The sequence below is a fragment of the Mus caroli genome, unplaced genomic scaffold (genome assembly GCF_978045245.1).
Source record: "Mus caroli unplaced genomic scaffold, Mus_caroli_1 scaffold_10, whole genome shotgun sequence".
In the NCBI taxonomy this organism is placed as follows: Eukaryota; Metazoa; Chordata; class Mammalia; order Rodentia; family Muridae; genus Mus; species Mus caroli.
The window spans coordinates 32,930,894-33,002,982 of NW_028227265.1; positions in this window are offsets into that span (position 1 = coordinate 32,930,894).

Sequence of the window (72,089 nt, forward strand, 5' to 3'; positions counted from 1 at the left end):
TGTGCACAAATAAAAATAAATCTTTAAAATATTGAAAGCATTTTTCTACATGATAACCGCCAGTTGTGCCAGCACCATTTGTTGAAAATGTTGTCTTTTTTCCACTGGATGGTTTTAGCTCCCTTGTCAAAGATCAAGGGGATACAAATTGGAAAGGAAGAAGTCAAAATATCACTTTTTGCAGATGATATGATAGTATATATAAGTGACCCTAAAAATTCCACCAGAGAACTCCTAAGCCTGATAAACAGGCTGTTCATCTCTGGGTCTTCAATTTTGTTCCATTGATCTACCTGTCTGTCACTATGTCACTATTTTGATGGGGATTGCATTGAATCTGTAGATTGCTTTTGGCAAGATAGCCATTTTACACAATGTTGATCCTGCCAATCCATGAGCATGGGAGATCTTTCCATCTTCTGAGATCTTCTTTAAATTCTTTCTTCAGAGACTTGAAGTTTTTATTATACGGATCTTTCACTTCCTTAGTTAGAGTCACACCAAGGTATTTTATATTATTTGTGACTATTTAAAAGGGTGTTGTTTCCCTAATTTCTTTCTCAGCCTGTTTATTCTTTGGGTAGAGAAAGGCCATTGATTTGTTTGAGTTAATTTTATATCCAGCTACTTCACCGAAGCTGTTTATCAGGTTTAGGAGTTCTCTGGTGGAATTTTTAGGGTCACTTATATATACTATCATATCATCTGCAAAAAGTGATATTTTGACTTCTTCCTTTCCAATTTGTATCCCCTTGATCTCCTTTTGTTGTCGAATTGCTCTGGCTAGGACTTCAAGTACAATGTTGAACAGGTACGGAGAAAATGGGCAGCCTTGTCTAGTTTCTGATTTTAGTGGGATTGCTTCCAGCTTCTCACCATTTACTTTGATGTTGGCTACTGGTTTGCTGTATATTGCTTTTATCATGATTAGGTATGGGCCTTGAATTCCTGATCTTTCCAAGATTTTTATCATGAATAGGTGTTGGATTTTGTCAAATGCTTTCTCAGCATCTAACAAGATAATCATGTGGTTTTTGTCTTTGAGTTTGTTTATATACTGGAAAGAACCCAGATGCCCCTCAACAGAGGAATGGATACAGAAAATGTGGTACATTTACACAATGGAGTACTACTCAGCTATTTAAAAAAATGAATTTATGAAATTCCTAGGCAAATGGATGGACCTGGAGGGCATCATCCTGAGTGAGGTAACCCAATCACAAAGGAACTCGCACAATATGTACTCACTGATAAGTGGATATTAGCCCAGAAACTTAGGATACCCAAGATATAAGAAACAATTTGGTAAACGCATGAAATTCATGAAGACCGAAGTGTGGACACTTTGCCCCTTCTTAGAAATGGGAACAAAACACCCATGGAAGGAGTTACAGAGACGAAATTTGGAGCTGTGATGAAAGGATGGACCATCTAATGATTGCCATATGCAGGGATCCATCCCATAATCAGCTTCCAAACGCTGTCATCATTGCATTCACTAGCAAGATTTTGCTGAAAGGACCCAGATATAGCTGTCTCTTGTGAGACTATGCCGGGGCCTAGCAAACACAGAAGTGGATGATCACAGTCAGCTATTGGATGGATCACACGGCCCCCAATGGAGGAGTTAGAGAAATTACCCAAGGAACTAAAGGGAACTGCAACCCTATAGGTGGAACAACAATATGAACTAACCAATACCCCGGAGCTCTTGTCTCTAGCTGCATATGTATCAATAGATGGCCTAGTCGGCCATCACTGCAAAGAGAGGCCCATTGGACTTGCAAACTTTATATGCCCCGGTACAGGGGAACCCCAGGGCCAAAAAGGGGGAGTGGGTGGGTAGGGGATGGGGGGGGTGAGTATTGGGGACTTTTGGGATAGCATTGAAAATGTAAATGAGGAAAATACCTAATAAAAAATAAATAAAAAAATATTGAAAGCATACAATATATCTAATTATAATTTTCAGATTATATGCATAAGTTACAAAGCAATGAAATCTATGCAATATACTAAAAATATACAAAATGGGAGTAGAAAATTAAGGAAAATGAAACACAATTTTAAAAATCCAACTTTTTCTGAATGTACCTTTCTTCATGGGTTAGATTTTAAGAACAATATCAATGGGTAAATGAATAAAATAGAATTAAGAGCAAATCAGAATAAAAATAAGCTTAGGCCAAGTAAACAAATATCTCTAATTGTACAATGACCTGGCTTTGACACAGAGACAGTACTCACTAATCGAATCTAGGATAAAAAAGTTCAGTTAATGTCCTCTGAAGTCTCAAGATTATTTGAACTGTTTGCATCTGCCAGGGATTCACAAGTCTTCCTCTACACATTGAACGCTGGATCCTCCACTTTGTAGGTCAATTGATATCTGCTCATCCTTTATTTCCATGGAGCCATTCTAATGTATGCGAGGAGCTAGGTAGAAACTCCTCACTCAGTCCTCACATACAGATGCTGACTCAGACCCAGTAATTTGTACAAAGATTTTCTTCAAGTCACCATGCCAAGTCTGAGAACAACACAACATGTAAAATCACCCTTCTGGGTCTCAAAGGCAAAGTTTATAGTAGAAAGAAAAGAAATCTGGACTTGTATAAGTAAAAATTTTTCAAGTGTGTAGCCTAATTTTTGACCTCTCTAGTAGTTCTCTGAGTACACAACTCTGACTTAATTATTAGTTCCAGCCTGAGTTGTCATCTGGGACAGCATCCACTCTATGTTGTTTTTTTTTTTTTTTCTTCATTGATTCATTTTCTTTGTTTTATAATATATACTACATGGATTTTTTGGATCAACTTGTTTCACTTTACTAACCAGACTAGTTGGCAATATTCAAGCCATAGATTTGAAAACTAGGCTATTTCATATATGTTTTCATTATCTCTGCCCTTCTCTGTTCTTTTTCTTTTTCTCTTCTGGGTGATGAGTGTCAGAATTCCCAGGTCTGTACATTTATGCTTCATCTTCTTGCACCTCAATTTTGATAATTTAGGTATTGTTATCTTTTTAATTTGCATTGTGCTCTGTTGAAAAGACCCTGGACTGATTTCTCACTTAGTGTCATACTGACATCCTTCTCTTAGCAATCTCCTTTGTTATGGGTGATCTCTTCTTCTGAATCTTTCAAAAGTGAGTTGTTATTTTCAAGTGTGCCTTTGTAACTTGGGGCATTATCCCTTTTGTTTATAAATTTTATTAGCTATCCTCTATGTTGTTGGTTTTCTTCAGGCAGCTACTGAATATTCATTGTCTATATAGTTATTTGATATTTTAGACTATGATTTGTAGTAGAATAATATTTCTGTGTTTAAATAAAAATTTGCGTTTACTTGGAAGTTTCTACCGATTCAAAAAATAAGGTTTCCTCTCTCTGCATACATGCTTGCACATGTGCATGCATGTGTGCATGTGTTTGTGTGTATTTGTGTGTGTTATTGTGTGTGTATGTGTGTGTGTATGTGTGTATGTGTGTGTGTGTGCTTGTGTGTGTATATGCGTGTGTGTGTGTGTATGTGTGTATGTGTGTGTGTGTGAGTGTGTATGTGTGTGTGTGTGTGTGGTGTGTGTGTGTGTGTGTGTGTGTGTGTGTGTGTGTGTGTGTGTGTGGTGTGTATGTTTCTTCAGGGGATGCTTGTTATGCACTTTCAAATGCACCAGCATTTGAGGCTCTGGCTGTAATATGTCATCTAGTACAAAATTTTAGTCTTCCTGCTTTAGTCTCTCTTTTTAAAGATCATCACTATGGTTTCCACTCACAGCTGTTGAGTATCAGCTTCTGGAAACAGAAAAAAAAAAGACAAGACTCTCCTCTCTCTCATCTGTCTTCAGCCCCATTGTCCATATCTTAGCATGGTTTGGCGACATTTTCCTTTATCTGATATGTTTAGATTGCATCTTAGAACTTTTTATATTTTTCTTGATCATAATGTAAGAAATATAATGTATTAAAGATACAAAAAAATTCAGTCTTCAAGCAATGGTGTTCTCTAAATAAATTAATCATATTTAAAAAAAAATAGATGTGAGGAGCAGGTGCAGCTGCTGCCCCAAGATGGTGCCCGGGACAGCTGCCAGGTCTTATGACCTGCTCCTGACTTCCTCATTACCTCAGACTTAGCCACATCCCAGCCGCCTGCACTGGGCAGAAGCCATGCGTCGTTACTTGCTGTGAACCTATGGACTGCCGTTACATGACTGGGGTGATTGGGAGGAGTCAGTAGGGTATTTAAGGCACACCCCGGGGTTGTTCAGTGGATTCCCATTCCTGCATTGCAATTCAAAGTGTTCCTGAATAAACCTGCTTGAAGAAGGACAACGTGGTGTTGCCTCTTTCCTGCTGGTCAGGGTGGATGCAACAAATAGACACACACAAAAAATGGACTTGAGGTTCAAATCATGGCAAACCAGCTGTGTGCCTTCACACAGTATCTCCTGCTCAGAGTGTTACCCTTGTCCCTCCTGATTCAGGGCAGGAAATGAGAGGATCAAGTCACAAAAGCAACTGCACAGCTACATGTCAAGTCATCAGTGAAGGTTAGGGACAGTCTTCATAAATTGTTGTCATTTTGGTTGAACCATTTCTCTAGCCCGGCGTTGAAGATTTTGAAAGGGAAGCTTAACACTCAGAAAATGCTATCAGAAAAGCTAATCCCCAAAACAGTAGCCCTGAAGCTTATTGACTCTGTATGTTTTGTCTAAGTCTTTATGACAATGAATTAATAGGACATTGCACCAAGCTTGAATGTATACCGTTGTAAATTATCAGTGAATGAAACCTGCCTTTGATTCTCTTTCTGATGAGAATTATAAAAATCAGTTAGTTATAAAGCCTTGCAGTGTAAATGTACCACATTTTCTGTATCCATTCCTCTTTTGAGGGACATCTGGGTTGTTTCCAGCTTCTGGCTATTATAAATAAGGCTGCTATGAACATAGTGGAGCATGTGTCCTTATTACAAGTTGGAGCATATTCTGGGTATATGCTCAGGACGGGCATTGCTGGATCTTCAGGTAGTACTATGTTCAATTTTCTGAGGAACTGCCAGACTGATTTCCAGAGTGGTTGTAGCAGCTTGGAATCCCACCAACAATGTAGGAGTGTCCCTCTTTTTCCACATCCTCGCCAGCATCTGCTGTCAACTGAATTTTTCCACAATGGAGTACTACTCAGCAATTAAAAACAATGAATTCATGAAATTCTTAGGCAAATGAATGGATATGGAGGATATCATCCTGACTGAGTAACCCAATCACAAAAGAACACACATGATATGCACTCACTGATAAGCAGATATTAGCCTAGAAATTTAGAATACCCAAGATACAATTTGCAAACCACATGAAACTCAAGAAGATGGAAGACCAAAGTGTGGGGAACAAAATACCCGTAGAAAGAGTTACAGAAACAATGTTCAGAGCTGAGACAGAAGGAAGGACCATCCAGAGACTGTCCTACCCAGGGATCCATCCCATATACAACCAACAAACCCAGACACTATTGCATATGCCAGAAACATTTTGCTGACAGGACCCTGAAGTAATATGTCTATAAGTTTCTGTGTGGAATATATTTTACAAATTATAGATGCATATATATATATATATATATATATATATATATATATATACACATATGCATGTGTGTCCTTGAAAACATAATAAACCTCTATTTCTACCACTGAAGAAAAGATCAAGAAAATGCAAAAGATACTAGCATTTCATGTTCCCACAATTCTAAATAGTTGGTTTGTTTCCTCTTTAACATGAGCATATGTTATTTCCACAACAAAAAATATTACTTAAAACTGAGAAGTCCATTGCCTGACCAAGAGCTTTACCAGCCTCAGTAGATTCTTACTATAGGAATTAACTTAAGTACATGAGCTGGAAAGGGAGGAAGGTTGAAAGCTCAAATGCTACCTGTTGTCTGGAAAATGAAGGGCTGACAAAATCAAAAATGTTTCTTCTGAGTTTTGAAGCAACACAATGCTGAGTATCAGGAATATCAGATTAATCACAAGAGCACCGTTAGATACCCCCAATGCATTTTAATTCCTACCTAGGAGGAAAAGGATTCCATGGGACACCTATAATACTCTCTAATGCTTTTAAGCAATACTCTCAACTTTTCTCCCCACATGTGACCTACTGGGAATTTTCTGTAGTAGAAAACAACAAAACAGCTCATGAGTCCTCAAAGCTTAGACAAATATCCATTCTAAACAAACATTGCTGCAGCTGGAGTTATCTGGAGAGTAAAAACAAAAACAAACACCAGAACCAAAAAATAAACCAAGGCTTTTGGAGAGGGTTTAATGTTTTGTCAACTATTGTAACTTCAATTTTTATTATGATTGTGATTATTACTATTTTCAATTACAAAGAGACTCAGATTCTATATTCAAATGCCAAATGTGTTATTTACAATTATTTGTTTTATGACAAAATATTTAAATTTTCTATGCCTTGGTTTCTTTATTTAAAAAAAAAGACTGCAATCAGTTAACTTTATGATAACAAAACTTAAAGCCAACATAATTACTGCCATAAAATATACTTATGATAAAACTTGATCATTATTAGTTTTAATCTTGGAAATAAATTTCTGTTGCAAAAATTACCTATGCTTCAGATGAATGTGATTCTATTTTTCTCTTCAGTGTGGAATAGGTCTGGAAAGACAGCTTTATCCTCAATTAGCTCTCTCTCTAGTTCTGTATCTCTCACAGCTATAGGACACGCAGTGAAGGGCTAGTGACTCGTGAACCTCTTGTTCTCACTGAGAGAGGCCAAACTCTGCTTATCCATTAGTGCTGAGCCTGCTGTCCAAAACTACAGTATTTGGCTTGATATTTTTTCACCAAATGTCTAATAGCATTGGGAACCATACATCATGGAACAGCCAAATGGCAATATTTCATTGCACTGTCCATATGAGTAGACTCTTGCTTGCCAAATCATAAAACATAAAAATGGGACCTCATACCAGTAGCCTGATATCATGGAGAAAGGAAAGTGTCATGTAATGAACATAAATAAAGCAATGGATGCAATTTATTGTGCCAGTACATTTTTACATGTATCATTCCATTTAATCTCCATAAGAACATTTTAAGGCACAAATTATAGCCCATATTGTAAAGGAGAGGCTACCAGTGTTCAGAATGTTAATTTTCATTGCCTCACAGATGGTTCGCGTCAGGACTGAGATTCCAACCGATTTTTACATGATGGCCACATGTTACATCCTTTGTACATGTGTGCATAGGAAGATACAGCTAATTTGGGCCATGTTTCTGGATATACCTAGAGTATACTGTGAACTAAGGAGTTCACAAAATGTGTATTGCCTTCCTTCTGTAAGATAAGAATATGAATCATGGTCTAGAAAGACTCAAGTCAGTGCCACTTTCTCTGGGTAGATGTCTCAACCAATAAGCTATCTTTGCAGATAGCAAATTAGAAACCTTCAGGGGTTAGCTTGATTCCCTAATGTTCAAAATATAATGATAGAAAACCCACATGAATTAGACCATTTGCAAAAGAATGAGACTACCCAGGTCTAGAATTATGATTGAAAAGCAGTTGACAACAGTTAACAAATAACAGTGCCTTTGCTTATCAGAAATTATTTCTTTTCCTCCATGGACACACACTGATTAACCAAAGATGCTCAGTCTGGCTCCAATGTAGAGGGCTATGTCCCTAGCCAAGTTTCACAGCAACTCTGTAAATAAAAATATGTCCCAGAGACCAGATTTCTTGCCTGCAGGCACCATTATATCACATCTTCCAGCCCTGTGCATTGGCAAATACCCATAGATTCAATGCTTGGAAGAAACTCAGTTGAAACTGGAAGGAAATTCTGGCATCGCTAAACTACTACTTCCAACAGAGGAGAAAGTCTGCATGGGAGCTACATCTCCAGGTAACCAAGGAGTCTTCACTAATCTAATGCTTTGGTAAATATTGGAATGAAACAGAAATCGTTTTCAGCCTTGGAGAAGCTGCAGGCAGATCTATGAGAACTCAGTACCCCTAAATAGAACCTTGTGCACTTAGCCCCTTCTCACACTTGGATGCCATCTCTAGAGAAAGAGGTAATTATAATAGCTAATGAACTCGGTTGCTTTGGGAGTTTATTATTAATATGTGAGAAAGCTTTTAGTTCAATCTGGTACACATTCAGATAAAAAGTCTTTGTTTTTCAATGGGCTAGCAAATCTCCTCTGAGTTTTAGCAGCCCGAGTTTCAAAAGTTATAAGTAATGAGTGCATCTAATTGGACTTGAATTTGAAGGTCTAACATTTACATTATCATGCCTTGACTGTTTTCTCTACTTGTCTTTCTCCACACTGGTGTAACTATTTCTTCTGAAGGGAAATTTTCTCTCCTGGAGAGAGAAAGGCAATTCCTAACACTTAGTAAGCTGAAAGGCTCAAGAAGTTACAAGATTCACAAATACCCATCCTTTTGTCCCCAAGAGTATAAAGAGAGTATAAAGTGCAGTATATACCATAACTCTATAAGTAAGAAAGTCACTTGCTACTGAATCTGACCCTCCTCTCACCTTCTTCTGCTTTTACCTCTTTCCCTAAAGAGACCCCCTTTCTGTTTTCTCCATGCAGTTTCTTGTATCCTGACAATCTCCTCTCTATTAAGTTCCCAGTCCTCCTTTCCTGTCAATGGTCCTGTCTCTCTCTCCTGGTTTCAATTCTCTTTCCAGATGAATAAGATTTCATAGTTCATATGCACCAAATTTTGACTGTCTACCCATGACTGAAAGACATTTCCCATTTCCCTGCTATTGGGAAGGGAGCAACAATGAATATGGCTTAGAAGTATCTGTGGAGTAAGAGTCCAAAGTCCTTTGGGTATATGCCAAGAAGAAGTATATCTGAGTCATAAGGTAGATTAGATTAGGAGTTTTTTGTTTCTTTGTTTGTTTGTTTTGCATTTTGTTCTGTTTTGTTTTGTTTGGGGACTTCTCCATACTGGTTCCCATAGTGGCTGCACCAGTTGATAGTCCCTCAAGCAGTGAACATGGCTGCACTTTTCCCAACATCTCTGGAGGGCATCATCGTGAGTGAGGTAACCCAATCACAAAAGAACTCACATGATATTTACTCACAGATAAGTGGATATTAGCCCAGAAACTTAGAATACACAAAATACAAGATACAATTTGTAAAACACATGAAACTCAAAAAGAACGAAGACCAAAGTGTGGACACTTTGCCCCTTCTTAGAATTGGGAACAAAACACCCATGGAAGGAGTTACAGAGACAAAGTTTGGAGCTGAGACAAAAGGATGGACCATCTAGAGAGTGCCATATCCGGGGATCCATCCCATAATCAACCTCCAAACGCTGACACCATTGCATACACTAGCAAGATTTTGCTGAAAGAACCCAGATATAGCTGTCTCATGTGAGGTTATGCTGGGGCCTAGCAAACACAGAAGTGGATGCTCACAGTCAGCTATTGGATGGATCACAGGGCCCCCAATGAAGGAGCTAGAGAAAGTACCCAATAAGCTAAAGGGATCTGCAACCCTATAGGTGGAACAACAATATGAACTAACCAGTACCCCCAGAGCTTGTGTCTCTAGCTGCATATGTATCAGAAGATGGCCTAGTCTGACATCAGTGGAAAGTGAGGCCCATTGGTCTTGCAAACCTTATATGCCTCAGTACAGGGCCAAGAAGTAGGAGGGGGTAGGTAAGGGAGTTTGGGGGGAGGGTATGGGGGACTTTTGGGATAGCATTTGAAATGTAAATGAAGAAAATAATTTAAAAAACCAGTAAGGGAAAAAGGTTAAATAAAATATAAAAACAGACCTATCAGAATTACATCATACTTCTAACCAGAGTCTATAAAAGCCAGAAAATCCTGGGCTGATGTCATACAGCCCCTAGGAGAACACAAATGTCAGCCCAGGCTCCTATACCCAGCAAAACCCTCAATTAACATAAATGGAGAAATCATGATACTCCATGACAAAACCAAATTTAAACAATATCTTTCCACAAAGCCAGCCTTACAAAGATAATAGATGGAAAATGCCAAGATAAGGAGGGAAACTGTACCCTAGAAAAGGCAAGAAAGTAATCTTCTTTCAACAAACCTAAAAGAATATAGCCACACAAACATAATCCCACCTCTAACAACAAAAATAACAGCAGGCAACTATCACTATTCCTTAATATCTCTTAACATCAGTGGACAAAATTCCCCAGTAGAAAGACATAGACTAACAGACTGGATATGTAAACAGGACCCAGCATTTTGCTGCATATAGGAAATGCACTTCAGTGACGAAGACAGATACTACCTCAGAGTAATAGACTCCAAGCAAATGGTCCCAAGAAATAAGCTATAGTAGTCGTTCTAATATCAAATAAAATCGACTTTCAACCAAAAGTCATCAAAAAAGATAAGAAAGGACACTTCATACTCATCAAAAGAAAAAATAGACCAAGATGAACTCTAAGTTCTGAACATGAATGCGTCAGATGCAAGGGTACCTACATTCATAAAAGAAACTTTACTAAAGCTCAAAGCACATATTGCACCTCACATAGTAACAGTGGGAGACTTCAACACCCCAATCTCATCAATGGACAGATCATGGAAACAGCAACTAAACAGAGACACAGTGAAACTGACAAAAGTTTTGAACCAAATGGATTATATATATATATAAACATTTCATCCCAAAACAAAAGAATATACCTTCCTCTCAGCACATCATAGTACCTTCTTCAAAACTAATCATCCGATGGACAAAAGACAGCATTTTCAACAAATGATGCTGGTTCAACTGGTGGTCAGCAAGTAGAAGAATACAAATTGATCCATACCTATCTCCTTATACAAAGCTCAAGTCAAAGTGGATCAAGGACCTCAATATAAAACCAGATAAACTGAATCTAATAGAAGAGAAAGTGGGCAAGAGCCTGGAACACATGGGTGCAGGGGGAAATTGCATAAAGAGAATACCAATGGCTTATGCTTTTAAGATCAAGAAATGACAAATGGGACCCCATAAAATTGCAAAGCTTCTGTAAGGCAAAGGACACTGTCAATAGGGCAAAATGGCAACCAACAGATTTGATTCTGAAAAGATCTTTACCAACTCTATATCTGATAGAGGGCTAATATCCAATACATACAAAGAACTCAAGAAGCTAGACACCAGAGAACCAAATAACCTAATTAAAAAATGAGGTGCAGAGCTAAACAAAGAATTCTCAACTGAGGAATACTGAAAGAGTGAGAAGCACCTAAAGAAATGTTCAACATCCTTAGTCATCAAGGAAATGCAAATCAAAAACAACCCTGAGATTCCACCTCATACCACTCAGAATGATTAAGATCAAAAACTCAGGTGACAGCAAATTGTTGAGAAGGATGTGGAGAAAGAGGAACACTCCTCCATTGTTGGTGGGATTGTAAGCTGGTATAACCACTCTGGAAATCAGTTTGGCGGTTCTTCAGAAAACTGGACATAGGACCCAAGGAACTTTGGACCTAAGGACCTAGCTATACCACTCCTAAGGACCCAACTATACCACTCCTGGGCATATACTCAAAAGATGCTCCAACATATAACAAGAACACATGCTCCACTGTGTTCATAGCAACCTTATTTATAATAGCCAGAAGTACCCTGATGTCCCTCATCAGAGGAATGGGCTCAGAAAATGTGGTACATTTACACAGTGGAGTACTACTCAGCTAGTAAAAACAATGAATTCATGAAATTCTTAGGTAAATGGATGGAAATAGAAAATATCCTAAGTGAAGTAACCCCATCACAAAACCTTTCTACAGGACTGGTAGGTTTTGAAGGGACAAAACCAGCTTGGTCTTTCATATTGTTGATATTCTTTCAATGAAATCAGGCTTGAGTTCTATTGTTAGTTCTGAGTGTGTTATGCAGCCAACAGGCTGGGAAGCAAAGTAAAAATGTGAGGGTGAATTTACCCAAGAGTTTGGAAATAGCTTCAGTGGAATGAAGTCAGGTTGACTGGGCAGCTTAAAAGGAAGAGCTTCCTGTCCCAAACCTAAAGTAATTGGGTAGCTCGGGCTACATGTAAATTCTAGATATAGTGTGGAGAATTGATTGTGTGCATTGGAGTTAGGCAGAGAGGATCCTGGTCAGCCAAAACCTTGAACTACCTAGTGATGCCAGCAGGAGAAGCCAAGCCAGACTTTTGTGGTGTTCAGGCTCAATCTGGTGGGTTTTGGAAAAGACAAGGATAGGAAAGTCAGAGGTCCTCACCAAGATAGAGCCTTAAGTAGGTGGTAGAAAGTCTGGGAAGCAAGTGGGGTTGTTGAAGCAGTTTACATTGACTTTAGGGATACAATTTTAAATGATTTATCTAAGGTCCCACAGTTAATGGTATCAAAATTGGGACAAGATTCTACATTCTTGGTTCTAGGTATTTTATGTTTATTAAACATATTTAAAAGTCTAAAAAACTCAGCTACCATTTTGAACAATCTGAAATTGTGTGTTTGTGGGAGGATTAGCGGGGGACAGTCTTTACTGCCATTTTCTTCTCCTCTGAAACAATCAGAAAAAACAAAAAACAAAAACAAAAACAAAACAGGAGCAAAGCATTTGAAGTTTCTAAAAGGAATGAAACAGGAAGAGATTTACAATCACTGGGGATTTTATTTACCTATTACAAGTACTATGTTAAAACAGAATCCCAATATTAAAGTCCCAGAATGTCCTCTTCTATAATACTTTTTCTAAGGCCATTTACTTTCATGTTGGCTACTGGTTTGCTGTAGATTGCTTTTATCATGTTTAGGTATGGGCCTTGAATTTCTGATCTTTCCAAGACTTTTATCATGAATGGGTGTTGGATTTTGTCAAATGCTTTCTTCGCATCTAAGGAGATGATAGTGTGGTTTTTGTGTTTGAGTTTGTTTATATAGTGGATTACTTTGATGGATTTCCATATATTAAACCATCCCTGGAATGAAACCTACTTGGTCAGGATGGATGATTGTTTTGATGTGTTCTTGGATTCAGTTAGCAAGAGTTTTATTGAGGATTTTTGCATAGATATTCATCAGGGAAATTTGTCTGAAGTTCTCCATCTTTGTTGGATCTTTCTGTGGTTTAGGTATCAGAGTATTTGTGGCTTCATAGAATGAGTTGGGTAGAGTACCTTCTACTTCTATTTTGTGGAGTAGTTTGTGCAGAACTGGAATTAGATCTTTGAAGGTCTGATAGAACTCTGCACTAAACCCATCTGGTCCTGGGCTTTTTTTGGTTGGGAGACTATTAATGACTGATTCTATTTCTTTAGGGGATATAGGACTGTTTAGATCATTAATCTGATCCTGATTTAACTTTAGCACATGGTATCTGTCTAGAAATTTGTCCATTTCATCCAGGTTTTCCAGTTTTGTTGAGTATAGCCTTTTGTAGAAGGATCTGATGGTGTTTTGGATTTCTTCAGGATCTGTTGTTATGTCTCCCTTTTCATTTCTGATTTTGTTAATTAGAATGCTGTCCCTGTGCCCTCTAGTGAGTCTGGCTAAGGGTTTATCTATCGTGTTGATTTTCTCAAAGAACTAGCCCCTTGTTTGGTTGATTCTTTAAATAATTCTTCATGTTTCAACTTGGTTTCCACCCCTAAGATTGATTATTTCCTGCAGTCTACTCCTCTTGGGTGAATTTGCTTCCTTTTGTTCTAGAGATTTTAGGTGTGTTGTCAAGCTGCTAGTGTGTGCTCTCTCTGGTTTCTTTTTGGAGGCACTCAGAGCTATGAGTTTTCCTCTTAGAAATGCTTTCATTGTGTCCCATAAGTTTGGGTATGTTGTGGCTTCATTTTCATTAAACTCTAAAAAGTCTTTTATTTCTTTCTTTATTCCTTCCTTGACTAAGGTATCATTGAGAAGAGTGCTGTTCAGTTTCCATGTGAATGTTGGCTTTCTATTCTGAGGCAGAAATTTTTCTTTTCTTGAAACTTAAGCCTTCTTCAACACTTTGCTTCAAATAGGGAGTCTGAATTCTGAATTCAGATAGCACCGTGTCATTTATCAGTTGTTTGAAAACAAACAAACAAACAAAAACACTCGTCACATTCAAGGGGACCTGCTAAATATTAAAACTCAGACATGATTTATGCCATTGGCCACAATTAATTCGCCATCACCTTCATTGTGTGTGTGTATGTGTGTGTGAGTGTGTGTGTGTGTGTGTCCGTCCAGTTTCTAACATCTAGCTACATATTTTAGATAACTTGACTGGTCATTATCTTTATATCCAAATGATACAAGTTCAAATTTAACATGTTCTGTATCCATACAATCTAAATATAAAACTTAAACATTTTAATTTCTGTACTCTGTTGTTGTTTAGCTGATTCTCCTTATGTTCTCCATACTTTCTATCAAGATTGAGTCATCTCATTTCACACCAATATTTTATTTGGAATCTTGATCTTCTCTTTCACTTTTCCCAAACCAATTTTTATATTAAAGAATATGAACCTTTTTATAGTATTGCTTTGATCCTTTCTCTGTCAAGAGATCTTAGTGTTTCTCGGATATCTGTGAAATAAATTTTAGAGTCTTGGGCTATCATTAAAAGTTGACAAATGCGTACCAAATTGTATTTCCAATCTTCCCATCTGTTTTTGGTGACTATCCCCCTTCCAAACTCATTTTTTCAAGTTCTAACTCTAATACCTCAGAAAGGAACCAGATATGGAAAAAATATCATAGAAGTGATTCAGTTAAAATGAAGATGCTGCGTGGGTCACCAACAATACGATGTAAGTACTTAGATGAGGAGGAAATGGTTTTACTGAACAGATTCTCAGGCAATAAAGTAGCAGCTTGAATTGAAGGACAAATGAGAGGAAAACTCACCTTTATGATAGCACCTTGCATTTTTACTTTCAATCTCCAGAAATATGAATGAAAAAATTTTTTTCATGGAAGTCGCTCGTTTTATGATCTCTTGTTATGAAATTTCTGACAAATCATACACTACCCAAACTTGTTTCCTTCCCAGTCCCTCCATATCTCTTGTGTTTCCTCTGGGATGGAAAGCTTCCTCACATGAAATTTCCAACTTACATTCATTCTTTCAAAGTCTTCTTTAAGAGAACAATTCCTAACCCAGCAAGTCTTCTGATCTATTTAATTCTCACTCCAAACTGAAAATAATCTCATCCAATTACTAACTGCAAATTTCCCCCCTCTGAATGCAATCAATGGATTCATTTGTTAGTGAAATTTTTCTTTGTGTGTGTTTGTGTTATCTCTTTACTTTCTGAGAGCCTTTTTAGTATAAAGAATATAAATATTATTTCTTAGAAGTCCTTTAAATTTCTATCTTGCCCTATGCTTATCCTGAACCATGAACACTGCTAATGATTGAATAGCAAATAACACCAATAATAACTGATCTTTACAATAATGAATAGATATCAGCCACTGTATGTAGAAAAAAAAGCCTTTGGTTGAATCAACACTAATGATTTGGGAGGTGGTATTGTTGCTATTCTCATTTTAAAGGAGCAGAAATGAGCTCAAGAGATGGCCCAGAGGTTAACAACACTTAATCCTCTTAGAAGAAGACCTGGTTTAATTCCCAGTACCCACATAAGGGTCCAAAACCATCTGTAACTCCAGTTGCAGGGGATTTGAAGATCTCTTCTGGCCTCTGTGGGGCACCAGGCACAAGCAGTGTACTTGTGGGTATGCAGAAAAAAACACTTATATACATAAAAATATAAGTGGATATAGATAGATAGATAGATAGATAGATAGATAGATAGATAGATGATAGATAGATAGATAGATAGATAGATAGATAGATAGATAGAATAACAAAAATTCAGTATTACATGGCCTGAGTACTTGACTCTAAATATAAACATTACACATTGTCAACTCTTGGTATCTGTGGATTCTGTCTCTACAGAGTCAATCAGCTATAAGTGACAATATTTGAAAATGTATTCATCCTGTACATGTTGCGTCAGTTATATCTTGTGATCATTTTCTAAACTATAAAAAGTATGTACTGTAATTATAATGTACTAGGTACTATATTATTCTACAGATGATTCAAAGTGTATGAGAATACTGCTATACGTGACTTATAAGCAAGAACTATACTATTTCATATAAATGACTTGAAAATACTCAAATAGGGATCTCCTGAGTGGGAGAGCCTGGAACCAATAATCCATGCAACCAAATAGTACCTGATCATTGCCATACAGCATGTATGCTTTTATACATTTTTACTGCCTTAATGTAATAGCAGAGTTTAAGACCAACCCACCAGAAAATCACAGAATGTCAGAGCAGCAGTAGCAGGAATTTTCTGAAGAGCTGATTTTAAGCCATAGTATTGCTTCTTCTAATTAGACAAAGATGTCGCTGGGTTTCTTGGGGTAGCACAGCCACCCAAGCTGAGCACAGCATTCCCACAATGTACAAGTGTTTTTGAATTTGTGTGAAAGTACAACCTAAAATCTTTTGTCTGCCTTCCCTCAGAAGCGATCATATAGTATTCATAGGGTCTTGTTTGAAAACTACCTCATGAAAATCATCCCTTCTGGGAGACTAGATTTACCTAAAACGATTTTTTTAAATGCTCATGTCTCAAAGATACATGGCTTTAAATTTTTATTCTACAAAAAAATCGTTCAAATAACATGAACTTACGATAACAAGCATAGTTCTCAGGAAAGATTTAAAGAGAAATTGGAAATGCACTTGATAGTCACAAAGAGAAGTCAAATGCATACTGTGTGTATATTGTTAGCCATGAGTGAAAATTTCTTCTTGTTAATTTGACAAAATCGTTCCATTATCTACTGCATATTTAAGTCTTCAAAAGATAGGTGTGTAAAAAGGAAGATTTAGAGAGACCTTCTGATACAATATACTTATCTGTAATTAGATACATTTTATATGTACTTTGACTTTAATCTCTGCGTTACAAACCTCATGAAAGGGTAAATAAAGGAAGGATAGATTTGCTTATGTGCAATGTGATCAACATCTAAGTAAGGCCCAAGGCAAAACCAGTACTGACACAAATATGTAGTAATTATGACCGCATATAAGGATGGACTAGAGAGAATGAGCACAGTTCCTGTCTTGAAAGATGTGTGTGTGTGTGTGTGTGTGTGTGTGTGTGTGTGTGTGTGTGTCTGAATGCACCATGGGCTACCTTCAAAGTGTTGAAAATCTGAAAAGTCTCCGAGCTTCTAGCTTGCCAAGTCAACAGCTAAGGTATTTGTGAAAAGAAATTGCTTGAGAACAGACCAACTTGTGTTGAGGGAATGGTGCAGGAAATGAAGTCCAGGAAGCTGGAATGCTCAGTGAGTTCTACATTCTCAGCCCACTGCCAAACAACATTGAAGTCACCGCTTAATGTGCTAGAAAAGTAGGTGGAAACAGCCAACTCTTTCAAAAATAAAAATACAACTAACAAATACTCTCCAAGGTCTTAAATTAGAGAATATCTTTTCATCAGTAATTTCTGCCTGCCATGAAAATTCTTTAAGGCATTCTTAAATCAGTCTGAGTTTTTGCTAGCATTAGTCCTTTCTCCATCTTGAATCCTGTGAGGAAGAATGTTCTAACCATCCTTTCAGGATCTCACGAATGAAACACCTACTAGGAAGGAACCTGTGTATGTGAGCTGGGATAAAAACTGATAAAGCAAGTAGCCAATTCGTTAATTAGGTTGATTTAAAAAATGAACCAGTGATGTTTATTAAGTTTTCTTTTGAAATTATTTCTTGATCACACATAACATTTTTTGCTGTGGTCCTTAGTATTTGAAATCGGCAATTAACTCATTTCCTAGCTGAAGTGGGTGAAGAATGGTATTTCTCATAGTATCTTAAAACTCAAATACGATGCAAAGGGTTTCTTGCTTGTACATCTGATAAGAGATTAATATCCTCCAGGTCCATCCATTTGGCTAGGAATTTCATAAATTCATTCTTTTTAATAGCTGAGTAGTACTCCATTATGTAAATGTACCATAAATTCTGTATCCATTCCTCTGTTGAGGGACATCTGGGTTCTTTCCAGCTTCTGGCTATTATAAATAAGGCTGCTATGAACATAGTGGAGCATGTGTCCTTCTTACCGGTTGGGACATCTTCTGGATATATGCCCAGGAGAGGTATTGCTGGATCCTCCGGTAGTACTATGTCCAATTTTCTAAGGAACCACCAAACTGATTTCCAAAGTGGTTGTACAAGCTTGCAATCCCACCAACAATGGAGGAGTGTTCCTCTTTCTCCACATCCTCACCAGCATCTGCTGTCACCTGAGTTTTTGAACTTAGCCATTCTCACTGGTGTGAGGGAATCTCAGGGATGTTTTGATTTGCATTTCCCTCATTATTAAGGATGTTGAACATTTTTTCAGGTGCTTCTCTGCCGTTAGGTATTCCTCAGGTGAGAATTCTTTGTTCAGTTCTGAGCCCCATTTTTAATGGGGTTATTTGATTTTCTGGAGTCCACCTTCTTGAGTTCTTTATATATATTGGATATTAGTCCCTTATCTGATTTAGGATAGGTAAAGATCCTTTCCCAATCTGTTGGTGGTCTTTTTGTCTTATTGACGGTGTCTTTTGCCTTGCAGAAACTTTGCAGTTTCATGAGGTCCCATTTGTCAATTCTCAATCTCACAGCACAAGCCATTGCTGTGCTATTCAGGAATTTTTCCCCTGTGCCCATATCTTCAAGGCTTTTCCCCACTTTCTCCTCTATAAGTTTCAGTGTCTCTGGTTTTATGTGAAGTTCCCCATCCTGAGTGAGGTAACACAATCACAAAGGAACTCACACAATATGTACTCACTGATAAGTGGATATTAGCCCAAAACTTAGGATGCCCAAGATATAAGATACAATTTGCTAAACACATGAAACTCAAGAAGAATGAAGACTGAAGTGTGGACACTATGCCCCTCCTTAGAATTGGGAACAAAACACCCATGGAAGGAGTTACAGAGACAAAGTTTGGAGCTGTGACAAAAGGATGGACCATCTAGAGACTGCCATATCCAGGGATCCACCCCATAATCAGCTTCCCAACGCTGACACCATTGCATACACTAGCAAGAATTTGCTGAAAGGACCCAGATATAGCTGTCTCTTGTGAGACTATGCCGGGGCATAGCAAACACAGAAGTGGATGCTCACAGTCAGCTATTGGATGGATCACAGGCCTCCCAATGGAGGAGCTAGAGAAAGTACCCATGGAGCTAAAGGGATCTGCAACCCTATGGGTGGAACAACATTATGAACTAACCAGTACTCCCCAGAGCTCATGTCTCTAGCTGCGTATGTATCAGAAGATAGCCTAGTCAGCCATCACTGGAAAGAGAGGCCCATTGGACATGCAAACTTTATATGCCCCTGTACAGGGGAACGCCAGGGCCAATAAAATGGGATTGGGTGGGTATGGAAGTTGGGGGGAGGATATGGGGGCCTTCTGGGATAGCATTGGAAATCTAATTGAGGAAAATATGTAATAAAAATATTTTAAAAAATAGAGATTAATATCTAGATTATACTCCCCCCAAAAAACCTCTAAATATCATGAAGGAAATACTCTAATCAAAAATTAACAATGACTCTATTTCAGTTAGGGTTACAATTTTTGTGATGAAAAAAAAAAACCCATAAGCAAAAGCAGTTTAAGAAGGAAAGGGGTTATTTCACTTGCAAATACAAGTTGCAGTCCTTTGAGGGAAACCAGGGCAGAAACTCAGACCAGGTGCCAACCTGGAGGCAGGAGCTGAATCATAGACCATGAGGGTGTGCTGCCTACTGGCTTGCTGCTCATGGCTTGCTCACACTGCTTTCTTACAGAACCAAGGACAACCAGCCAATACTTGAACAGCCGCATTTATTGCTGCCCTATTTTCAGTAGCTAGAAAGTGATATTAACCTAGGTCTCTACTACATTATGAATGGATGATGAAAATATGAGATACATCTGCAAATGGAATTCTGGTCAGCACTAAAAAAGTGAACCATGAAAATTGCAGGAAAAAAAAAAGTAGATGTAACTGGAAACTCTTATACAGAAGTAACCCAGGCCCAGAAATACAAATACCACTCATCCTTTCTCAAATCTACACCTTGGATTTGAACTTTTATACTTCTGGATTTGAGTTGAAGTTATCTCTAAAAGCCAGAAATCAAGAAAAGAGCCATAGAGTGTGGGAGAAGACAATACAAATGAGAACACAAGTTCCTGTCATCGTGTTTTTCCTCACGACCTACAGCAGCAGACAGGCACCTTGAGTTCAAATACACTTTTTCTGCCTTTTAAAGTATTTCAGCCAGGTATTTTATCATTGCAGCAAACTTGACTACTCAAGAAAATCACTTGCTCTACATCTGGTCACAGAGTCCAATAGGCAGTGAGCCAAACAGAACAGATAGTAAGGAAAGGAAGCCTGTCGGCACATGGGAAATCAGTTCTTTCTAGACAGGTGCATCTACTGCTTTGGTCATCACTGGCGGTCACAGGCTCCAAGATAGCAATCAGCATGGATTTACACCAGAGATGGCTAGGAACCTTAGAGCAGGGTAGCATGTCCTGCTGCTGTCCCTCTCCTTCTGAGGTTTCCAACCTCATGGGTTGAGCAACTTCTGGATTCGCTAGTTCTGCAGTTTCTAGATGGTCATTGTAGGACAGTTTTTAATCCTGTAAGTCAGTGTAATGAATTATCTTTTATATTTTTTTTTACTCTGTGTGTCTGTGTCTGTGTCTGTGTCTGTCTGTCTGTCTGTCTGTCTCTCTCTCTCTCTCTGCGTGTCTGTCTGTCTGTGTTTTCTATTGATTCTGTTGCTCTAGAGAATCTTGACTACTAAAATCAACCTGATCTAGTAGAAAAAGATTAGACTTAGCAATATGTATCAATGTGCCACAAACTTCATGATCCTCACTACGCTGAGGAAAAAAAAAAGAATACTACATATTTAGTCATTCATTTTTTTTTCAATATTTTCCCATTTGCTAGACCACATAAGAGAATCAGTCAATGAAAATGGAAAATTGAACCTTCCTGCTTCATGGCACCATTCATGGACACAGCACGTTTACTTAAAAAAATAGCCTGTGACAAAGATTAAGGCGACATTGTCAACCAGTTCTAAAAAGGACGTTTATGTTTGTGAAGGAGGCTAAATATACTTACACACTTTTCTCTGCATGTAGAGCAGAGACAGAGAATGCATTTAAAAATATATATATCTAATGGCATCTCCCAGCTAGTAGAACATAGGACTTGTCACTTAAAATCTTATTTTAAGCTAATTAAACTTTTCAGTCGTCTCCAGCTAGTCTAAACAGAGCATGTCCTTGTGCTTGTTTCTGGTCAGTTCTTAATGATAAGAATGTGAAGTCATTTATCTTTCCCAGCATCCTCTCAGCTGTATTTAAGCTACTTTCCTATAAATGCCTGAAGATTTTTAATTCAAACCTACATTTAGCAAGATATATAACAGCCTGCTTGACAGCAACTGGGACATACACCATGACAAGCTTTATAAAGAGCTGGGACTCTCGCCATGAAAAGAGGAAGTGGCGTCTTGCTGTTTCTAACCCTCAGAAATTGAGATTTAATATCAGTTGACATCCGAGCACTGAAATTCAACTGAGACTTGTAAAAGTTGTCCTTACTTAATTCTCAGTGTTGCTTAGGCAGAGAAAATGGTTGGATTAAATTCAGTTCTTCCCTGCCAAGTCCACAACTTTATTCTTATCTCAATTTCTCACTAGATTGTTAAGGGTTCCCCTGGAAAATAACTTGAATATAGTGTTTTTCTTTCAGTATCGCAAAGAAGAAATGTGTATTTTAATATTAAAGAACTTCACCCTCTTTTAATAAATCCAAGATGTGAAAGTGAAACCTTGTATTAAAGGTTTGTTTCCCAACATAAGTAATGTATGGAAAGTGATGGAACTTGTCAGACATGAGGACTACTCAATAGAAGTTAACTAGAATGTGTCCTTGGGATTATATTGGAATCCCAGCCCACCTTTCATCTTCTCTTCTCCTTCACTACCATCTTCTCTTTCTCCTCAAGCTCTTGTCATAAGGAACAACAGACCCATGTGACCATGACTGAAATTTCTGAAACGATAACCCCAAAGTAGTATTTTTCCCTTTGTAAGTTAAAAAGTCTAGAGAGATGAATCCTTGATGAATAATACAAACTGTTCTTCCAGAGGACCTGAGTTCAGTTTTCAGTACTCACATTGAGTGCCCAACTGTCAATGGACTTGCAACTACCTTTAACTCTAGTTCTAAGGAACATAATGCTCTCTTCTGGCATCCACTGATACCTGTGCTCACATACACCTACATACGGAGACAAAATACCAGCATAAAGGCATGGATGTGGACAGGAAGTTCCAAGAATAGTTGATGTGATATTGGCATGCACAGAATATGTGGGGGTGGGGCACAAAACAGGGACCGAAAACTGGTTGAGAAACTATAGGAATACCTAGGTCTTAGATAGAATTTTGCTGGCACACATATTTGAAGAGAATAAAAACAGTAACAGCCACAGCTCAAGGTTGAGTATAGAATGTAGGGAAGTTTTAGTCTTTTCCCATTGCTCTCTTGCACTGGTATGCATGCACAAATAACCCAGGACAGTATTATACACTTAGGTTGTCCCTAGTCTTCTAAGCCTTTTCTCTCAGTCAATAGAACATCAGGCATAGAACTTGCATAAAAAATAGGTAATAAACTTTTAATAATGAATTCCAAAACACAAACAACTAAAATGAAAACAGACAAAACCTTCAATATGTTTCACAAAAGAGTCACCAGTGAATATATGAAGAGTGCCTATACATTTTTATGAGGAAAGGAAAATAAAAACACAGTGATATACTATTTTTCCCATTTGGCAGATAAAACAAAGAAAGATGTAAATTATAAACAAAGATACATAGCTACAGGACTGTTATGTATTGCTGGTGGCTGCCTGAGTTTGGAGAAATATCTGGCAACAGCTAGTTATAATGAATGTTCACACATCTTGTGCTCCTGTAACTCCACTTCTGAATACAACTTAGCAACAATGCATAAATGTGTTCAATAAAATATATGTTCTACAATGTTCATGCAAAACTAGAAAAAATGTTCACTAACATAGGTAATAAGTAACTGTAATATATGTGAATGCTCAAGCAAAACATGAACAAATCCATTCAAAAATTAAGGACAATGGTATCATCTGTATAAAATATAGATGTGTAACAGTAGTGTATCTTGGTAGAGATTAAGAAGTACACAAATATTATTCACATGAGGAGAGAAAAGAGTGTTGCCTATATAAATTCTAGATGGGGATGGATTTGGGAAGGAACAGTTCCTATGAGATGTTCCTCCCTGGGGAAAGACTTTCTCTCACCCTGATCATTGCTTAGCTGCATATAGTTCTTTGTATAGGGTTGAAGAATCATAGGCATTCCCGGTTTGCTTTGGCATGTCCATTGGTGTCATACTTATTCTGTTCATGTTTAGGCAGCCATATCGATGAAACTTCATGATTGTAGCTTCTGGCAGTACTAGGAGACATGGTTTCACAGCAAACTCCCTGTTGACTCCTTTTAAAAAGTTGATTTTCAGCAGTTTCTATTGTTTACAGTTCCATAACTCCTGATACTCTGTTACATGCTTTAAAACTGCACACATAGGGTCATGTTTTAAGGTTAATATTACAAGCAGTTCATATTAACCACATCAGAAAACTGTGGGGAAAAAAGAATATGATCACCTTCAGTCGGCAACAATATTTTAAATAATGCACAGCAAAGATGTTACATGAAATCCATTATTCATGGCTTTTCTCATACATATATTTGAACACAGGATGGTGTTGGCTGCCCTGGGAATTTTTGTCATGGTGTATTATGTTGTTCATAACTTTTTACTCTGCCATATTTTCCCAGAAAAGAACTCTCTAATTGGATTGTCAGTCATTTATACATTGCCTTCTGCCTAGCTGGCAACAGATATACTTCTTTTTCACCATTTTTTCTCCCCTCTCAGCTATTTAAGTGTGTTTGCTTCTCTTTCATGGATACACATATCTGTCCACTTACAGATTAGCTATAAATATAAACAAAGAGTTTCACCTCTAATCATGATACAAGAAGTATAGACTATGCTGTATAATTAGCAAAATAACTCAATATTTTAAAAATCACTATTATTTTGTTGAATAATGTGATTGATACCCAAGTAGCAAATTGATGTTTTGATTTGAAATATTTTTCTGTTAATTATATAACTACCTCTCTCTCTATCTCTCTCTCTCTCTCTCTCTCATACACACCACACACCACACACACACACACACTCTCTCATACACACCACACACATCATACACAGTGTGTATGAGAGACAGAGAAAGAGAGAGAGAAAAAAGTAATAAACAGGATATAAAATACACTTTGTTCTCAATGAAGAAACTGTGATTATTGAAGAGAGACATATATATATAGTGTAAATAAAATATAATGTGCTCATAAAATAATGAACTTAATTCCTTACAGCAAAAGCTGAGGACACTAATGAAAGTGGAGTGAACTTCATTAGGAAAGTTGGCATTAATTTGTGTTGCTAAAGATAAATGGAATAGTATGGTGGAAAGCAAAGGCATTGAGGCAAAAGACATTTTGTACAGAGTAAATACAGTTATAATAGTAAATGCTAGAAAAGGTCCTGTTGTGTCTTAAGTGGGAACAGTACATGGAGCAGAGCCAAAGGCAAGAGTAGATGTGAAAGCTGCAAGTATGGGGGTGGAGGTACTTTAATGCAATTCTGAGAATAGGCAAGGCAGAGGGAAATTTCAAGTTCTGTGCCACAAGCTCTTTATTGCCTGAACTAAACTAAGAGCAATTTGAACAAAGGAGAAGAACATGCCATCACTAGGGAGTATACTGTACTGCCACACCTCCCAGCTCTTGATTTGTGGTTTTTAGACATCTATTCACTAAGCTACATGGTTACTCAAGTTGTACAACAACAACAATATGAACTAACCAGTACCCCCCAGAGCTCGTGCCTCTAGCTGCATATGTATCAGAAAATGGCCTAGTCGGCCATCATTGGAAAGAGAGGCCCATTGGTCTTGCAAACTTTATATGCCTCAGTACAGGGGAACACCAGGGCCAAGAAGTGGGAGTGGGCAGGGGAGTGGCGGGGGGGGAGAGTATCGGGGACTTTTGGGATAGCATTGGAAATGTAAATGAAGAAAATACCTAATTAAAAAAAAAACAAACCATGTACTATTTACTCACTGTTCAGTTACTCCTTCAAAAGAACCAGAGCATGTGGTTGCAAGTCTTCACTCATCAAAGTGACTTTTCAGTACCTAGAACACATGCTACTCCAGGAGACTTCCCAATACATGTACCTGGACCCGCTGCCTGCTGACTGATCCCCGTGGAACATCTGTGTGAAAGTCTTGGTACCAGGACTTTTCTGTAATTAGGGTATTTGAGAAAATGTATAGAGGAGCAGATAAAGTGGAAATGATTTTGAGTTTAGAGAGGTTCATTTTAAGGTGAAATTTTCTAAAAAAAATAAAAATAAAAACAAACAAAAAACAAATAATAAACACATTAATTAATTAATTAATTAATTAGAAACATGCTGATCTTCCAGGCCCTCAGAGTGTGTGAGCATGCATGAGAAGGTCTCCTGACCAGGAATAAATATTCCTGATGAATGTTTTAGGCATTTTTAGTGATCTGAGCTATATAATCTGTCAATATAACTGTAGGTACTGAATGAGGAGTCTTCCAATTATGTTTTATAAACCAAATTTTTCCAGAGATAAGTAAAGAAAAATGTTGTGGCTAATTCTTCTATATTTAGACTAATTAATTTAACTGTTATTAATGAGGACTATACAAGTATATTCCAGTATTTATTATCCTACATTGTGTGTGTGTGTGTGTGTGTGTGTGTGTGTGTGTGAGAGAGAGAGAGAGAGAGAGAGAGAGAGAGAGAGATTTACTGAATCATTTTCATTAAGTGAAAAACAGTGGAAATGTTTTTTTATCAGAATGAGTTCAACTCGAATTCGATCTTCCACCTGTATCCTTCATGCTTTCTGAAATTGATACTCACTCCAAGTATCCTGACTAAGGTAAAGGTTTGCAGTAATGCCAAATGTAATCTAGCTCTAAGAAAGACACAAAGAATGGGAAATTTGACCATAAAGAGTTAAGTAGCGGCAGCCTATCTCTTCTTCTAAGATCATCTTTAAAATAAAGATTTAAGGGTTTTCTCAGTTACAGCAATGGTCTATGAGTTGTTCTTCATCTCCTTCACCATTTCCCCTTTGAATCTTTGATGTAAGCAAAAGAGAGGGAAATGGGAGGCTTTTATGCTATTGTCTTACAGCTTTCACCCACATTTCGAACATTTTAAATGATCTCATGGATTTCACACCAAAAAATTTCAAAACGAAGCCTCTGCCTGTCAGAAGGGAAGGACACTCTTTCTTCTCCTCCCTTTCCCCCTCCCCATTCCCGACATCATGTCCCCACTTCATTTTTAACCATTTTTAACAACCCAGCCGGGTGTATACTGACAATAACTTTAGCTCCTTCCAGAGGTGGATGAAAAAAAAATACTTCGACAGCCAGTGGGGAGCAGGGATTAATTACAGGCAGCAGAAACACTATGAGGAGCGAAAATTTAGCCTGGCTCCTCATGGTTCTGGTTTAAAATGAAAGCTCATGAGCTTCAGTGGAGCCGGAGTCTGAAGTTCAAGTTTACTCAGAAATCATTCAGTGAGCACTTAGTTCACTTGGGCATAGCACTTCTCAAGCTGTCGAAAGTAGAATATATCTGAGATAGGTCGGCAAAAATTCCCAAACCCTGGCAAGGATCCAGCAGTGCAATTCCATAAAACGTATGATCCGCACATTTCCACAAACTGAAGCTTCCTCTGGGCTCCAGAGAAAATAACACTGTTTAATAACGGCAGCAGGTGTTTTTACTAATGATCTTTTAACGACATTTTTGATGGCTTTAATTAAACCCCAAATATTTTTGTTGGAAAAATAAAGGACAAATGGTTTCTAAGGCAAAATAAATAGTGCTTTTAAGGATGCATTATAGAAGAAAATATGCAAAGTGCATGTTGTTTTAGCAAAGAAAGTAAGCAATGCCTTTTGTACAAAGTCCAACCGAAAAAATTGAGGAGAAAAAAATATTATGATAAAGTTGACAAAAAATATTGTTAGAAAAAATTTAAACTTTGTCAAAGGGAACAGATTCAAAGTGGTACACACTTTTGATTCCAGCACTTGGGAGGCAGAGGCAGGCATATCTCTGTGAGTTCAAGGACAGCCTGGCCCAAATAGTAAGTTTCAGCACAGCTGAAGCTAGATGGTAGGACCCTATTTTGAAAGAAATACAACAACAACAACAACAAAATAAGTCAAGCTAGGCATGGTGAGAGGCATTTGAGTGGCTGAAGTAAGGAAGACTGGAAGTTCAAGGTCAGCCTAGATCACTTTATCTCAAAACAAACATTTTGATATGAACAAAAACAAAGAAAAGGAAAGAGATGTAGGAGGGAGAAGGAGGAGGGAGAGGGGAAGGAGGGAGGAGGAGGAGGAGAGGAGGAGGAAAAGGAAGAGAAAGGAACTATTCTGTCACTAGATAGGTCATAGTTCTCTAAAGGAACTTGTAGAATTAATAGATATTAAAAAGGGTCTACTAGATTGCATTAAGCAGAATGACTGACTTCTATAAGGAGACTGTGAACCCAGTAGCTTTCATGGATCCACAAGGCTGGAGCCGTCAGTAGTCACAATCTGGCACTGATGTCTTAGCAGATTCCTGCAAAGCTGCTTTAGTTGGAGACCTGAAGAAGTTAGGTGAAATCAGTGAAAGAATGCGGTAGAAGAAGAGGTAGAACACAGTTGATGCACTAACCTGGGTGACTTAAAGGCAAGCAGGTAATAAGTAGCAGCCTTTTTCTATTTGTGTTGCCACTGAAAGGTACCACAAGTATGTAGAGTGTATCCTCCCACTGAATTAAAGTAATTCAGGAAATCCCTCATAGGGATTTTCAAAGATTTCAAGATCTCCTTAGCATAGATAATTCCTCCTAGATATGCCCTGGAGACTCATCTCTTAGTTAGTTTCAGAACCAGTCAAATTGGAAACCAAGATTAACCATCACATCCACATTGTGTATAACCAACAAAGTAAGGTAGTTTTAAGCACATGCAAGTCCTTGAGACATCCTGATGTGAGCTATTAATTATGAACAGGATCGAAACCTCAGGCAAACCTGTTTCCATCCAAGGCAGCTTTACTTGGTCCAGCAGCTTCATCCTGGCATTCTTTTCTTGGCATACAAGACTAAACCTCTATCTCAACTACAGAATGGGTGTCTTAGAATGAGAGGTAAAGTAGGAAACTTTCTGTGTTATATTCTATCTCTTGTATTTAAAAAAAATGCACTCCATTTACAATCAAATATGCCAGGTCTTTCTATTCCAATGTATTAACAATGGTAGACAGCCCAGGACCCAAAACAAGACTCCACCTTCTACTGCATTCTCGCCCAGAAAAATGAGTTCTATGCCTTCTGCTATGAGTAGTTTGGGTGCTTACAGAAGAAGGAAGGTCTAGTACTTGAAGCTACTTTCATGAAGTACTTTCATGAAGTACTTCCTTCATGAAAGACCATCCAGAAAAAATTGAGCGTGGGCTAGGAAATTTTCTTGTGACCATGAAAAGTTAGACAACTCTAATCTGTAGTTTCTGCCTTTCATGATGATGCTTCAAGACCAACCTCTGATAGCACTGTATTAGAGGACTCTTATGGCCATCAAAATGGGCCATTCCAAACTATAATCAAAACTACAAATCAGATCAAATTAGGACACTGAGTTTTCCGTGTTATTTATAAGGAAAAGAACTAACTTTTCATGGCTATTTTGACCTCTAAATAATCGCTAGATTTTTCTGCTTTTTTTTTTTCCAAGCCAACCCACTCATCTTACACAAATATCCATCCAAGCTTCTGCAACATTCTTCAGACACTAATGCTGATGCCAGGAAGTGCTTGCTGACAGGAGCCTGATATAGCTGTCCCCTGACAGGCTCTGCCAGAGCCTGATCAATGCAGATGTGGATGCTCACATCCAACCATTGGACTGAGCACAGGGACCCCAGTGGAGAAGTTAGGGAAAGAACTGAAGGAGCTGAAGGGGAAGAACATTACCAACCAACCAGACCCCCCAAAGCTCCCATAGATTAAAACCACCAACCAGAGAGTGCACATGGAAGGCCCCATGTCTCCTGGTGCATATGTAGCAGAGAATGGCTTTATCTGGAATCAAGGGGAGGGGAGGTCCTTGGTTCTATAGAGGCTGGATGCCCCAGAATAGGGGGATGCTAGGGTGGTGAGGCAGGAGTAGGTGGTAGTTGGTGGGGGAGCACTCTCATAGAAGCAGGGAGGTGAGGGGATGAGATAGGGGATTTGTAGAGGGGAAACCAGGAATGGGGACAACATTTGAAATGTAAATAAATAAAATAAAAAAATAAAATAAAGAATAAGTAGAAATAAAATGATTACTAATGGTATTCTGCTGTACTCATAGATTAGTATGTTGCTCAGCGATCTTCAGAAAAGCTTCCTCCTACAGCAGATGGGAACCGATACAGAAACCCCCAGTCAGACATTATGTAGAGAGTGGGAAGTCTTGGACAACTCAGCCCTAAATGGAATGTCTCTATCAAGTCCCCTCTCTCAAGGCTCTGGAAGCCCTGAGGATAACAAAGCAGAATGAGTATGTGGGAACCAGAGAAAATGGAGGCCAACAATAAAGAAGGCACTCTAAATCAAAATCATGGACTCACATGAACTCACAGCATTCACAGGGCCTACACAGGTCTGCACTAGTTAGGATCCTGGAGCTGAAAGAAGTGGGCACACGCCCCCATCCCCAACTCAGAAGCTTTCTCTAATTTATAACCACCTGCAAATGAAATGTGGTTTCCGCCAAAGGGGGCTCACTTGAGGAAAACTACTCGGAAGGGCAGAAAGCATGCACTTCAGTAGTTGGCCAATGGAAAACAAGCTCACAGCTTTTTGTCTCACAATCTTATGCTACATCTGCCGTTTTTGTTGTTTTGTTTTTGTTTTTAATTTTATCATATTTTATTTTCTACTTTTATTTCCTTCTATTTGATTTATATTTTTCTTCTCTTCTTTTACCCTACAGGTCCTTTGGGTATTTATTTTGACTTTCACTTTAGTGTTTTGATGGGATTACTGAGGGTGAGAACAAGTGGACCTCTTCAGCTCTATTTGTTCTGTGTGCCTTTTCTTAGGCTCTTTTCTTTTGTTTGTTTGTTTGTCCAATTCAATATATTAAAGTTTTTGCTTTATTGCCCCAGAGGAGCCAGATTGTTTCCTAATAATAGAAAGAGGGTGAGTTAAGGTGGGCAAGGTGGTTGGGAGGAACTGGGAGGAGTAAAGGGAAGAGAAACTATAATAGGATATATTATGTGAAGAAAAAAGTTAATGAAAAGAAAACAACAAAAAAGAACCACAACAACAAAATTGCAGCCACACAACAAAGGCTAAGGGCAGAAAGACAGTACAGAGCCTTCCCACTGTGACAGGGCAAGATAATGCTGAGGTTCCTGCATCTTGTATTCTTGCTGAGACCATATCAAGTTTAACTGCAATGTAATCTTCTTGATGGAGAATCCCATGGAGAATTATCCAGCTCTATTCAAGGGACGCAAGGTCAAGAGACCCAAGATAACTTATTTTAGCCTTTGTTAAACTACCTACTTGTCTAGAAACCCCCTGCAGCTGCAGACCAAGATGTTAGGACATGGTTTTTCCCGCAAAAACCCCATGCTCTTAACACTCAGGGCCATCTTTAGGTCCTGAATACCTGAGTGTAGTCTCAACCATCTAGAATAAAGATATTTAACTGGCTATGATCTGTGACTAAGTGGTCATCTCTAGTAGACTCCTCATGACACTACATTCTTTGCATTACTATTTTCAACTTACAGTTTGTGTTGTTTAAGATAAAGCTAGCTACCAAACTAAACAAAGCACAGCAAATACTATGGTTCATAGATCATAAAATCATATTTACTATTTATGAAAAAAAATAAAGAACACCAACAAATAATTGCACATACTGTGAGAACGTTTTTTTTTTCAAACAAGCCAAAATCCACATTGAAAAAAAAAAGTGACTTCAATAAATTGTGCTGGCCAAATTTGATGGCTCCATGTAGAAGAATGAAAATGTATCCATATCTCCCTATAGATGATCACCCTATAGAAAACTCAACTCCAAATGGATTGAGTATCTCAACATAAGACCAGATACCCTGAGCCAGACAGAAGAGAAAGTAGGGAATAACTCTGAACTCACTGGCACAGGAAAAGACTTCTTGAACAAAACAAAAGAGAACAGGCACTAAGAATATTAATAAATGGAAGTGCTGAAGCTGAAAGACTTCTGGAGAGCAAAATCACCATCATTCAAGCAAAGCAGCAGCCTACATAATGGAAAAATTCTTCACCAACTATACATCTGATTAAAGATTAGTATATAGATGCTAGCGAGAATGTGGAGAAAGAAGAACATTCCTCCATTGTTGGTGGGATTGCAAGCTTGTACAACCACTCTGGAAATCAGTCTTGCGGTTTCTCAGAAAATTGGACATAGTACTACCAGAGGATCCTACAATACCTCCCCTGGCCATATATCCAGAAGATATTCCAACTGGTAAGAAAGACACATGCTCCACTATGTTCATAGCAGCCTTATTTATAATAGCCAGAAGCTGGAAAGAACCCAAATGCCCCTCAACAGAGAAATGGATACAGAAATGTGGCACAATGGAGTACTACTCAGCTATTAAAAAGAATGAATTTATGAAATTCCTAGGCAAATGGATGGACCTGGAGGGCATCATCCTGAGTGAGGTAACACAATCACAAAAGAACTCACATGATATGTACTCATTGATAAGTGGATATTAGCCCAGAAACTTAGAATACCCAAGATATAAGATACAGTTTGCAAAACACATGAAACTCAAGAAGAACGAAGACCAAAGTGTTGACACTTTGCCACTTCTTAGAATTGGGAACAAAACACCCATGGAAGGAGTTACAGGGACAAAGTTTGGAGCTGAGACAAAAGGATGGACCATCTAGAAACTGCCACATCTGGGGATCCATCCCATAATCAGCCTCCAAACGCTGACACCATTGCATACACTAGCAAGATTTTGCTGAAAGGACCCTGATATAGCTGTCTCTTGTGAGACTATGCTGGGGCCTAGCAAACACAGAAGTGGATGTTCACAGTCAGCTATTGGATGGATCACAGGGCCCCCAATGAAGGAGCTAGAGAAAGTACCCAAGGAGCTAAAGGGATCTGCAACCCTATAGGCAGAACAACAATATGAACTAACCAGTACCCCCTGGAGGTAGTGTCTCTAGCTGCATATGTATCAGAAGGTGGCCTAGTTGGCCATCAGTGGAAAGAGAGGACCATTGGTCTTGCAAACTTTATATTCCTCAGTACAGGGGAACGCCAGGGCCAAGAAGTGGGAGTGGGTAGGTAGGGGAGTGGTGGGAGGGAGGGTATGGGGGACTTTTGGGATAGCATTGGAAATGTAAATGAGGAAAATACCTAATAAAATATAAATTAAAAAGATTAGTATATAGAATATATAAGGAACTAAATGTTTTCTTCAAGGATTGATTTACCCCAAAATAATTTTGATACTAGAGTTCCCCACTTCTGATATCTCCACTACTGTCCACATGTAAATTCCAAGTTCATTCTTCTCATCAACATCAAGCAGAGGAAAGGAGGACAAACTGGATGACAGCCATTTTCTTTCAGTAGGGAATCTTCCTATACCCTGAAACTCAGACTCTACTGGCAAGAATCAGTCATGTGGTCTCACTTTCTACCAGAATGAGGGAAACATCATCTAACTTGGAGCTTTCTTTCCAGAGGAAGCTCTGAATTGTGAGAGAAATATCAAAAATACGAATGGATAGTTAAAATGTTGGTTTTGTGCTTCATATTGTCAAAAGCTGAAACAATAACACAGGACAGTTCTTTCCTAACAACATGCAAAGAATCACCAGAGCTCTGATCTGGCAAATTCCCTTCTAGGTACTTTCTCAAAAGAATTCAATGTGCTCCAAATGAAAACTTGTGCAGAAATAGTCAGAGTACCCTTGTTTACAATGGTCAGAAAGTAGAAAGAGCCCTGATACCCACCTTAAATGGTGGATGGAAAACAGCATGTTGTCTAGCTCAAAATGAAACAACTGTTGAGTCATACAATACCGTGGAGTGTAAGTAGCATGTGACAACATGGTCAAACCTTAAAATATTATTCCAAGTCAGAGGTAGTACCCAAAATTTAAGGGGATATCCACAAAAAGTCATGCCTATATGACTCCATCATGCTAAATATCATGAGTAAGATAATTCAAAGAGTTAGGGATGTGTGATTTTAAGTAACTGAGAAAAAAAGGATGGGCAATGAATCCTTCATAAAGACAGGGTTTTTATCTGATTAAAAACAATATAGCTATATACATGCACATCTAGACACACACACATACACAATACACACAATGTTTTTCTGTGACTATATACTGAATCATACTTGAGCCTACACTGTCTTGGGTTGACAACACCAAGTATATAATGATAATCCTTTTTGTTTATATTTCTTTCGTAATTTCATCATTTTTTCATATTATATTCCAATAATTATTGAAAATAACCCTTCTAAGATACTGATCTATATACCTTTATAAGAAATCCAAAACCGTGGAGTCATCTGAACGGACTGAGCCACTTGGTAGTCCCTACCTAATAAGTTGTGTAAGATTAGAATATGATCCAGCACATTCCCTTCTAACTCTAGGTCCAAAAGAGTTAAAGTCAGGAGTTCAGACAGAAGTATGCACACAAATATTCATAACAGCATCATTTACAACAATCAATAGTCAACAGAAGCAACCCAATCATCTATCAAATTATTGAAACTTCTCCTGAAGGGAAGATGTGGTTTCTTTAGTTTCTCTCAAAACTCACAAGAATTTTTAAGTCTCAAGTCACATGAGGCCCTTCCCCATCTGTCATGGACTTCTGTCCCCAATGAGTGACTGGGCCAGTTCCCTCTTGAACTGCCATCAACTGTTATTGCCCAAAGAAAACCTATGTAAGATTGGGCCCATTAACTTTCCATTCACGTGGAAAGGACCTCATGAAACCACACCCATTAACAGTTGCTTGCACAGAGCAAGTTTCAATGGCATAGTTGCTCATATGTTGCCCACACTAATGTAAGGTAGCCCTGGATGTCTGACACTTTCTATTTTGATATGAGTATGCTGCTGTTCAGAGCTTGGAGATAAGAGGATCATTACCTCATCATCTTTGATCAAGTGAATGAATATGGTGCTTAAATGATGCATAACAGAGGAACCCAGCATCCAGTCATCTGCAGATTTGTGTTCTGATTTTTCTCTTTGTTGCCGTGTCACATTCGCTCTTCCAACCACCAAATGCACTTAAGAGTTAATATGGTTTATTCTACCAAGTCACAGTCCTAGATGGTCTGACTGGCATATTGAGCCAGTTGGTTTTAAATTTAACTAAAAATGTCATATAATTCTATAACATGGAAGTCTAGAAGGGATCATGTTTAATGTGGTAACTTAAGTCGTAAATTTAAAAACTCCATGCATTTCCATCATTGGTAAATAAAGCATATGTTCAGGCCAAGACCCTTTGCCTCACTGTAATTAATACTTGTTTCTCTTAGGAATCAACCAGGCAGGGCAGGGCGATGCAACATACAACACATATGGGGATGGGATTCTTCTGCCTATCATTGCCAATTAGGGAACATCCAAGGGCCAGGTGGTATACAGAAACGTGGAGCTCATACAGGTCCAGCTCCAGTAGGTGCTGCCCCACCACACAATTACTCTGACTGAGCAAAAACAAGGTATCTGAGATGAAGAATAGTTCATTTTCCGATTAAGTCTCCTCAAAAGACTCCTGTGATCTGTACTGCTGCCAGAAACCATGGTGAGGTCTGTGTTCCATGCTGCAGCCAGAAATCATATTGATGTCTGTGATCCTTGCTGCCATCACAAACCATGATGCTGCAGGAAACCCTGATGATGCCCATAATCATGGCTGCAATCGAAACCATAATAATGTCCACGAGCTGTACTGCCATCAGAAATCATGTGGAATCCCATGATCCAGGTTACCATTGGCTACTATGGACAGGGAAACTTTTTTTGCAGTGGTATGGAGGACAGCATACTTGTAACTGAGAATAAATGTATTCAAGGCTTCTGTGCCAATCTCTCTCTCTCTCTCTCTCTCTCTCTCTCTCTCTCTCTCTCTCTCTCTCTCTCTCACACACACACACACACACACACACACACACACACACACACAGAGAGAGAGAGAGAGAGAGAGAGAGTGTAATGGTACAGAGAGTCATTTAAAACTGAATTTGAAACTGTGAAACTCTTCACAGTTGATGGCTTCAGGAGGAAAGAGAGATTCTTTTAAGGGGCTGGCCACTGGGAGTTTGACTATGCTTCAGTGAGTATATGGGCAACAGATATTGGATTTGGTGGTTTTCTTTGTCATTTTTTTCCTTTTGTGGGGGCTAATGAGGATGGGATGATGGACCTGAGAAGAGCAGTAAATGAGTGTGATTGGGTTCATTGAATAATTAATACAAATATTATGTTAGGGAAAATACATTTTCAAAGATCTCCCAGTTTAAAGGATGAGTTAAACCTTCATCTAGCATGTCTCCTTTGATGTGATGGATTACTCACCTTGTTTTGTAGAGAGCACCTAGCCATAAAAAACATATAACATATTAATTTAATCTACCTGAAACCCCTTGTTAATAAGTTCTGATGTTTTATTTCAGAGTCAGTAAAACTTGGAACTAGAGAAATGGCTCAGAAGTTAAGAGCATGTCATGTCCTGAAAAAGAACATAAGTTCAGTTCCTAACACCCATGCCAGGTGGCTCACAACTGCCTGTTAACTGTACCTGCAAGGGAGCCAACAGGCTCTTCTGGCCTCCATAGGTACCTGCATCTACCTAACATACACACTGACAGACAGACATATAATTTAAAAAGAAAGAGCATAAATCTTTTGTAATTATAAAAAAATAAAACTATATTGATTGACCATGAGCCCTACTCACATAGCTTAGTAAACAATGCCATCTATTAGAACTTCATAGTCCAGAAAGGCTTATTGTCATACATACAAAACAGGAAATAGGCTGGAAAGTACACTGTATGATCCAGTAGAGTTAGGACATAGACAACAGGCTTCCTAATACATTTATTGACTGCTGACCTGAGACTCCAAAGCAGGACTCTTAGTTTGCATCCTGAATGTTACTTGATAGCTATATAACCACAAACAGGATACTCAAATCACATTGGCCCATTTTACTAATTTGTACAAGGATAATATAATCTACCCCATCCTGATTTATAAGGAGAGATAAAACGATATGCCAGCAGCACATTGAAGCATAGTTCCTCAATAATATATATATTATATATATATATATATATTTATTTACTAAGTACCATTGTACTCTTTACCCAATTATACATGCAAGAATAAGATTCTTCCACAATCCAATCCAAAACCTGAGAAGAAGTACAAAATTTAATGAAATAGGAAACCTCCCACATATCCTCAAAACATTTTAACCATTAAAAGAATGAAGGAGCTAAAGGGATCTGCAACCCTATAGGTGGGACAACAATATAACCTAACCAGTACCCCAGAGCTCTTGTCTCTAGCTGCATATGTATCAAAAGATGGCCTAGTCAGCCATCACTGGAAAGAGAGACCCATTCGTCATGCAAATTTTATATGCCCCAGTACAGGGGAACGCCAGGGCCAAAAAGTGGGAATGGATGGGTAGGGGAGTTGGGGGAGGGTATGGGGGACTTTTGGGATAGCATTGGAAATGTAAATGAGGAAAATACCTAATAAAAATATTTAAAAAAAAGAGTGAGATGGTGTCACGTTGGTGATATAGTACTGAGCATGGCAGTCTTCTAAAAAATGGTGATATACCTCAGAGAAGGTAAGAAGTAAATCAAATAATGTAAAATGATTAAATTACATGGTAGAACTCTAAAGAAACAAAACATTGCAACACACATGCTTTTCTTGTGCTAAATTTTCTACAAACATTAGTAATTTCATGAATATATTTATAGTCATAGTTTAGTGCTTCATTCTCCTTTGTCCCACACTTATTCGTCATTGTCTAGAGTATGTTTCAGTCATTTCCTGCTCCACAGAATTTATTAATTTCATGGTACAAGCCTGGAGGTAGATGTTGGTTTCTCAGAGTATTCATTAGTAGAAATGTATTAGTCTATAAGTTATAATTTTAATCATTCTGTGGCCATAGTCTCCATTTTAATATAGGGCCAGCTTTCTTATCACAACTGGCTCTAAGGAAACAGAATAGAAGGGAGAAAGATAATGTTCTAGTTAAATTATGTCCTCACACATTCACACAGATTCTACATTTTCTTCAAATACTAGAATGTGGCTTTGACATTTTATTCTTAGTTGGGATTCTTACTTGTAATAACACAGGCAAAACTTTAAATTGCTTGAGCTAAGAAGTGTCACTCGTGGACCACAATGGCTCTGAAAAAAACTGGGACATCTCTTTGCATGTGATTTTTGCCTTTGTCCTGCATTTGTTTCACTGGTCTCTGAAAATTGTAATCTTCACACAAGAATAACAATATCTGAAACATCTCCCTATTTCCATTTCAAATTAAGTTGACTTTCTTAAAAATAAATTCCTGGTGAAGAAACTTTCTACTGATAGTTTTGTATCCATTGTAAACATGCACATAGAGATTAGAGAGAAACAATTTCAAGACACCAAGATGACAGAAAAATTGAATTTAGTTTGTGTACAGGCTTGCTGAATATCCACAATATCTATAACAAAGAATACATATAAATAAGAATGAATTAAATACTCTGGTCTTTCAGTCTTTACTGCCTGTGTGTATACACACACACACACACACACACACACACACACACACACACACATACACACACACACACACACACACACACACACACACACACACAACATACATACACCCAAGGAACCACACACAGAGATAAGGCACAAAAACCATAAACCTCCAGGATATATAATCTATGTATAATTTCTGGGAGGGGAAAATGTAAGCTGTTAATAATTTCTAGAAGGGGGCTCTTCTTCAGCAGCCCAGAAGTTGCCCATATTACCATAGCAATTTGAGTTAAAATCATGGTTCACCAAGCTAGACTTGGATGGACTTGGTTGTTGTTGTTGCTGATGCTGCTGCTGCTCTTGTTGTTGTTGTTGTTGTTTATTTGGAGTTTTTTTGGTTTTGTTTTTACTTTTGTTTATGGTCTGTGCTGGGTGCCACATCTCTCATGAACAGACATTTGTCTTCCCAGGAAAAGTCATATAGCAAGATTAAATGTGTGGTGGTCAAAGTTTGAAACACAGGCGTTAAGCTAAGAAGTTGTGAGATCCTTTAGAATTTTACAAACTTACTCATTTTCCTTTGTTTCTCAAAGTCTAATAGAAAGGACACGAAGATTAGAAATGACATTTGAAAGCACAAGATGCATCACTGAATATGGTATTACTATAAATGCTAGGTTTTCACATTAAATAGCTTATTTCATAAGACCAATGGACCTATCACAGACTTTTGAACAAACCTTTTTTTTTTCTTTCTGAAAGTATAGTAGTCTCTCTAGTGCTTAACACTCTTATTTAAGCATGGAAATACCAGTGCTTTTGTATAGTGGGCCATACAAAAGCACACAATGTCTTGAATGCACTAAATTTACAGTCTTAACACAAGAGTGAGGAGAAGCAGCAAAGTATGTTAACTACTTCAACTCCCACTACAAGGGATTTACATTGGACTAGAGAAAGGAACAAAGAGCTACAGGAAGCCATAAGGGGGTGATCATTTCAGTCCTTGGATGTTACACATGTTTTTACAGAAAAGGTCATGATGTGTAGGCAAGTTGCTTCAACTAGAAAGTTCCCAGGAAAACAAGACAGCAAGACTCAGTTGTGTAGGACTGAATACCAAGAAGGTTTGACCTACCTGGGGAATGCCTATTCAGGTATCAATGGCAGAGTTCATAAACAGCATGGTAGCAGCTGATGGGTCTCGAAAGGAAGTTTTTTTCTCTCATTTTTCATTAGTTTTTTAAACAAATATTTGTATATTACCTGCTCTCCCAAGTGTAAGGTTAAATCTTGGTAAAGAAGGCTGGGTTCACATGCTGGCTGCAAAGGAAGGGGCACAAATAAATGTCTACTGACCAAAGATCTTGTAAGAGAGAAAACGATCAAGTTCTAAGTACCAGGGAAGGGACAACAAGCCCTGTCTCAGGTCAGACTATACTTTGCTGTGGACTTCCCAGTAGAATTCAGCTTTCCCTAGAAAGTGGAGTGAGGAAAGTGAATATAAATCATATAAAAAGAAACTCCTTAATGTTCTCAGACATCAAAATGTTAATAATTCTCTATAGTAGAACAACCAGACACACTCTGTTCAAGATTGCAAAGCAGGTAAAGACAAAAGAATAAAAGCCCTATGTAGCAAAATTAGAGTAGGAATATATGCTAAAAATTATGTTTAATATAAATATTTATCTCAAAAAATAAAGTAGAGAAGACCAATGATTTTAAGGATTCCTTTAAAGCGTGTGTATTCATACATATCCAGCTGATCTTAGCAACCTTTCTATGCCCTCTGCTGGTTTGTCAGGAACCTGTAAAATGCTGTTTCTGCACCTGTATAATTTACTCGATAGTATATCAATTCTGTCCTGGCTAGTCCTGTGTCAACTTGGCACAAGCTAGAGTCAGTCATCTAAAAGGAGAAGCCCTCAGTTGAGAAAATCCCTCTATCAGATCCAGCTTAGGACATTTTCTTATTCTGTGATTGCTGTGGGATGACTTAGCCCATTATGGTAGGGACCCACCTACTCCAGTGGTATTTGATTCTATAAGAAAGCAGACTAAGCAAGCTATGAGGAGCAAGCCAGTAAGCAGCATCCTCTCTATGGCCTCTGCATCAGTTCCTTCCTCCAGGTTACTGCCCTGTTTGTGTTCCCGTCCTGACTTTATTTGTTGAGGAACCGTGATTTGGAGTATAATCCAAATAGACCCTTTCCAGCCCAACTTGCTTTGGTTATGGTGTTACATCACAGTAATAGAACCCCTAACTAGGACAAACAGGAGAATAAAGTATGACCAGACATAACAGAGGCTAGAAAACAATCTCTCTATATAAGTCATAGGTGATATTGTTTCTAGTTTTCGTGAAGATTTTTCACGATGAAACAGGGAATTGATTACCAGTCAAGAAGATTCAAGTTCAAGTACTAACTAACCCAAGGCTTGATTCATTGTTCCTCAAATAAATAAATAAATAAATAAATAAATAAACAAACAGGTGAAATAGAACAGCATGCTCCACCTCTTCCCTCAATTATGAGAAGGTAGTTAATTTCCATTTGTCTTGACAGGAGACTAATAGACTGGAGGAAACAACCTTGAAATGCTTTCAGGGAAAGCTCAAGAAATTAAGACTCGCAGAGGTTATCGACTGCTGTCCGTTCCAATTCCATCTCTGTGTTTATAAAACACCTGCTATGTTCCATTCAGAACTTTAAGGGCTACAGACTACCTATATACACAACACTAATGTTAGCTTGCTGTATTTTATGAAGCAGCCAGTAATTTTATATCCTTAGAACCAAAGGGAGCAGTTGAAAAAGATGCTATAGCACACAATGCTAAATGTGACCATAGAATCAACATTTTTTTCACATTATCTGAGAATCTAAAAGATAATAAAGTTCTGCAAACTCCCAGTATCCTCTGAATATCAGATAGCTCCAATTTACAACATGAAAATACAGCTCACATGGGTTTTTAGCTGACAAGGAGGCTGGTGAGATGGCTTTTGGAGAATGTGATATGTCCTTAGAAACTGGAAGAAGAAACAAATAATCACTGTCTGGTAGTCTCAAGTGTCTTTTCGTGTACATTTTCCTCTTGCTGTTTTCTACCCTAGCATCTGTCCCACTGGGACCATCTTCCCAATTATCTCTAAGGACTGGTAACTTACATTGACCTGTTCAGATCTTGTCCATTGGACCAAGATCTGAATACCTAAAAGAATGAGAGGGGGACTACAGTCTGATGCTGCAGTCAATCTTACTTCAGTTTCATTATACTTTTATACAGAAATGTAACAAAGAAAGCAGTACTCCAAGGAAGGCTGTGGGAGTTCAGAAAAACATGATCAGAAAAACATGCAAATAAATGACAATATGTACATACTAAATATTAATAGAGCATCTCTTTCCCAGAACTTTTCCCAGCACAGACCAATTTATACACAACTGTCTAGCATGTGCTAAAGATTATACCTGGGAAAGCATGAAAGCAAGACAGAAGGCCATATCCAAATTCAGGGCACACTGACCGGATTGGGTTCTATAGATGTTCTAATACCCAACAAGAATAAGCATGTTTTATAAATTGAAGGTAAACTTTTGTCACAGGAGACACATCCAAGACCAATCCAAAGAACAAAATGCACCTGAGGTAAAAGGCCCTCTGCCTGGAGCCAATCTCACAGTTCCCCAAGGCATTCTTCACCATAGATCACTCTTTTGATCGTGTTCTGATGATAGACCACTAAGAAAATTAAAAACGGTTGTGTCAGGCAGAGTCCTGACTGAAAGACTAACCCAGAGAATGTTTTAAATTCCTTTAATACTGACATTCACTTTCTACAGCAATGACTAATGAAAAGTATCAAGGTGAGAGTTGGTTTATTTTTAAGCTTATTAGTTTAATAATACATAGTAAGCCCTCAAGAAATGCTTAGTGCTGCTAGCATTGGTAGTTATAATTTAATAGGAGGAGAAAAATTAAAGACAGATATTTTTCAACTTCAGCAAGCAAACAGTAAATATCATTCCTCAAGTTAGACAGAAACACTTCATAATAACAGACTATTATAACGGGATTTTCAGCAGGACTCATGATAGACACACAATGTTATAAGTCCATATATTGAATTAAGTGTTGGTACTGTCTGCTGTGAAGAAGCAGGAAGTAAACATTTCAGGCTAAGATCCAATGTCTATGCCAGTTTGATTAAGTATTCTTTCTGAAAGACTAACCACAGTTTAATATTTTACATCTTTATTTATTTGTATGAATAATGTATGTATATCTGCATACCACATGCATGCCTGATGCCTATGGGTACCAGCAATGGGTATTGAATCCCCTGAAACTAGATAGAAACTAATCTCAGGTTGTCTGAAAGAGCAGCAAGTGTTCTTAAACACTGATCCACTTCTCCACCCCATATTTTACATGACATGTATGCAAATACTATGCATACATTTGGCTTCATAAACATCTTTATCATTATTATATGACTAGTATCTTTCAGAAAATTCATCTTAGACACTTACAGTTCAAATGAAGTAAAAACATACAATATTTTATTGTTCCATTTAATATTTTAATAAAATTTTTAAGAAAGCCATATATTCTTATAATTTTGTTTGTGATTCTAGCCTTTAATGGCTTCTGGGATGAATGAAAGAGCTGGACCAAAGATCCAAAACTATAGCACAGGACAACAACAGGGTATCCAAGAGAAGTCCAGTGAGGTTCCAGTAGTGAAGTAGAAGTCAGAGGCCTGGAACCAGACCAATGACTCATTGTAATGAACATTTGTAAGCAAAGACGTGTGAATGGAATGATACAATTTGGGACACAGTGTGATACACTACAGCTTCTGAGAGTTTTTTTTTCTTTTTGTGGGAGGGTGCAAGAGTGGAGGGCAATTTAGAGGGGATGAGAAGATGAGTGGGATTGGTGGGGCATGATACATAATTTACAAAGAAACAATACAATGTTTCTTTTAAGGAAAGCCATATATTGATTATTTGGCTAATTTACCCAAAGAAAGGGAATATGCTAAGCTAATTCATTTAGGAGTAGGCAATGTAATCTGTGTTGTTCTAAAGCTCAGAAGTAATTTCCAAAGAGCATAAAACCAGGGCTCTAGATGGAGCACCACTTTGAGAAGTTCATGGATCGTGTCTGCATGCCTGTTTCCTAGTGCTAAAGAAATCCAGAAGAATTGATGTGGTGTTTTCCTTTTTCTTAGTCTATTTAAGTTTATCGTTTGTGCAAAGACTATTTTAGTAAATGTCCTTTAATTGGGATCAAACACAGTACCTCACAAATTAAAAGATATAAATAAGATACTTTTTAAAAAAATCCTTTCCAGTAACGGAAGTTACACTTCAGTGATGTGAAGAGTGGTGATAAGCAAGAATAATGGGGCAAATGATCCTTCAGAATTAAAATGGTGTTCATGTAGAGGAAACAAAGAATATGAATTGACAGTTACCATGGAGGGCCCGTTTCTTTGGACAAAGTGGTTGACAAAGGCTTCTTCAGATTGGTGGCATTTCACTGGGGCCCTCAGGATTGAGAAAGCTCCAGACAGGAAAACAATGCAAAGAACTTGTTCTGAAATAATGAATAGAAAAGACTTTCTATACTTAAATTGTCAGAAGCCTGAGCAAAATGAACAAGAATGGATGTAAGATGAGAAATAGTCTATAAAACACAGGAAGCCATTCAAACTCAGTTCTGAGATGTCTGACTATCATTCTCTGAATGGTGAGAAACTGCCGGAGAGAAGTGCAATACAGAGTCACAGAGCACCTTGAACTGACTGAAACAATGAAGAGCTCATTTAAACCCAGCAGTTTGTTCATTTCCCTTTGAACATAAATCTTTCGAGTGACTCTGATGGATAAAACAGCACTTAAAATATCCTTTTGGCTTTATTGTGGACTGTGCACATGAAAACTCCTGACTGACAACTCTGAAATCTCCGCTCACATGTCTCACGGGGCTATGTCATAATTTTAGTAATCACCATGGTGATGTAGCCACCCCTACCAAAGTGAAAAAGACATTGTCATCCCCTTGTGATTTCATATGCTCTCAACTCTTGACAGTGTGAGGCGGGGGAAGGCAATCCCTAATTTAGAAGCATCATGCAGATCTCAGCCCCTGAGGGAAGCCAAGGTGCTACTTGTCATCAACCCCTAGGCGTTAACATGAACTTCTTTGAGCATCCTCTATCAACACAAATTATAATGTCCATAAACTTCTAGGATGCAAGTTTACTTAGGAAGCCAGTTCTCCATTACTAGGTTTTCAACTCAATGTCTCTGATATAAGAGAATACATTTATTCACTGAACTCTGTTGGAGCACTAGCCTAGGTTCAGAAATTTAGACAGACCCAAACCAAACCCCTATCTTAATGGAACTTACAGGAGAGTTAGGTTAGAATTAAGTTTATACAGAAATGTATCATATTAGCTTAAATAATCTGGAAGTTGATAGTCAGATTCCTAAATATGAAATTATTTTCCAAAATGAAAATTTTATTTTAGAATTATATCTGCCTGTGCCTTCAACCTGGGAATGGAGGTTATCAGTGTCGAAGAGCTTCAGGTCAATTTGACAGAAGTGTAACTGCTGAGCGTGACTATGCATGTTAATTGATGAGACAAACCAAACATGTGAGACAGTGGACAGACAGGGAAACCCACCCTCTCTGTGAGTAGTTACATTCCAATTGGCTAAGGCTGCATAAAAGGCAGAGGGAAGGTGAGCTTTCTTCTCCTCTTCTTCCATCTCCTAAAGCGACAATATTCTTTATTCCTCACCTTTTGGATATAAAACTTCCAAATTCCCTAGATGTTGAATTCTGGACTATTCTCCAGCAGTACCCTGGGTTCACAGGCCTTCAGCATCCCATAAATTCTTTGGTTCTGAAGTCTTCATAACTAAGTTTTTCCTTTACAGATGACCTTCATGTGATTCCTTAGCCTTTGTAATCTTGGTAGTCAATTCCCCTAATAAAGCTCCCCCCCCATCTATCTATTTGTCATCTATCCATCTTCTATCTCTCTGTATCTATATTTATCTACTCCTGCACCTGCATTGATATAAAAAGATAGATATTCTATTGTCATCTTCCCTCATAAGAACACCAGCAGAGGGAGGGGACGAGTGATAAAGTTGTATGATTTGAGACAGGATTCTAGATTTAACAAACCTAGAAATTTCAACACCAATGTTACTAACAGTTATGCTGAGACTCAGGGAAGAGAAAGCTGTATTTAATAGGCATACATAGTATCTCTTGAATCAAGGAGCTAGCTTTCCAGTGGTGTGTTGTCACCTGGTCAAGGAAACTCCAAATGCCAACAGAAAAGTAGGGAACACAGAGAAATACAATGACTTGCCCAAAATCAAAATTTGAGAAAATCAAATTATCCTCAAAATATTTTTGTGTCAATTCTCTTTCCATTAAGTGAGAAATAATCATCTCTTAAATAGGCAACATGGCCCATCCATGAGAGAGACCTGTCTCAAAAGATGAAGATATTGGGCAACATCCAATGTCATTCTATGCCCTTCACACACACACACACACACACACACACACACAAGCACACAGCATGATACACACACACACACACACACACACACACACACACACATATATATATAGCATACATCTACTTACACACACACACGAAGTGATGGAGTATTTTCTTAGGGCACTTCTAAACCAATGAATTATATTGTTCATTTTAATCAATAAGAAAACAAAACCAGATGAGAAATGCTAAGAAAACAAAGTTGAACTCTGTCACTATTTACTGGCCTCAGGGGAAGCCAGCTTCTCTTTCCTTCACTCTTCCCTCTATACAAGGAAATTTTATCTCTTTACCAAGAAGCATCAGTTTCTGAAGACAGTGAAGCTTCCTCTTATGATGCAAAGACTAGCAGTTGTCTTAGGGAAAAGGCTATGGGATGGGTTTTTTTTTACTTATTTACTTGTTTGCTTCTTTATATCCTAACTTATTAAAAGAGCCAAGGCATGCATGTAGAAACAGTTTTTTACTATTTCCATTGTGAGTCCCATGGATAAAACTTAGTAGTCAGGCTTGGTGGCAAACGATTTTACCCACTGAGCCATGTCGCAGACATGAGCTATGGATTATTTATTTGGTTACCAGTTCCAAAGAACTTGTAATTGGCCAAGAGCAATATGTGACCTCAGTATACAAAGCAATATGCTCTGACTTTCTGAGCCACTGTGGATACCAGCTCCTGTGCTGGCAGGCTTGCTGATCTAACTATCAGCTTCAAAACACAACTCAGCTATAATCGTGACCAAAAGAAAAGGAAGAATTCCACAGCTCAGGCCAAATGTATTAACTCAGAATCCAGTTCTTCACAAGATCCCTTGCAATTTCAGTGTTATTGGGGTTCGGGAAGCACAGATTTGGATTTTACTTCTCAGAGCACCCAAGTTTCTAGGACAGTCTCAAATTTCTATGGCTATATGACCTTTTGCAAATTAAAGCAACCGTGACTTGAGCCTGAGTTTGGCCAATTTGTGAACTTCTATGTTTCTTATTGTGATAATTGTCCCCTGCTAGTGGTAAATACCTACACGCTTGACTCTTTATTTCCAAAAGTGTGAAATAAGAGAAATTACATCTAACTCAAAAATCATGATGAATTTTGTGAGGGAGAATGGAACTTGCATAATGAATGGTGGCTCACTAACAGCTATAAAATAGCTGGTAATGAAGTGACTGTAATCGTATTAGTAATTATTACAATGACAATTTGCTGGGTTCATTTTTGTTGTTTCTGGATTATAATTTCAGGACTGGCCACTTGTAATGGGCAACAATAAAAACAGACTTATCAGACTGTAGTCATAATTTTTACATATAAATACATATATAATCAAGAAACAAAGGCCACCAATTTGAGAGAAGGGGACATAGGAGGAGTTAGAAGGAAGGTACTTGGGAGTTGATCAAAGGAGGAAAGGGAAGAGAGAAAGTGGCATAATCCTATTCTAATTAAAGATGTATTTAAAAATAAATATGATGAATAAGTAAATAATTACAGCTACTAGGAGTGATGGTATAGAAAAACCAATGTAGAATTGATTAAAAGCTACAGAGATTACACAAATGGATCTGAGACTAATTCTGAAATGAATGATAAAGAACAAAAGACATAAAATATAAATGATAACATGTCTCTACTAAATACCACTCTCGTCAAACATCCTTCCTACAAAAAGCTCTTCTCCTTCCATTTGTGTGACTGAGGAGAAAAAAAGACTCTTCCAGAGACAGATGTAGCAAATCCCAGCCTGTTATGCCCAGAGAACAGGCAATCTGGACTGGCACTGGAACAGACAGGGAATCTCTTTGCTTTAGCTTGGTGCAGGCAGGAGAGAAGTGTGCCCATATATGACAAGGTTTAGTCTCTTAATTGTAATTTGTCTTTATCAGAGGTAAAACTCCAGGGGAAAAATACTGAAACTCTTTCAGCTCAACCCTGAAAGTCCCACAAACCTAATAATCATTGAAACTGGCAATCAGCTATTCATAACTCAGTTCAGCTCAGCATTTTGTAATGTTCTCTCTGCTCCATTTATGAAAGTATAACTCTGAGTTCTCTTTCATTCTTTTATTGTAAAATGAATTTAATCTCTCATTGGTAAACACTGGATAGTTAATAGAGAGATAATTGATAGAGGTGATAGGAGATGATAGATAAATAGATGATAAATAGATGATGATAGCTAAATAGAGATAGATTATAGATGATAGATAATTAAATGATAGATGATAGATAGATAGATAGATGATAGCTAATTAAATGATAGATAGATAGATAGATAGATAGATAGATAGATAGATAGATAGATAGATGATAGATAGATAGATAGATAGATAGATAGATAGATAGATAGATAGATAGATAGAAAGAAAGACAGACAGAGAATAGACAATAGAAGATGGAAAACAGATAAAAGACAGGTAGATAATTGGCAGATGACAGATAAATAGAGAGACTTATACATCATATAAGATGGTAAATGATGTCTTTTTCTCTCTTTTTACAAATATCCCCTTTAGGGAAAACAAATGCATGGCAAACCTGAAGTAATAGGGGGCAACATTATGGGACAGTCATATTGATGACGTGGTTTTTTTGTTTGTTTTGTTTTGTTTTGTTTTGTTTTTCATTTCCAGCTACCTGCAACCTCACAGCTCTTAGGGACAAATGCTAGGACCAATCTGAAAACCTTCTAGCATGTGCAGAACAAAAATATCAGGCAAGAACAAATAAGCAATTCTGGTCTGGGAGTGCAGTCTGGGATCTGCCCTTTCAAAGGGCAGCCGTCTAACAGCTTGTTAGTTAGCCTTTCTAAAGGCCAGCAACCAAGAAAAGAGACCACTGGGTGTGGGTCACTCCACAGAAAACAAGCCACGTTCCTGTGACTATTTGCAATGCAATAAGAGCCTCCTGTCCGGGAATAAACCTCCGTCACTCTTGGTCAGGGGCACCAGAATAGAATTGCAAAACATTGCTGTAACTTTAGAAATGCTTGACCTGGGAGCAATTTTTGTAGGATTTTATTCCAAAGAAATAAGGCAAGTAACCAAGGAAAAGGGGTTACATACAAAAATGTTCATTTCAAAGTGTTTTATAAATCTTAAAACAAACTGAAACTTCTGAGAAGACAAAGTGAGTAAATATACCTTTATAGACAACATACTATAACAATTAAGTTATAATAGCTTATACTATTACACTATTATAATATACTCACATACTATTATAAATGTATGCTTCCCAAACACATGTAGCAAATATGCAGCTTGGTCTTCGAACAGATCCCAAACAACTAGAGTGGGGAGGGCTATCCCAAAAGCTGTTGCCTGTACTGTACGTAGGATAAGTTCTTCTAGCTGTCCTCAATGGAAGAGTGAGTGCCTGGCCTTTCAGAGACTTGAAGTGCCAGGGTTGGGGGATACTCAGGGTGGGCTCACTGACTCAGAGGAGAAGGGGGTGGGGATTGGGGATGGAGGATGGGGAAAAGATTGTGGGAGCAGGAGACTCAGAGGAGGGCAGTGAGTGAGATGTAAAGTAAATAAGTAAGTAAAAATAAATATTTTTTTCTTTTTTTTCTCTTTCTTTCTTTTTTTTTTTCTTTTTTTGGTTTTTCGAGACAGGGTTTCTCTGTGTAGCCCTGGCTGTCCTGGAACTCACTCTGTAGACCAGGCTGGCCTCAAACTCAGAAATCCACTTGCTTCTGCCTCCCAAATGCTGGGATTAAAGGCGTGTCCCACCACTGCCCAGCTTGTAATTTTTTAAATGTATACTCTATGACCTAAATAATGTGTCTTACATAGCTTTAGAATAACTCTTTCAGGTGGGCACTATTTTCGCATCCTTATTTTTATTCACTAAAAAGTACAAACTTAAGGAGATCAAAGTGGATACCCCAAAGTTACAAAGCACATAACTTGTAGGAAGGTACACAGAAAATACTTGTGGGTTTCAGAAGCCAACTCTTTCTGCTGTGCAAAAACTCTTTTTTAACATTCATATTTAAAATATGAGTGTGAATGTTTTTCATCCTTTATATCCTTTCAAATGAGTTGCATCTGTTCCAGCACAAGTTATGCCTATATTTGAGAAAAATGTGTTTGGGCCCTGGGGACAATCATTTCTTTCATTAACATATTATTTGAGCATCAGCAACACCCACAGCTATATATGCTAATATTACATTTTGATCTGAATTAATCTAAAAATAACTGTCCACAGTGATTAATTTCTAGATCTAATTTTTGCACATTTACTTCATCTGTCCTACACTGAATGTGCCTCTAGATTTTTTTTAACATCCATTTATTTTCTGCTTAGAGGATACATTATGTTTAAATAAAGAGCCAAATATTATTTGAGCAAAGGCTAGGGACACATTCTGTGCCCTTAACTCAAGTAATTTTTAGTGATTTGACAGATAGAGTGCCATTACATCATTTCAGATACTAATGGGCATAATAATTCATCAACTTCTTCATGATAGAGAGCCCTAAAATGAGACATCGAAGTAAAAAGAAAATGTCAAATTATTTATGGCTCCCACCATTGCCTCATGACTCATGGACAGAAGGTGGTCTCTTTGTGGAGCCCTGAATCTGGCTTGACCTTGGCTGTAATGGAAATCTGTTGCTCTTTTATCTTGCCAAAGTGCATCTTCTCCCACTTTCTTGAGGGTAAACTTGGGGGAAAATAAGTGGCTTGTTATATATAGTGGCTTTGGAGTCTGGCTTACCCTCCCCCACACCCAGCCTCAGGAGAAGGCTTACAACAAAAGCCGCCTGAATCAGAGCTTTCTTCTTCTTGACACTGATCATCCAGGAGACTTAATTCTAAGACCTTTGCTTGAGCATTTAGGACAGAGCTTGACAGGTGTTGAGGAAGGTAGGTGTGGAACTGCTGAGCTGCTTCTTACAGAAGTGTCCTCCTGTCCACCAGTCCAACAAGGGAACTCATGATCACAACAGAAAGAACATCTTACGAGTTCAAAAACCCAATGTAGTGACCATGAGGATTAAAATGAAAGTTCTCTTGGAGGAAAGGACACTTTAGCAAATATTATCAACTCATTAATAATTACCTGTTAATCACAACTAACCCAAATATCTACCAGAATGGCCTCAATTTGAAAACATGAGTGCCAACACAGTGGAAGGAGAAAATTTCACAGCACTAACCTTCAACTCAACCATAAAATTATTCACAGTGCTTTTTAAATTACCACTGATCATCTATGAAACATAGAGAATTTTACACTTAGATTTGGGCCCATCCCCAAGATACTCATTGCATACATACCAATATTTTAAAAAAAATGCAGAAATCCAGAATCTGTATCTCAAGTATTGGGAGTAAGGAATACTTAATTGATAACCAATCTAAACACAGCTTCCCCTCTCCCTTCATTGTTTCCTATCATACAGAATCTACTAGAGGATTAACAAAGCAAGCACTAAAATATGAATTGACCTTTCTCCTTTCTCGTTAACATCCCTGGATAGATAGCACTTGTAACTTCCAAACTTCATTTTCCAGAGTTGTCTAATGTTTTCAACAGAACTGCAAACTACACAATAGTATAAAAGGTTTTGTTTGTTTTAAGTTCTAAAAAAAAAACCAAACTAAGAAGGTCAATGAATATTGAAAGTCACTTGGCTTGAAGACTGTAAATTTCATAGTTATTTCCTCTAATGAAAAACTAGACTTTCCATTCTAGAACCAGCATTCTTTAGGTTGACTCACGAAGTTTCGTTTGTTTGTTGTGTGGTATTGTTTTGCTTTGCTTTGTTTCTGTGACTGAAAGAATCATCCTTAAAATGTCATCTTCACAGGAAACAGCTTAATGATCGCATTTTAACATCACTAAGACAGAGGTTTCCTACAGACCACAGACCGGAAGCCTCTGCCTGACGTGGCATATGCTTCCTCACCTTGGGGGGAGAGGGTGTGGGGGCACTGCCTCCTTACCACAGACACCTCTTTCCTTTTGAACCTCAGCTTAAGTTTCACTCCTCTTTCTGACACCCACTTAAACACTTTTTCAACTGTTGTCTTGGGGTGCTCCTATGTAGCAGCTGATAGAGAGTAGGAATTTTTCTCTCAGAACAGATAATACTTGATCTAGGGCTTTCACTTTACAGTTGGTAATGCAAACACTGTAATGTGGCACACAGTAATCTCTGTACATGTTACTATGAGGGGTTGTTAGATGCATCATTAGAGCTGTTTGAAACTGTGGCTACTACATTTAAGGAACTATTCCAAATGATATAAATAAAATAATTGTATTTAATTTTTATTATTATCATGCCCATTTTATAAGCAACATCTGTTATAAGATGTAAGGGCAGGTAAGAGACAGAGCTAATTTTATTTTAATTAAATTTATTGCCCTTCCGGTCGGCGCCAGCACTGGGGCACCTTGGGTGCAGAGTATGCGGGCACACCCAAGGTACCCACAGGATTCTCCATGGGATCTTAGGACCTCTGGTGAGTGGAATACAACTTCTGATCCGGGACCTGAGACTGCTTTAATTAAGGAAGCAGAAAATCTGGCCTGACCAGGGTCACAAGTCCCTTCCGGTCAGCGCCAGCACTGGAGTACCTTGAGAGCAGAGTCTACGGACACCCCCAAGGTCCCCACAGGACTCTCCATGGGATCTTCGGACCTCTGGTGAGTGGAACACAACTTCTGCCAGGAGGCACGGTCGAACACCAGATATCTGGGCACATTCCCTGCAAGAGGAGAGCTTGCCTGCAGAGAGTACTCTGACCACTGAAACTCAGGACAGAACTAGTCTCCCAGGTCTGATGATAGAGGCTAACATAATCACTGGAGGAACAAGCTCTAACCAGAGACAACTATAACAACTAACTCCAGAGATTACAGATGGCGAAAGGCAAACATAAGAATCTTACTAACAGAAACCAAGACCACTCACCATCATAAGAACACAGCACTCCCACTCCACCCAGTCCTGGGCAAACCAACATACCTGAAAAGATAGACCCGGATCTAAAAGCATATCTCATGATGATGGTAGAGGACATCACAAAGGACTTTAATAACTCACTTAAAGAAATACAGGAGAACACTGCTAAACAGGTAGAAGACCTTAAAGAAGAAGCACAAAAACCCCTTAAAGAATTGCAGGAAAACATGACTAAACGGTGATGGAATTGATTAAAACAATCCAAGACCTAAAAAGGGAAGTAGACACAATAAAGAAAACCCAAAGTGAGGCAACACTGGAGATAGAAACCCTAGGAAAGAAATCTGGAACCATAGATACGAACAACAGCAACAGAATACAAGAGATGGAAGAGAGAATCTAAGGTGCAGAAGATTCCATAGAGAACATCAGCACAACAATCAAAGAAAATACAAAACGCAAAAAGATCCTAACTCAAAACATCCAGGAAATCCAGGACACAATGAGAAGACCAAACCTACAAATTATAGAGTAGATGAGAATGAAGATTTTCTACTTAAAGGGTCAGCAAATATCTTCAACAAAATTATAGAAGAAAACTTCCCAAACATAAAGAAAGAGAAGCTGTTTTTTTGAGGAATTCAACAAGATAGATAAACCCTTAGCCAGACACACTAGAGGGCAAAGGGACAGCATTCTAATTAACAAAATCAGAAATAAAAAGGGAGACATAAAAACAGTTCCTGAAGAAATCCAAAACACCATCAGATCCTTCTACAAAAGGTTATACTCAAAAAAAAAAAAAAAAAAAAAAAAAAAAACTGGAAAACCTGGACTAAATGGGACAAATTTCTAGACAGATACCAGGTACCAAAGTTAAATCAGGATCAAGTTAACGATCTAAACAGTCCCATATTCCCTAAAGAAATAGAAGCAGCAATTAATAGTCTTCCAACCAAAAAAAGCCCAGGACCACATGGGTTTAGTGCAGAGTTCTATCAAACCTTCAAAGAAGATCTAATTCCAGTTCTGCACAAACTATTCCACAAAATAAAAGAAGTTACTGTACCCAACTCATTCTATGAAGCCACAATTATTTTATACGTAAAACACAGAAAGATCAAAGAAAGATAGAGAACTTCAGACCAGTTTCCCTTATGAATATCTATGCAAAAATCCTCAATAAAATTCTTTATAACCGAATCCAAGAACATATTAAAACAATCATCCATAGTGACCAAGTAGGTTTCATTCCAGGAATGCCAGGATGGTTTAATATACAGAAATCCATCAATGTAATCCATTATATAAACAAATTCAAAGACAAAAACAACATGATGATCTCGTTAGATGTGGAGAAAGCATTTAACAAAATCCAACACCCATTCATGATAAAAAAAAGTCTTGGAAAGATCAGGAATTCAAGGCCCATACCTAAACATGATAAAAGCAATCTACAGCAAACCAGTAGCCAACATCAAAGTAAATGGTGAGAAGCTTGTAGCAATCCCACTAAAATCAGGGACTAGACAAGGCTGCCCACTTTCTCCCTACCTGTTCAACATTGTACTTGAAGTCCTAGCCAGAGCAATTCGACAACAAAAGGAGATCAAGGGGATACAAATTGGAAAGGAAGAAGTCAAAATATCACTTTTTGCAGATGATATGATACTATATATAAGTGACCCTAAAAATTCCACCAGAGAACTCCTAAACCTGATAAACAGCTTCAGTGAAGTAGTTGGATATAAAATTAACTCAAACAAGTCAATGGCCTTTTTCTACACAAAGAATAAACAGGCTGAGAAAGAAATTAGGCAAACAACACCCTTCTCAAAAGTCACAAATAATATATAATACCTTGGCGTGACTCTAACTAAGGAAGTGAAAGACCTGTATGATAAGAACTTCAAGTCTCTGAAGAAAGAAATTAAAGAAGAGCTCAGAAAATGGAAAGATCTCCCATGTTCATGGATTGGCAGGATCAACATTGTAAAAATGGCTATCTTGCCAAAAACAATCTACAGATTCAATGCAATCTCCATCAAAATTCCAACTCAATTCTTCAACGAATTAGAAAAAGCAATCTGTAAATTCATCTGGAATGATAAAAATCCTAGGATAGCAAAAACTCTTCTCAAGGATAAAAGAACCTCTGGGGGAATCACCATGCCTGACCTAAAGCAGTACTACAAAGAAATTGTGATAAAAACTGCATGGTACTGGTATAGTGACAGACAAGTAGACCAATGGAATAGAATTGAAGAGCCAGAAATGAACCCACACATCTATAGTCACTTGATATTTAACAAGGGAACTAAAACCATCCAGTGGAAAAAAAGACAGCATTTTCAACAAATGGTGTTGCCACAACTGGTGGTTATCATGTAGAAGAATTCGAAATCATCCATTCCTATCTGCTTGTACTAAGGTCAAATCTAAGTGGATCAAGGAACTCCACATAAAATCAGAGACACTGAAACTTATAGAGGAGAAAGTAGGGGAAAGCCTCGAAGATATGGGCACAGGGGGAAAATTCCTGAATAGAATAGCAATGGCTTGTGCTGTAAGATCGAGAATTGACAAATGGGACCTCATAAAACTGCAAAGCTTCTGTAACACAAAAGACACTGTCAATAAGACAAAAAGACCACCAACAGATTGGGAAAGTATCTTTACCTATCCTAAATCAAATAAGGGACTAATATTCAATATATATAAAGAACTCAAGAAGGTGGACTTCAGAGAATCAAATAACCCCATTAAAAATGGGCCTCAAAGCTAAACAAAGAAATCACACCTGAGGAATACCGAATGGCTGAGAAGCACCTGAAAAAATGTTCAGCATCCTTAATCATCAGGGAAATGCAAATCAAAACAACCCTGAGATTCCATCTCACACCAGTCAGAATGGCTACGATCAAAAATTCAGGTGACAGCAGATGCTGATGAGGATGTAGAGAAAGAAGAACACTCCTCCATTGTTGGTGGGATGGCAAGCTTGTACAACCACTCTGGAAATCAGTCTGGAGGTTCCTTAGAAAATTGGACATAATACTGCAGGAAGATCTTGCAATTCCTCTTCTGGGCATATATCCAGAAGATGTTCCAACTGATAGAAAGACACATGTTCCACTATGTTCATAGCAGCCTTACTTATAATAGCCAGAAGCTGGAAAGAACCCAGATTCCCCTCAACAGAGGAATGGATACAAAAAATATGGTACATTTACACAATGGAGTACTAATCAGCTATTAAAAAGAATGAATTTATCCTAAGCAAATGGGTGGACCTGGAGGGCATCATCCTGAGTTAGGCAACCCAATCCAAAAGAACTCACATGATATGTACTCACTGATAAGTGGATATTAGCCCAGATACTTAGAATACCCAAGATATAAGATACAATTTTTGAAACTCATGAAACTAAAGAAGAACGAATACCAAAGTGTGGACACTTTGCCCCTTCTTAGAATTGGGAACAAAACACCCATGGAAGGAGTTACAGAGACAAAGTTTGGAGCTGAGAAGAAAGGACAGACCATCTAGAGGCTGCCATACCCAGGGATCCATCCCATCATTAGCCACCAAACGCTGACACCAACACCATTGCATACACTAGTAAGATTTTGCTGAAAGGACACTGATATAGCTGTCTCTTGTGAGACTATGCTGGGGCCTAGCAAACACAGAAGTGGATGCTCACAGTCAGCTATTGGATGGATCACAGGTCCCCCAATGGAGGAGCTATAGAAAGTACCCAAGGAGCTAAAGGGATCGGAAACCCTATAGGTGGAACAACAATATGAACTAACCAGTACCCCGGAGCTCTTGTCTCTAACTGCATATGTTTCAAAAGATGGCCTAGTCGGCCTTCACTGGAAAGAGAGGCCCATTGGTCATGCAAACTTTATATGCCCCAGTACAAGGGAATGCCAGGGTCAAAATGTGGGAGTGGGTGGGTAGGGGAGTGGGGGAGGGTATGGGGGACTTTTGGGATAGCATTGGAAATGTAAATGAGGAAAATACCTGATAAAAATATTTTATTTTTTTTTATTTATTTATTATATGTAAGTACACTGTAGCTGTCTTCAGACACTCCAGAAGAGGGCGCCAGATCTCGTTACGGATGGTTGTGAGCCACCATGTGGTTGCTGGGATTTGAACTCTGGACCTTCGGAAGAGCAGTCGGGTGCTCTTACCCACTGAGCCATCTCACCAGCCCCCCAAAAAAATATTTTAAAAATCATAATAAATTTATTTATTTATCTATCTATCTATTTATTTATTTATTTTACACTCCAGGCTTTATTCCCCTCCCTGTCCACCCTCTGATTGTTCCACATCCCATACCTCCTCCCCATCCCTGTCTCCACAAGTATGTCTCCAACCCTGACACCCAACCTACCACACCTCTAAACTTTCTGTGGCCTCCCAACTCTTGAGGGTTAGGTGTATCTTCTGTGACTGAACCCATACCCAAAAGTTCTCTGCTGTATATGTGTCCAGGGATGGTGTATGCTGCCTGGTTGGTGATCCAGTGTCTGAGAGATCTCAGGGGTCCAGGTTAATTGAGACTGCTGTTCCTCCTACAGGATCGCCCTCTTCCTCAGCTTCTTCCAGCTTTTCCCTAATTCAACCACAGTGATCAGCAGCTTCTGTCCATTGGTTGAGTGCAAATATCTGTATCTGACTCTTTCAGATGCTCATTGGGTCTTTCAGGGGGCAGTCATGATAGGTCCCTTTTTGTGAGTGTTCCGTGGCCTCAGTAATAGTGTCAGGCCTTGGGACCTCCCCTTGAGCTGGATCCCACTTTGGACCTGTTGCTGGATCTTCTTTTCTGTCAGGCTCCTCTCCATTCCCATCCCTGCAGTTCTTTCAGACAGGAACAATTTAGGGTCAGAGTTTTGACTGCCAGATGTTAACCCCCTCCCTCACTTGATGCCCTGTCTTCCTGCTGGAGTTGGGCTCTATAAATTCCCTCTCTCTACTGGCAGACATTTCATCTAAGGTCCCTCTCTTTGAGTCCTGAGAGTCTCTCACCTTCCAGGTCTCTGGTGCATTCTGGAGGGTCCCCCAAACCCCTACCTCCCAAGGTTGCCTGTTTCTATTCTTTTTGTTGTCCCTCAGGGCTTCAGTCCCTTTCCCTCACCCAATACCAGATCTGGTCCCCCTCTCCCCCAGCCCTGTCCACTTTTCCTCCCAGGTCCCTTTCTTCCTCTCCCCTTGTGATTGCTTTCTTCTCCCTCCCAAGTGTGATTGAGACATCCTCACTTGGGCCCTTCAGCTTGTTACCCTTTTTGAGTTCTGTGGACTGTATCTTGGGTATTCTGTACTTTTTTTTTTTTTGGCTAATATCCACTTATTAGTGAGTACATACCATGTATGTCCTTTTGGGTTTGAGTTACCTCAATCAGGGTGATATTTTCTAGTTCCATCCATTTGCCTGCAAAACTCAGGATGCCCTTAATTCTTAATAGCTGAGTAGTGTAAATTATCCATTGTGTAAATAATCCAAATGATCTGATTCTATCAACCATGGAGTTTATCCTTATAACTTCTCATTGGACAATTTTCAATTTTTTTTTTAGTGTGTGTGTGTGTGTCTGTGTGTGTGTGTGTGTGTGTGTGTCCTTGCTGGGCACGTGCCACTGTACACATTCAGATGACTTTGAGAGTCCGTTCTTTCCTTCCACCATGGTGGTTGTGGGAACTAAACTCATAAAGCTTAGAGGCAGATACCTTTCCCTGCTGATCTGTCTCTCCCACACAGAATCAATGCATATTTTTGAGTGTATTACATAGGATCCAGTTTGAAATTGTAATATTTCTTATGTATCAAGCTATAAAAAAAATAACTCTTATAAGTCTTCTCAGATGTTTTGTGTGATATTAGTACTTGCTGAGACCCCTAGTGGCCAGTCATTGTGAAGCACATTAATGGTTCACAGGTAATATGTTACCTTCTCAACATTTCAAAATTCTTTGTTTGTAATGCCTGTACATCATTGTACGGGAAAATAAGATCACAAAGTACTGGGAAAGGGTTTCAATATGTGGGCCTTGAGACCATTTATTTGCATTACACAAACTTGAAAGTTCCTTACTTGTTGGTACTTCCAATTTCACCTTTTCCTTAGAAAAATTTCATGCTGAAATGTTACATTTTAAAAAATATCAACCTAGGATTGAGAGTCAGTTATTTGTGTGTCTTTTATATGTCATCCAACAAGCCTTTTCGAGATGCAATTTTCTGATTAAAATGAAACTGACTAAAAATAAGTTAAAAGTAAGCATATGCGGATTGTTCCTATTCTGATCTTGATTTAGAAGCAGAAATAGCAGTGACCTTTGCTGGACAACATAATGCCGGCCTCATGGGTAGAACTACGGCAGCTTCTGTGCAGAAGTTAGGCGGCAGAGGAGTTCCTGATTCACTGAGTTGTGGATACAAGGACCACCAATGGTTTTGGAAGCAGATGACATTTCTATTACCCAGTTGTGACTTTTGTGTTATACCAAACACTTGACAGCCACAGTTCTGCAACATTCCAGGGAAAAGTGCTTTTCAGGAATTTCAGATTGATATACAATTACTACTCATGCTTAAAATCCAAGCAACGTTTTTAAAGAACCTTTAAATAGTAATCTTTGTGTATCATCTCACCCTTGTATATACATGCAGACACACTCAGCAGGCTCCCAGGTGGAAAACCTCCACTCTCTTCAGTGGATCTGCTTACTCTAGGTTTCTGACAGCTCTCACAAAAGCCTGCACACTCAGACAATAGTGTGACTATCAGGAGTGGTTTCTCTGTGGGTGAAAGCAGGGTTGGAAACTTACTAGTTGTGAGGCTGTTCTGTTTCTCTACAGTATGACTGGGAGTCAGACACTTGACAGTGACTCGTCACAGTGTGGTTTTAGAAGTGTGTGACTATATCAAACCATAGCAAATCAGCCGGAATCTGGATGCCCCGTGTCTTTTCCCCCAAAGGTTGTGTTATTCTCCCAGAGAATTCCCTTCCACTCATTCACAGACATAAACGCAGCTCATTATTTCGTGATTGTTATTGCTTGCTGAGGTTTTATCTCAAGCGATCATCTTAACGTTGTGATTTTTCATAAAGAGTGTGGAGGCCACTGGCAAGCTGCCACAGATATTTGAAAATCATAAGACTTATTGACAGTGACATTCAGAGAATCTTTTGCTTTTTATTAGGTTTCACGAAAATCTGTGTACAAAACACTTCAAATAATAACCAGTGTGTTCTTTAGAGATAAAAGTTCTGTCTCAGCATTGATAGCCTCTCCTCTGCTTCTTTGAGTCTTAGGTAATATTCAAGTTTTAATGATATCCAGCACTAAGAGGTACTAGATAAATGTTCTTTCCCCAGAGCAATTAAGGTGACGAATGACCTCCCTCTCCACTGACCACTGACGACATGGTGGCCTCAACTTGCAATGGTTCCTGTGTCCTAATTACTGCCAAGAGGAAGTCAATATTCACTCTGCTGAGAGTAATATTCCAGTTCTTGGCAGATGTTCTTCACAGCCTGAGCAGTCATTCTCAGTCACCTCAAACAGCCAGTGAGTGGATGTAGTCATAGGAAGCCTTAGCAGTCTATTGCACCGCCTGGAGGAAAAATGAGGGTGTTCACACACTAGCGACACAAAGCAGACTCACACAGCAGCTGTGCTTGCAAACACTCTACAACCGGCTCTCCAAAAGGAACCGAGAGATAGAATGAAAACAGCATCTTATGGTGTGTGCCAATTTCCATGCTATAAATACTTCCACCGATGCCTGCTTCAGAGTGCTAACGTGATATCAATGGTTTCACAAGAAACAATGAGCTATTGGGAGCTGGTGTGAGCTCACTCCAAGATATCACTGAGTATCTACCATATCATTCCATAAATCAATCAGAATGACCAGAGCAGTGAGGGCTACAGAGAAATGAATGTAAGTTCAAAGAACTGTATAACAGGAATATTTTTCATTGGCAAGAGTTTCAATAGAGAAACAGCAGATGCTGACACATGAACAACACACACACATACACACACACACAATGCCCCCATGGACATTCACCATGTCATTATATGCTGATAGCATTCTACTATGCACACCTGAGACTTCCCATCTGAATGCTTTCTTTCAGGCCACACATGGGGCCACAAAGAAGTGCCAGGGAACTAATGCAATGCCCCTGAGAGCTGTTCTCAGACAGTGACAGATGGGAGTAGGAAGACAAACATTTGAGATTCATCATTCCCAGGTGTGACAGATTGAAAATGTGTTCCACATCACCCTCAGAAAACTTCAATAGGCTTGAGCCTCTAGTGCTCAGAGAGACAAATAGCTCATCAATGTTTTGTGTATACCTGCTCCTTCTCCTACAAGAACCACCTCGAAGTTATTTCATATGGATTTTCAAGTCTCTGTGTTAATGAACAATGAGATATATATAGTAATAATTTTTTCAGATGAAACAGAGAAAAATACCAAGAAAAAAGGGTCAAGTAGTTAAATAAAGAGAAAAGTGTATTTCAGCTAGAGGTAAGAGCATAGACCATTTACACATATACATACACTATTACAGTGTGGCATATTTATTTTTTCTAAATGATAGAATTATGTGAATCACAAGTTAAAATTATGTGGCTAATAGAGTTTAGGTTAAAAAAAAGATCAACATATTTGTGAGTGGCATACAAAATGTAGAGGAATCTAGTAAAAACAGTCCTGTGTTTTATATGTATTAAATAATTAAGAATGCGTAAGTTGCGGGCAGAATCACCCATAAGAAAGGTTATTGCTTATACATTGGTCTTTCATGTATGTGCACCTGCACTCTTTCCAATCTCAAGACTCTCAGGGGTCACAAGTTACAGTCACCGTGTTGCATGCCCTCTTGTACATTTTCTTCCTACGTATCAGAAAATTTGTGTCCTTGGAACAACATTTTCCCATCCAGCACCAGCCTTTAGTAAGTACAATGCATACATACTTCCAAACAATACAATGTACATGATACTTATAATCTGTGTTTATTAATGAAAATGAATAGGATGGATTTTTTTAAGGAAAAAGAAAAGAGACTGTAGTTTGTGGGTTATTGGGAAAGCAAAGGAAGGAAGTTACTAAATTTTGAGATATTTTGCAGAGGTAAATCATGAGCCACATTGCCCTGCAAGTGACATATGTGTCCTTTGAGGGATCCTTTAAGGATAGACACCAATTCAACACAATTAAATTTCCACCCAGTGAATCCCAATGTCCAATGTCAACTGTGCTAGAGGCGGTTCCTTCTGTGGCTTTCTCATCTGTACTTTAGGCTTCAGACATCAGCTGAAGGCTTTGGAAATTTCATTCTAGGAATTACCACACTAGACATTACTAATACTAAAGGGAGCTGCTTCTGCAGAACCGGACAATTTCATGGACAATCCTCGCATATAATAGGAATTATACTTTGAAAGTGAGAAATTTTCAGTTTGTTTTTTCTCTCTGTCTTTGCCCTTCAATCCATGTAAGTCATTGTCCTTGGGCTTCTTATAACTCTTCAGACCATGTTCTCATTTTCTCCACGGCATTCCAGCTTGCAGACCTGTCTTTTATCTCTGCATCATTATTTCCCATGATCCACGACGTAATTTCTTTGGCTTAGGAAATAGCATAGATCTTTCATTCAAGCTGTTATCCAAAACTTCTCTTTTACATATTGCTTGTGAGTTTTGAATGCTGAAAAGAGTTTGGAGTGCTAATGTGTGCAGTTTTTTTTTTTTTTGTTTTTTTTTTTTTTTTTTTTTTTTTATCTTCACCTCTCCATGTTGCTTTAGAGAGAAAAGTTCACAAACACAAAGCAAGAGCAAATCACAGTATAAACTCACACGCATAGCAAACTCGTCTCTGGTTGATGGAATGTATGTGAATGATTGTGTGCACATACAGACTTCCCATGTATTTTGCTTACTGGCAGTGCTCATATTAGCTCAGTGCAGCTATTAGAACTCAGTTTGTCATGGTAGAAAGTGCGAATGGGTAAATGTAAAAATGTAGGTCTCAATCATGTGGGAACAAACATAGTTTTAAAAAATATATTGCAGCAAAACATTGTGTGTGTGTGTGTGTGTGTGTAATCACATGCATAATGAAAATGCTAATTATAAACTAAAGTACTGGGCCCGGGGCTGTAGAGATGATTCAGAGCGCTTACTGCGCTTACAGAGGTTTCATGTCTCAGCACCCACATGGTGAAACATAACCATCTGCAACTCCAGTTCCAAGATATATGACACCCTTGTCTGACCTCCGACAGGCACCAAGTATGCAAGTGGTACATGCATACATGCAGGCAAAAATCCACATATACATTAAATAAAAATATAATAAGTTAATTAATGAATTAAAATACTAATTACAAATCTGAAACAATAAAGAAGATTATATTTTCAGGATTCTCTAAAAATTATGGCCTTTTAAAATATATTTATAGAGAGAAAATATTTGCTTTAAGTGCATGCAGAAAAATGAATATTCCTTATATCTTCAATACTCTGCAATTACAAAGACAAATTGGAGATGTATACTGGAGGAAATCAGAATATTAATATGCTTGGTAAAGCTGAATGCTGTTCAATTTGTGGTGACATGGAGACAATGTTTGAATAATGTCTTGGGACAAGTTCCCTAAAAGCTGAACATGAGATAGATACTCATGCTCTATTCATGAGAGGGTATTCACTACTCATTAATAAACTAGTGATTTATGAAGAGCTGCTCTCAAGGGCAGACGTAAGGAAAAGAAAGATGCAGGATGCGGAAGGGATAGAAGTTAAACAGTGTGCTTTGCAGCACAATTCCTCTTCAACCTGATCTCCCTGGGGACTCTAGGAAGCAACTTCCATTTCAGAGTTTGCCCTACCATGTTAAAAGTGAGTTCTGGTTTTGAATCTCTGCCTTGGCCTCCCATATGGGGCAGAAAGAGAACATAATTCCAACACATGTCCAGGAAAAAATCCTGAATTAGCTGCTATTCTATTTTCACAACAAAATACCAAGAACAAGGCAACTTGGAGAAGAAAAGGCTTACTTGGGATTATGGTTCCAAAGAGATTGGAATCTATGAAGGCAGAGTGTAGACATGGTGGCTGGAGGCAAAATCTCAGAGCTCACGTGTTAAACCACAAGCTAAAAGTAAAGGGCACAGGCTAAAATCCACAGACCCAAAGATGCTAAGTAATAAAGAGAGCCCAAGGAAAGATACTTAACTGTCACACAGAAGGGGAAATAAAACAGACACCTGAAGTAGATAGAGGAAGGAAAATAGGTGGAAGTTTGGTAGAGAGGGAAACAAGGGTTGGGAGAGAGAATGGAAATCAATGTGGAGAGGTCATCTCTGGGATGAGGGAAGTTTCTAGGAGTCCATGAGGGTGATCCTAGCTGCTGAGATCTCTACCAGTAGAGGAATATGGATCCAGAAGTGGCTACCCTCTGTACCCAGGTAGGAATTCCAGTGCAAGGAGGGAAATACCAACCCACCCACAAAACCTTCAAACCAAAATTTGTCCAGCTTATAAGAGCAGAGATAAAGATGGAGCATAGATCAAGGGAATGGCCAACTAATGGCTTGCCCAACTTGAGACTCACTCCATGAGAGAGAGCCAACCCCTGAAACTATTCATGATACTATGCTATGTTTGTAGATAGGAGTCTAGCATAACTGTCTTCTGAGAGACTGCATCCAGCAGCTGATGGCAATAGATGCACAGACCCACAGTCAAAAAAATAGGCCGAGGTTAGGGACTAGAGGAAGGATTGAGGGAGCAGGAAGGACCAAGGACACCACAAGAAGAACTACAGAGTAAACTAACCTGGACCCATGAGGGATCTCAGAGACAGGACCACTAATCAAAGAGCATGGATGGGCTGGACCTAGGCCCCTTATACAGATGTAGCAGATGTGCAGCATGCTCTTCATGTGGATTCCCTAACAACTAAAGCAGGGCTATCTCTGACTCTGTTACCTGCCTTTGGATCCCTTTTCCCTAGCTGGACTGCCTTGTCTGGCCTCGGTGTGAGAGGATGCATTTATTACTGCTGAGATTTGATGTATCAGGGTGGGTTGGTTCCCATGGGGTGGGGCTCCCTATCTCTGAGAAAGAAGAGACTGGGGGAATGGAGGAGGGGTATGAGGATGGAACTAGGAAGAGAGGAGGGAGATGGGCCTTGATAAGGCTGATAGATAGATAGATAGATAGATAGATAGATAGATAGATAAAGAAAATAATCTTAAACTTTCAAATCCCACCTTTAGTGAAGCTCTTTCTCCCACAAAACCACATCTGCCAAGTCTTGCCTAACACCACCACCAACTGAGGGCCAAATATTCAAATGCTGGAGACTATAAAGGATGTCTCATTCAATGGACATGGATTCTGAATCAATGACAGACCTATGAAGAGTTGATTGGTGATAAACCCATAGTCACAGCCATAGCAAATTGCACTTACTATCTTTTAATCAGAAACATCTGTCCCACCCATCATCTGGGTCTTCTACTGAAGGCAAGTGGTATTTTTCTCAGCCCTGGGTGCCACATTTCAACACATTATCCCACTCAGATCCCCACAAAGCTGATATGAGAGGCAATATTCCTAACACCATTTGCACACACATCTGTGGCTTTTTGCACTCAAGCCTTTCAATCATGCCCTGCATTAGTTAGTGTGAGAGTTCATTACTCAGTCCTCTAACCCCATAGCTCGTTTTTCTCCTCCACATGTCATGTTACATGTCTGTTGTGCTCTGTTTTTATTTGCTGTACTAGTTTGGTTTTATTGACAGATGTCTTTCTTTCCATGAAAGCTTACAAAAAAAAAAAAACAACAACAACAAAACTACTCTATAAATCATGGAACCGATGCAGTCCTTCACTGAGTTTCTGTCCATTCCTGCCCTTGGTGACACAGCCAAGGTAACATCACAAGGCCAAGCTTCCTCGAACCCATACGCTGCTGAGGGACAATCCCCCACTCCACTCCACCACACCCCTGGTTTCTCTAATTTTCTAGGAAACTCATGGAGCACTTTCATTCTGGATTATCTTATCAAAAACACTCATATTGCAAACAGCCTGAGGCAATAAGGATGGCGCCTTTCTATGACGCTGTAGGTGGATTTGTGTGTGAGCAGAAGCTATGGAAGCCAAGTTTGGAAAGATTTGGTAGCACATCACAGCTCATGAGATTGAACCTTCCCCCTAAACTCAGCTCCTAGGCTGAGGAACAGATGGCTGTAGAGCAGATCTACCCCTACATTGTCCTATGGCCTTTGAGGATCACAGAAAACTATGTGAACATGAATCTATGAGTACTAAAGTTCATTGTCTCTGGTCCAAGAGTCTTTCTTTCTCCAGCATCAATGAAAATAACTCACTGGCTTTTGAAGAGGGTGAGATCTCAGATCGTTCACCATCTCTGGCATGTCCACACACTGTTCATAGATAGCGTGGGGAAATCTAAGTCAGTAATCCACATCACCGAATGATATGCTTTCTGGATCACACTGTGTAATTCCATGAGAAAAAATGGTATTCATTTTTCCCAAAGATGCTCCAAAACCAGGTTGGCGGCAGAGACAAACCCAGAGAAGAGCTCAGGCCTTTGACAGTCAGAATCATATTCGGGCATGCCAACAGCTCACTGGTGTGCTGTGGATGTTTCCAAATGAAACAATTTGGAACAAAGCTAACAGACAGAGTAGCCCTCTCCAAAAGCTGTGAGGGGCATTTGGTCATTTAGGCTACTTGCTAGAAGCAATGCGAGTTTGGGTTTCACTTGATTGCCTGGTGTGTCTTCTCTGTGTGAGCTCCCTTCATAAAAATCTCTGTGCAGTGTGATTTGAGAATCAGAAAACCATGGACATGATTGAGTCTGCTACAAGTGTCAAGATGAAAATTTTCAGTAGAAACTGCATTTCTCACAAAAGCTACAGAGAGCTTGTGATAGTTTGAATAAGTACGGGCCCAATGACTCATAGATTTGAATGCCTTGTCACCAAGGAGTGACAAAGAGGTGTGGCCTTGTTGAAAGAAGTGTCATTGGGGGTGGACTTTGAAATTTCAGATGCTCAAGCTAAGTCCAGAGTCTCTCCCTCCCCTATTGCCTGCTGATCCAGATGTAGAGCTCTCAACTACCTCTCCTATGTCTGACTGCAGGCTGCCGTGCTTCCCACCATGATGATAATAGACTAACCGTCTGAACTGTAAGCCAGCCTCAATTAAATATTTTCCTTTATAGGAGGATCTGTAGTCATGGTGCCTCTTCCCAGCAATAAAAACCCTAACTAAGATACCCTACATGGAATGTAGTATACATTCATTATATTTCAATCCTGATTTATGTTAGACCAATTGGATTCAGTAAGTGATCTTCATTAATACCTATAGCGACACAAAAATCTATGGATGCTTAATTGAGGATTTTCTAAAGTCTAATATACACATGATTGTCTGTCTTATTAGTTTGTGGAGCATGCAGCAAGTGAAAGGAATATTTATTACAAGTGATAAAGATATAAATATAATAACTACTTGCAGATCATTAACAACATGTCCGCACAGTGGGTATTTTTGTGCTGCTTGTGATCTGTTAATCCTTTTGCCTATATTCACAACCTAATGAGAACCACAGACAATGAGAAAACTATTGTTTCGTAGTTTGCAAATAATAAAGAAATTTCATCTGAGTGGTGGCTACTATACAGTCTGGCTAGGGTCACATTGCTGCTAAAAAAAAAGTTCAAATTCTGAAGTACACAAGATCCCACGGTTTCAGCACAACCTCATGGGGAAATCACTCAGTGGCACACACTGGCTACATTGTGGCTGAGAGAATAAGAAATGTTATTTTTGGTAGTGAGTGTGGGTACATGACTTGGGTGAACCTTCTGCAAGTTAGTCCTCTCATGGATTTTATCATCTGCTAAGTTCATGTCTGGCTCTAACCTCCAGTGGCTTTGTGTCTCCTCTACACTGTAGCTCTCCTCTATATTAGAGTTTGTGAGTCCACAATTCATCAGGACCCTGGTGTTTATCCACTAACATCTCGCATATTCTTTAGTAGGTTCTATATGGGCAAGTCTTAGCGTCCCTATAGACCACTAGTGGGCATGTCCTTTCCCTGTAGGATGGCTCCCACACCATTTCACTATGGGATGGCCTCAGCTTCCATATCCTTCATCTTTCTCTAGCTCCAAATGATGAAAAATAGTCTTTTAACATGTTTCCAAAAGAACTTTCCTTTACGATACTTTAAAAAAGGAACCTTTTTGAGCGGCTTTGTCAGATAGTATGGAGTATTTCTATACGGGTGGGACATTGTCTTCAAGGAAAAGCTTGGCTTTGTTTATTTGGAGCCCACTCTGACCCGGACCACAAGGGGTTCCCTGCTAAGTACACTATGGATGTTATTTCTAACACATGGAGAGTCGGCATGGTGACCCAGAAACATGAGGGAACCCCAGGGGAGTGGCTGTGAACAACTTTCTCTTTTGTGATTTTCGTTTTTCATTATATTTGACATTTTTTGAAGCTGAGCTTTTAAAGAAACACCAGTTTTAGAAGAACATACTGGGGACATATTTCAATGAAATGTAGAACAATCACAAAAGAAAACAAGCATGGCAGAAAACGTGCCTGGGTGATGGGAAATGGCATACATACAAGGTGTTTGTTTGTTCTTTTTTATTTTCTGTGCTAGCCAAATGAAGTATCAGCATATTGCTCTCAGAATATTCAGAAATAAGCAAATAATCAAATTGCATTTGCCTTTTGTTTCTTTTCAAGACAGGTGTAATGTTAACTGTCAGTCTAGGATTTGATGTTTTCAACAACAAAAATGCCTCTGTGCAGAGTAGAGAAATCTCAAAGTACCTCTCACTGAAGGTATAAAGTGGAATCTGTGCTCTAGACACTACTAAAGATTAAATATTATTAATTTGGTAATTTAGTTTTTGTATTGTTTCCATTCCTCCTGGATTTTCTAAAAGTCATCAAATAAGAGTGTGGTTATTTAAGATTAAAAAAATATTTTCTAAAGTTAAGCCTACTGGTATAGGTCTGTAAGCTCAGCTGTTTTGGTTTAGTCAGGTATAGTGGGGCATATCTTTAATCTGGTCTACATGGCTAGTTTCAGGTCAACCAGGGCTACCTAGAGACACCCTGTCTAAAAAGACAATAATTAAATTCAGCTACTTGGAAGAATAAGGCAAGAGGTCGCAGTAAGCTCAAAACCAGCCTGGGGAAGTTATCAAGACTTTGCCTCAAACAAAATTATACAGGGGTAGGAAGTAGAGCTTGGTGGTAGAGCACTTTCTAATATGAATGGGGATCAAAGGGTGGAATGCCTGATACTTCAAAGTCTATTACTATCACAGCGTTTTTGTTTGAGGATTTCTATACCATGATGAAAGGTATGTCCAGTTCACAGTCTACAAATATAATCCACCAAACAGGTATAAAGAATTTTCAAAAGGTTAAGCTTGTAACTACCATATGACCTAGATGTAACACTCCTTGGCATGTGCCTAAAGGACTGGGCATTCTACTCCACAGATACTCATTCAGTCATGTTTGTTAACTCTTGATTCACAACACCTAGGAATGATCTTATTGACCTTAGGCTGATGAATGGATGTCACAGGTATCAAAGCTATGGTATAAGTACACAATGGCATTCCTTTTGGCATAAGGAAAAAAAAATCAAATCATGAAGTTTGTGGGAAAATGGATGGAACTACAAAATAGATCAAGTAAACCTAGAACCAAGAAAACAAGCACTGTGTGTTCTCCTAGCTCCAAACCATAGATATTCGTATAAAGCCTGTAGTAACTATAGAAGCCAGTAAATTAGGAAGGGACTGTGGGAGCAAGGGAGAAGACACTCTAGATCAGGATAAGCTATGAAAGGGGGAAAATTGGGGCTACTCTAATTAAAGAGGGACAATTGTACAGAGAGAAGGGGAAAGGAAACAGCATTGACTACTAAAGACAAGGATTTAAAATGCACCAAGACTTTTATGACAACCACAGGTCACTTAATCCAATAAGAAATGGTAAGATAAATAAAGAGACATTTTAATAACAAAAGATAAACTTATGATTAAGGGGACAAGGGATGCCACCGGTAAGGATAGTAGATACTGAACTGAGGACAAAAATCAACCAGTGGAATGCAAACTAAAATAACCACAGCCCCACCACGGCCAAAGTGAATAATAGTAATGGCCCCAAATAGTAGCCAAAATATTGCCTATGGTAATGTAAATGGCACAATTACTACAGAAAAGAGCCTAGCCACTTCTGCAAAACAAACATGTGACCCAGCATTCCCAGTGTTCCGTGCCAATGCCAGAGAACTGAAGTCCATGATTACAAGAGAGCCTGTGGACATGTGTCTGCAAGAGCATTATTCCTGATAGCTCAAATCTGGGAGCATTGCTATCTCCCTAATGGGCGAATGGTTAAATAAACTATAGCACATCCAAAGCTATGAAAAATCAGCAGGCTGCAGAAGGCATAGACAGCTGACACCTCTAGCAATCAATTGGATCTCCAGAAGAGTATGCTGGAAAAAATTTTCTAAAAGATTTATGCTGTGTGATCCATTTCACAACATTGTGAAACTGAATGTGTCATGGAAGAGGTCAGCTGGTGACCAAGGATGGAGCAGGGTGGGACAAACGTGTGTTTATTAATAGAAGGACTACAGGACAATGAACTCTGCTCCTTGACCTTGTTGATATGGATACACACTTGAACACTTGAGACATTGCACTATAGAACACACCATTTCTCCATAATTCCACAATCCAAACAGCTCTAAATAATGAAGGCATTTCTCTAAAAAAAAAAAAAATCTAGAAAAACCAAATTGACATTAAAAACAACAACAACAACAAAAACACTTGAATCAATATGACCCGACTTACATTTTTATTTAAGCTGTGTTAATTTCTTTTTATCAGAGATACAGGTGTGTTTCGTTAGGAAACATAGTCTCACTCTTTCCATTTCTAAGTCATAATATATGCTTAAAAAGCTTATTATATTAGCCCAACTCCTATGTTCCAAAAGCCAAAATACTATCCCATTAAAAACAATGTTTGCATATAAGGTTCTGAGCCCACATTAGAATATGATTGGTTCACTGTGGACCATGGCTGGCTTTTCCTCAGTCATTCAGTTTCCTGAACAGGCTCCTCAAATGCCAAGTGTTCACTCTGCCCATCTACTTGTTTCCTCGGCAAATATTTGTTTTGCATGTATAAATGTATATATAATCTACCTGTTGGAGGTTGTACAAGGCCATGAAAATATACCCACGAATACGAATTTCCACTTAATCAACTGTAAATAGGAGGGAGTGAGGGGTGAGAAAGGACAGGCACAAAGATACAATGAGGTAATAGAAAAAGATAACACAAGGAATGCTCATCTGTCCTGGTAGTCAGCTGCTTAAGGTCTGATTCTTAGGAAATGAAGACAAAAATAAAACACACCACACACACACACACACACACACACACACACACACGTATGTATGTATGTGTACATATATATGTATATGTATGAAATTCATGTGTCTGTATATGAAAATGAATTTGGCCAAAGTACTGGCTAAAAAACTTAGTTTAGGCATGAGCATAAACTTAGGAAGTCACCAAAGGAAATTATTACAGCAGAGACACAGACAGCCAGACAGTAAGGAAGTTGGAGACTAGAGATTTGATAGAGTCATGGTATAAGTGGAAGAAAGAAATGGGAGTAAGGGTACAGGGTACAGACAAGAGTCTGCCTTCAAGAAGATTGCCACTTATCTTATAAGTGACTTCTGCATGAGAATTTCAAACTATATCCAAAGCATACTAATTCCAACTTGAGAGAGGGACTAGAACGGTTTTTCATAAGTACAGAGAATTTATTCATTATGGCTTCAGATTCTGGCAGAGAATCTCAGTGATTTTGACCCAAAAGCACAAAACAAAAGATGCATATGAGATGCTAATTAAATGTTTGCTGAGTAAACCCTACTCCCTCCATGCAGGGTGTACACATCCCACAATGCCTATGCCACCTTAGCCCATTCAGTCCAGAAGTTACTGATCTAGTCTGAGTTTTAGCAGTAAGTCTAAAATGTCAGTAAGGATCCCAGTATCAGTACTCTGACTCGGTATGAAAGGCTGACTCTGCTGCTTCCTAGAGCTCTCTTCCTATAAAATACCTATGGCCATGACACAGAGCAGAAAAGGCTTGTGGCACTGGATAGATGACAACTGCCCAGGAATCTC